This window comes from Orcinus orca, chromosome 6, assembly GCF_937001465.1.
Source record: "Orcinus orca chromosome 6, mOrcOrc1.1, whole genome shotgun sequence".
Classification (NCBI taxonomy): Eukaryota; Metazoa; Chordata; class Mammalia; order Artiodactyla; family Delphinidae; genus Orcinus; species Orcinus orca.
The window spans coordinates 60,106,675-60,178,763 of record NC_064564.1 but is presented as its reverse complement, the minus strand read 5'-3'; positions in this window follow the sequence as shown (position 1 = coordinate 60,178,763).

The following is a 72,089-nucleotide window of genomic DNA, read 5'->3' as shown; positions in this document are numbered from 1 at the left end:
TTTTTCTCTGTACTCAAATAAAGAAACAGGTTGTCCCAGTTCTGGTCATGTTCTCTGCCTCTGGTCAAATCAATACTCAACAGGGTTTCAAGATCACATGGCCCAGTGTCTTCTCAATAGATGTAAAGGAACGGACCCAAAAAAGAAATGTGAATCAAGCAGGGAAATAAATAACAGCCTATCAAAGCCACAATGACAAGTCATGTCTTTAAAGAATATTAGCTTATGAATTGCAAGTTTATAATACTAATTGAAAATAAGAGTGAGTATATAAAAATCATCTACACTGTAAAACCCCAATTTTGTTATACATAAACAAATGTACATATGCAAACATAACTACAATCACCAAAATTTAGAAAAAAATAAAAGAAAATACACTGAAAAATATTCCCAAGGATGGCTGTTGCTATGATTAAAATTATTTTATCTTTTACATATATTTTCCTACTTGCCAAATTGCCTATAAAGAGCCCTCATTATTTACAAAAAGAATCATAACGTTAAAAATAGATAAGATGAAGGAAAACATGTTTTCTAAGAAATACGTATTTGGGGAAGGTTGTTTAGTAACCCAGTGGATTAGCAAATATTTTTTTAAATATGAACTGCAAGCTGTTCAGGCTGAAGAGTTCTAAAAATGTGTTTGAAGGGCAAGAAATTTTAAAAGGATGATATCTAAGATACCTTATGATTAAAATAACATATAAGGAAAAATTGAGCTGTTTATGTAAAAATACATTATTTTGAGTTGTTTCTTAATTTAATTATCAAATTCTATACAAATATAAGCAAGGCCAGAAATTGGTAGGCATGTTCTCAACACAAAAGCAAAAAAATTAAGAACTAAAACATATTTAACGTTATATAAGATAATGAGTCTTAAAAACTTTCATCATCTGTACAACAATCTTACCAAATATATTTGTTATCACCTTTGGGAATATCTATAGTTTCAATCTTTTGATAACCCATTTCATCATTTGTTAGAAATTTATTTTTTATTCTAAGTATCCATCTGTAACTGCCAATGATTGATCCTGGTTCTGTCTCTTTGTGTAGCTATGGACCAGTGCAACTCCTTTTTTACACAGAAGTCCCTCTTAAATCTGAAGATATATTTTTCTTCTCATTTGTCTGATCCTCAATTACAACCTTCTATTCCTTCAGCTTAGCTATCTTGCCCATGCCTTTTCACTTTGACCTTCTAACTTTTGTCAAAATGACAATTTGTCCAGGCATTAAAAAAAAACAAGACCCATATATATGCTGTCTACAGGAGACCCACTTCCGACCTAGGGACACATACAGACTGAAACCGAGGGGATGGAAAAAGATATTCTATACAAATGGAAATCAAAAGAAAGCTGGAGTAGCAATACTCATATCAGGCAAAATAGACTTTAAAATAAAGACTGTTACAAGAGATAAGGAAGGACACTACATAATGATCAAGGGATCAATCCAAGAAGAAGATATAACAATTGCAAATATTTATGCACGCAACATAGGAGCACCTCAATACATAAGGCAAATGCTGTCAGACATAAAAGGGTACATCAACAGTAACACAATAATAGTGGGGAACTTTAACATGCCACTTACACCAATGGACAGATCATCCAGACAGAAAATTAATAAGGAAACACGTTAATTGATATTCATAGAACATTCCTTCTAAAAGAGCTGAATATACTTTCTTCACAAGTACATATGGAATAATCTCCAGGATAGATCACATCTTGGGTCACAAATCAAGCCTTGGTAAATTTAAGAAAATTGAAATGATGTCAAGCATCTTTTCTGCCCACAACATTATGAGACTAAAAATCAATTACAGGAAAAAAAAACTGTAAAAAATACAAACACATGGAGGCTAAACAATATCCTACTAAATAACAAATGGATCACTGAAGAAATCAAAGAGGAAAAAAAAACTACCTAGAAACAAATGATAACAAAAACATGATGACCATAAACCTATGGGATGCAGCAAAAGCAGGTCTAAGAGAGAAGTTTATAGCAATATAATACTATCTCAAGAAACAAGAAAAATCTCAAGTAAACAACCTACCCTTACACCTAAAGTGACTATAGAAAGAAGAACAAACAAAACCCAAAGTTAGTAGAAGTAAAGAAATCATAAAGATCAGGGCAGAAAGAAATAAAATAGAAAAGAAGAAAACGATAGCAAAGATCAATGAAACTATAAGCCAGTTTGCTGAGAAGATAAAATTGATAAACCTTAAGACAGACTCATCAAGAAAAAAAGGGAGAGGACTTAAATGAATAAAATTAGAAATGAAAAAGGAGAAGTTATAACTGACACGACAGATATAAAAAGGATCATAAGACACTACTACCAGCAACTATATGCCAATAAAATGGACAACCTGGAAGAAATAGAAAAATGCTTATAAATGTACAATCTTTCAAGACTGAACCAGGAGGAAAGACAAAATATGAACAGACCAATCACAAGCAATGAAATTGAGATTGTGATTAAAAATCTTCCAACTGACAAAAGTCCAGGGCCAGATGGATTCACAGGCAAATTCTATCAAACATTTAGAGAAGAGCTAACACCTATACTTTTCAGACTCTTCCAAAAAACTGCAAAGGGAGGAATACTCCCAAGCTCATTCTATGAGGCCACCATCACCCTGATACCAAAACCAGATGAAGATATCACAAAAACAAGAAAATTACAGGCCAGTATCACTGATGAACACAGACGCAAAAATCCTCACCAAAATACTAACAAACAGAATCCAACAACACATGAAAAGGATCACACACCATGATCAAGTGGGATTTAACCCAGGGATGCAAGGATTCTTAAATATACACAAATCAATCAATGTGATACACCATATTAATAAATTAAAGAATAAAAACCATATGATCATCTCAATAGATGTAGAAAAAGCTTTTGGCAAAATTCAACACCCATTTATGATAAAAACTCTCCAGAATGTAGGCACAGAGGGAAACTACCTCAACATAATAAAGGCCATATATGACAAAAACACAGCAAACATCATTCTCAATGGTGAACAACTGAAAGCATTTCCTCTAAGATCAGGAACAAGACAAGGATGTCCACTCTCACCACTATTATTCAACATAGTTTTGGAAGTCCTAGCCACAGCAGTCAGAGAAGAAAAAGAAATACAAATTAGAAAAGAAGTAGTAAAACTGTCACTCTTTGCAGATGACATGATACTATACACAGAAAATCCTAAAGGTGCCACCAGAAACCTACTAGAGTTAATCAATGAATTTGGTAAAGTTGCAGGATACAAAATTAATGCACAGAATTCCTATACACTAACAATAAAAGATCAGAAAGAGAAATTAAGGAAACTATCCCATTTACCACTGCAACAAAAAGAATAAAATACCTAGGAATAAACCTACCTAGGAGACAAAAGACCTGGAGGCAGAAAACTGTAAGACACTGATGAAAGAAATTAAAGACAATACGAACAGATGGAGAGATATACCATGTTCTTGGATTGGAAGAATCAATATTGTGAAAATGCCTATACTACCCAAAGCAATCTACAGATTCAATGCGTCCCCTATCAAATTACCAATGGCTTTTTCACAGAATTAGAACAAAAAATTTTACAATTTGTATGGAAACACAAAAGACCCCGAATAGCCAAAGCAATCTTGAGAAATAAAAAGAGCTGGAGGAATCAGGCTCCCTAGATTCAGACTACACTACAAAGCTACAGTAATCAAGACAGGATGGTACCAGCACAAAAACAGAAATGTAGATCAATGGTACAGGATAGAAAGCCCAGAGATAAGCCCATGCACCTAGGGTCACCTAATCTGTGACAAAGGAGACAAGAATATACAATGGAGAAAAAAGATAGTCTCTTCAATAAATGGTGCTGGGAAAACTGGACAGCTACATGTAAAGAATGAACTTAGAACACTCCCTAACACCATACACAAAAGTAAACCAAAATGGATTAAAGACCTAAATGTAAGGTCAGAGAGTACAAAACTCTTAGAGGAAAACATAGGCAGAACACTCTATGACATAAATCACAGCAAGATCTGTTTTGACCCACCTCCTAGAATAAAAATAATAACAAAAATAAACAAACGGGACCTAATGAAACTTAAAGGCTTTTGCACAGCGAAGGAAACCATAAACAAGACAAAAAGACAACCCTCAGAATGGGAGAAAATATTTGCAAATGAAGCAACTAACAAGGGATAATCTCCAAAATATACAAATAGCTTGTGCAGATCAGTATCAAAAAAACAAACAACCCAACCAAAATATGGGTGGAAGACCTAAATAGACATTTCTCCAAATAAGCCATACAGATGGCCAACAGGCACATGAAAAAGATGCTCAATATCACTAATTATTAGAGAAATGCAAATCAAAACTACAATGAGGTATCACCTCACACCAGTCTGAATAGCCATTATCAAAAAATCTACAAATACTAAATGCCAGAGAGTGTGTGGAGAAGAGGGAACCCTCCTACAGTGTTGGTGGGAATGTAAATTAGTACAGCCACTATGGAGAACAGATTGGAGGTTCCTTAAAATACTAAAAATAGAACTACCATATGATCCAGCAATTCCACTCTGGACATATACCCAGAGAAAACCATAATTCCAAAAGATACATGCACCCCAATATTCACTGCAGCACTATTTACAATAGCCAGGATATGGAAGCAACCTAAATGTCTATCAGTAGAGGAATGGATAAAGAAGATATGGCACATATATACAATGGAATATTACAGAGCAATAAAAAGGAACAAAATTGTGCCATTAGCAGAGAGTGGATCGACCTAGAGATTATCAAACAGAGTGAAGTCAGTCAGAAAGAGAAAAACAAATATCATATAATATCACATATATTTGGAATCTAGAGAAATGGTACAGATGAACTTATATGCAAAGCAGAAAGAGAGACACATGTAGAGGACAAACATATGGATACCAAGGGGCAAGGGAGGGTGGGATGAATTGGGAGATTGGGATTGACATATATACACTACTATGTATAAAACAGATAACTAATGAGAACCTACTGTATAGCAGAGGGAACTCTACGTAATACTCTGTGGTGACCTAAATGCGAAGGAAATCCAAAGAGGGTATATATGTATACATATAACTGATTCATCTTGCTGTACAGCAGGAACTAACACAACATTGTAAAGCAACTATACTCCAATAAAAATTAACAAAAAAGAATACATTGAATTTTTATTTCCAAGAATGCATATTAGGAAATTACATTTTTGAAAGAAAAGCTACAATGTTATAAGTGAAATCTAATGAGTAATAGTCTTGAAATCTGATTTTTATATATAGAACCTTGATTTTATAAATAACTGAATATCTCATGCTGTCAATTTGAAGATACCTCTAGTCAACAGAGGCAAGAGCAGCTGGTAATGGACACCGTCTTGTTAGCTAAGAAAATTATTCTTCCACACTAGCCTCACTTGGTCTAATCTAGATTTAAGCTAAGAGATCAGTCTAAGAGTACGCATTTTAGATTAAGCCTTGGCTTCGTGCTATTCAACTGTGCTTTCAGTTTACAAATTGGCAGATACTTCCACTACAGCTGCAGAAACATGTAATGGATGGAAGGAGTAAAGGCTAAGTGTGGAGAAGTAGAAGGAGATAGTATCTTGAAGGAATATTAATGACATGCCAAGAAGCTAGGACTTTTCTCTGTAACTTATAGAATGTTCGTGAGCAGAGTGATGTGATCTAACATTGCTGTCCTGTAAAAGTGCTGCTCTATGTCTACTCACAGAGGGATTTTTAAGATAATCCTCACACTAGGAGAGCTGTGTTTTCATTTTTAATAAGCATCACTGCTAAGGCTTCACTCTTTGTCATATCCATAAGAAATACTGTCAAATTTTCGAGAAAAAAGGAGCTGTCACATTCAACCATGTCATTCTCTAAATATCTGCTTTTGACAAGGAAGTATAGGTAAAGATAAGCACTGCTCTTATACTGGACTAGACAAATACATTAAAATTCTACAGTATGTAAATTGACAGTATAAAATACACGAAGTTTTACATAAGAAGGAAAAATAAGTAAGAAAACTATTGCATACAGAAAAACGTTAGCTTCGTTTGTGAAATTGTGTTTTATAGGGACCTTTGTTCGAAGGACACAAGGAAATGCATGATCAGCCAATTCTTCCAAGACTTATTCAGTAGAAGCCTACTCTAGGTGTGTTGTTTCTGCTTCTTTTTTCTCTTCCTACACACATTTAGCTATTCACTCAATTTATTTGTTTCTACACCTTTACAAAGGAGTACATTTACAGTGAAAAACACAACTTCAAATAAGTCTACTCATTCTACTTGTTTCCTACTCTGACTAAACTATCATGGGAAAGAATTAACAGCCAGTTAAAATAAATATCTGTGGCTTTGTTTTTCCATGTTCTCACTATCTTCTGCTATCCTGGAGAAATAAACATTGGCTTCATATATTCCTGGGAATCAAATATTTTCAAACAAGAAAGAACTAGGTATGTATTTTAAGCACAGAAGCATGTAAATAGAAGAAGCAGGAAAATTTTTATAAACAAAAACAAAAAACAGTGCAGGATATCTGTGATACACCCATAATTGGTAAATAAAATAATTATTTTACTTCAAAATAATCATGCAGGCAATACATGACTAAAAATTGTGTGTCAAATTTGAAATTCTTACACCAGTTCTCAGTATCAAATATTAATTGTTCAATTGTATGTCAGTGTTCTGACTAGTTCAATATGAAATTAAACACAAATATCAATCAGCATCTATTAATGTCCTGCATAATTAGAAAAGTATTTAAATAGAATTTATTTCTTGTACCTACAAACTATATAAAATGAAGAAAAAAATTCAATGAACAAAACACAGGCATTGGCATTACATCCACATGTATACCAAAATGTTCTCACCAGTTAGTGAATTTCAAAGGTTGCTTGACACTAACAAGGAATAGTGGTATAATCAGAAATTCGTGAGACTGAAATTCAGACCGCTGTGGTTTTAACTCTGCATGCAAATTACGTAATCTTTAGTAAATTATTTAACCTCTCTGACCTATTGTTTTCTCTTCAGTGGGAATAATAAATTGTAAGGTTCTTTGAGCCTTACATCCATAATGTCTCTAAATAACATTACAGTACATACATTATAAACCTATAAGTATAAATGTATAAAAATTAGTTTCTTTCCTTCCTCTCAGAATGAAAGTATGATGACTGTTTTTTGCAGGGTAAAAATTTATGCTACGCTTGGAAAAATACTCTAATAAAAACGTATCCCTACGTTTATATTTCTTCTCTCTGTACAATCAGATTATTGTTTTAACATATAAGAGGCCTGCTGACATCCATTCACAGTCACTTTTTATTATACCTTTTCCTATTCTCAGAGTACACATCCATGGAACAAGTATACTCCCTGGGAGGCTATCCAGTTATGGTCAGATGCAGCATCTTGTATCTCACTGGAATAAAAACCAAGTAAATATAAAGGTAAAATATAGGTTGTTCAAGATGAGCTACCTAAAGAGGTCATGGCCACTCATTGTATTCATTTCTCCTTTTTGTGCATATCTTACCATTACTGGCAGCAGCCCCTGAACTTTGAATTTTACTATATTGTAAAAGGAGACTTAGTGTCTTCCTTTTATATCCATACTATTTGCATTAGTCAGTATTTGCTAACTGCTGTAGAAAGCAACCCTCAATCTTAAAGGCTTAACATAATGTTTTGGGGTTCTTTTTCCCTATTGACATCACAGTGTATGTCTGAAAGCTTTCTTCTAATTGGAGACTCAGGGATCCAGAATACTTCTATCATATAATGTTGCCATCTTCATCATGTGGCTTTCCAAATCTATGTGGAAGGGATGATAGAATGTCAAGTATCAAGCAGGGTTTTCAGGGATGGGGTTGGATGTGGTATATTACCTTGAACATATAACTTTGGCTATAATTTCATCACATGACCCCAAGATAACTACAAGGGAGGTTGGCAAATGTAGTCATTTTGTAGGCCAAGAGGAAAATCATGGAAATGGGGGAAACATAGCATTGCTTCTGCTATACTAAGTTAGTGTGTATGCCCAATGAAAATGCCCAATGAAATTTGAGACTATGTGTTTCTTAATGATCACTGCCTTGCCAGTGTCTAAAACAGGGTTATATTATGGATACAATATTTTATAATGAGTAAATACAAGTTACAAGTAAAACAAAATATACAGATAAGCATGGAGCAACCAAAGACAGCATATATTTTTGAGCCCAATCATACAATCATACAAACACTAGACTAATAAAATGCCATCACAAAAACTATATTAATATCATGTTATCTACATGAAATGGAGGAACGATAATCTTGAAATATCATTGTCAAAGGGAAGTATTTGAGTATTAAATAGTATATTTGAGATGTATTACTTTTAAATGTGAAGAAATATTTCTTAACTTGGGTTTAACCTAAAAACTGGTTTTTCTTAGCAAAAGCCAGTGGACTCTGGCTCTGTGAGAGGTAGGTGGAGGGTGAAGAGTGGTACAAAGGATGCCAGTAGGTACAAATGGGATACACTATTCCCTGAGTATCAGGTGGCAGATATTTTGAAAAGTGCAACATTTCTTAAATGTCATCACGCCAAAGATCTGTGCAAATCCACATATCAGTAGCTAGAACCACAGAAATGGTGTAAATATAGTACCTGGAAAAAGGAAGGAACTATTGTAGAAAAGACAGCATAAAAGAAATCAGGTATTTCCTAGAGTTGGGAAGAAAATGACCTCGTTAGGACCAAATTTTAAAAAAAATTCTCCTTGGTTAAATCTTTCAAAAATTAACAGAACCACATTAGAAATAAGCTAAATTTTTTGGAAGACTTACGTATTTCTATATTTTCTGGAAGATAAACCTATTTCTTAGTAATCTGTCAAAGATGAATTACGTGAGGACTGTAGGAGGACTCCCTAGACAAACGAGCATGTTCATGAGTTCACAGATACAAGTGACTCCACTGAGCCCAAATGGGACCTACTTAGTGAAGAGTGTTTAGCTTCCTCTGAAGAAAGTGTCTGAAGTATAAACATTATACAATTAATGCCATTGTCTAGCCATTCAAAATAAAATCCAGAGATGAGGCTCTTAACAGAAAAAACATGTGTCTTCCTGATCCACAATTACATAGAATTTCTGGAAATAATTTGCTAAAACAATATTTTTTAAAATTCTGAATATTTACCTCAAAATAGACTCAACTAGATTATAGCAAATTTAATCTCTTCATATGAGTTTTGCTAGGGTAAGCTTCATCCAGGTTACTGTGGGTTTGTAGAATATATTCCACAGGATTTCTAAAATTCTTTCAGGTGTTTACAATTAGCTGAACTGTTTCCTTACTAATTGTTGGCTTTTATTCTAAAGTAAACCTCACTTCACTAAGTTTTTTATGCCTCTGAGCAACAAAAAAGATAAAACAAAGCAAAAAAAAACCCAACACAACAAAAAACATTTGGATACTTACAAAATCTAGAATTCTTTATTTTCTATTGGGGGTAAAAACAAAATTAGATTACTTTGATTCCATTGTGTGTGTGTGTGTGTGTGTGTGTGTGTGTGTGTGTGTATGCATGTTTACACATGTTAGATTAGAAGTTTAGGCAGAGACACCATTACACACATGCATGCACACACACATCAATGCACGAGCTAGCTTTAAAAGCACATTCATTTTGTTTTCTGTGGATTTTAGAGCAAATATTTTCAACATGCAAAATCTTTCACCAAAAAAATATTTCTCCCTGATCCCTAAATGTTTTTTAAGCTCTAAATGTCATAAAATTGTTTCTGAACAAATGCTTAACTCACCATTCCCAGTTAAACATAGGTGACTATTTGGATTCCAGAAAGAAAAGAAGATACAGTTAGTGTCTATAGAACAGAATAGCAAAAATAGATAAATGTTAAATGATTGACAGATAGGTAGGTAGATAGATAGATAGATAGATAGATAGATAGATACAGTCTTGGTAGAATAAAAAATAAGCCATTTTGAAATGTTATAATAAGTTGTTAAATTAAAACGGGGGGAAAAATAGGTTCTACAATTGCCAAGAATACAGTGAATAATCATGGAGTATTTTAGAAAGTATTCCCTGACCAGGTCTAAGACCCAGCCTCCTAGATTCACTGTGTGATTAAATATATTTAATATATAAAATCAAATGGTACACATCTATTAACCAATATTTTAAAGAACTCAAACCCTAAATTAGAACATTGCTAGACATCCATTTCTGTTTCCCTTCTAAGAGCAGAAGGTTTTTTTGCTTGTTTTTTTTTTTAATATAGTCTTTTAATTGGCTGTTTAAGAGTAAGGAGGCCACAAAGCCTGACATGCTGAATTAGGAAGGAAATGCAGCTACCCTTTCTCTTGCAGACAAACAGCAATTGTTCTGATGGTGGTATGGAGAAGCACTGCTCACCTCATCATGCCATCTTTGATACCCACATTATTCTAGTCTTACACAAAACAAGTCTTAACAAATTCAAGATGATCGAAGTCATATCAAACATCATTTCTGACCACACTGGTATGAAACTAGAAATCAATAACAGAAGGAAAACTGGAAAATTCATGGATACATGAAAATTAAACACAATCCTGAACAACCACTGGGTTGAAGAAGAAATTAAAGGGAAATCAAAAAATATCTTGAAACAAATGAAAATGGAAACACAACACAAAAAAATTTGGTCACAGTAGAAGCAGTTCTAACAGGGAATTTTATAGCAGTAAACACCTATATGAAGAAAAAAGAAAATCTCAAATAAACAACCTACCTTTATACCTCAAAGAACTAGGAAGAGAATAATAAACTAAGTTCCAAGTTAGTAGAAGGGAGAATTTCTTTTTAAATCAGAGAGGACATAAATAAAATAAAAACTAAAAAGACAATAGAAAACTCAACAAAAATAAGAACTAGTGTTTTTAAAAGATAACCAATAATGACAAACCTTCAGGAATACTAACTAAAATGAAAAGAGAGAAGACTCAAATTAATAAAATCAGAAATTAAAAATGAGATATTACAATTGGTAACACAGAAATACTAGTGATCATGAGAAACTATTATTAACAATTATACACCAACAAATTGGATAACCTAGAAATAGTGAATAAATCCTTAGAAACACACAACCTACTAAACTGAATCATAAGGAAATAGAAATCTGAACAGACTAAGGAGATTAAATCAGTAATAATAATTTAAAAATCTCAACAAAGAAAATTCCAGTACCAGATGGCTTCACTGGTGAATTCTGCCAAATACTTAAGAAGAATTAATGTCAATCCTTCTCAAATTCTTCCAAAAAATTGAAAAGGAAGAAACTCCTCCCAACTCATTTTACTAAACCAGCATTACCTTGATATCAAAGCTAGGCAAGGACACTACAAGAAAATTAAAGGCCAATATCCTTGATGAACCTACATGCAAAAATCTTCAACAAGATATTAGCATACCAAAATCAACAGCAAATTGAAAGAATCACACACCATGATCAAGTGGTAGTCATCCCTGTGATGCAAAGATGATTCAACATATGCAGATCAATAAAATGTGATATACCACATTAAAGGAATGAAAGACACTAATCACACAGATCAGCTCAATAGATGCAGAAAAAATAATCTGACAAAATTTAAATCCTATCATGATTAAATTTCTCAATAAATTAGATATAGATGGTATGGACCTCAATATCATAAAGGCCAAATATGATAAGCCCACAGCTACCATCATACTCAAAGATGAAAAACTGAAAATTTTTCCTCTAAGATCAGGAACAAGACAAGAATGTTCACATTCTATATATCTATTCAATATAATACTGGAAGTCTCAGACAGAACAATTAGGCAAGAAAAAGAAATGAAGGCATCCAAATAGGAAGAAGTAATATTGTCTCTATTTTCAGGTGCTATGTTCTTAAATAGAAAAAAGACTACACCAAAAAAATTGTTAGAACTAATACATGAATCCAGTAAAGCTGCAGGATTCAAAATCAATTTACAAAATCATTTGTTTCTATGCATTAACAATGAACTATTGGAAAGAGATTAAGAAAACAATACCACTGACAATAGCATCAAAAAGTTTTAAATAATTAGGAATAAATTTAACCAAGAAGGTGGAAGATCTGTACACTGAAAACTATAAAACATTGATGGAAGAAACTGAAGAAGACACAGATCAATTGATAGACATGCTATGTTATTAGACTGAAAAAATTAATATTGTTAAAATGTCCCTACCACACAAAGCAATTTACAGATTCAATACAATCCCTTCCAATATTTCAATGGCATTTTTCACAGAAATAGAAAAAAATACTAAAATTCCTTTGGAACTAGAAAAGAACTCAAATAGCCAAAGCAATTTTGACCAAGAAGAACAAAAGTGGAGGCATTACACATCGTGAATTCAAGTTATATTGCTAAGTTATAGTAATCAAAACAGTATAGTATTGGCATAAAAACAGATACATAGATCAATGGAATGTAATAGAAAGCCCAGAAACAAACCCACACATGTATGGTCAATTAATTTTCAACAAAAGCACCAAGGTATACCCAAAATTTTTTCTTAGAAAAACTGGATATCCACATGCAAAACAATGAAATTAGACTTTTATCTTACATCATACAAAAAAAAATCAACTCAAAATGAATTAAGTATTTGAATGTAATACTGGAAACCATAAAACCCCTAGAAGAAAACATAAGGGATAAGCTCCTTGACATTGGTCTCAGCAATAATGTTTTTGTTTGACCCCAAAAACACAGACAACAAAAGCAAAAATAAACAAGTGGAACTACAAACTAAGAAGTTTCTATGTAGCAAAGGAAACCATCAACAAAATAAAAAGGCAACTTATGGAATGGGAGAAAATATTTGCAATCCACATATCTGATAAGGGATTAATATACAAAATATGTAAGAAACTCATACAACTCAACAGCAAAAAAACACCCACAAAAAATAGCAAATAACAAATAAAATTGGGCACAGCAACCAAATACACATTTCCAAAGAAGACATAGAACTAACCAATAGACATATGAAAAAATGCTCAACATCATTAATCATCAAGGAAATGCAAATCTAAACTGCAATGAGATAACACCTCACATGTGTTACCATGTCTATTAGTAAGAAGACAAGAGTTAACAGATGCTGGTGAGGATGTGGAGAAAAGGGAATCCTTCTGCACTACTGGTGGGAATGTAAATTAAACCACTATGCAAAACAGTATGGAGGTTTCTCAAGAAATTAAAAATAATACTACAATATGATCCAGCAATCCCACTTCTGGGTATATGTCCAAAAGAAACAAAATCACTATGTGAAAGAGACATCTATACTCCCATGTTGTTTGAAGCATTATTCATGACAGCTATGTTGTTTCACGGAAACAACCTAAGCATTCATTAACAGATGAATGGATAAAGACAATGTGATATGTACACAAACACACACAATGGAATATTATTCCACTTTAAAAAAAGAAGGAAATCTGGCCATCTGTGATAAGATGGTTGAATGTGGAGAGACAAATGCTGCATATCACCTATGTGTGGAACCAAAAAAAAAAAAGTCAAGTATACTGAAACAGAGTAGAATGGTAGTTGCCAGGGGCTGGGGAGTAGAGGAAATGGGGAGAGGTTGGTAAAGGGTACAAATTTTCATTTATAAGATAAATAAGTTCTGATAATCTAATGTATAACATTGTGACTACAATTGATAATATGCAGATACTAATTGATAATACTGCATTAGATACATGAAATTTGTTAAGAGATATCTTAAGGATTTTCATCAAAAAGAAAATAAAAGGTAATTATATGAGGTGATGATGTATTAATTAACTTGATTGTATGAATCCTTTCACAATGTATACATGTATCAAATAATCATATTGTACACTTTAAATATATTACAATTTTGCTTGACAGTTATACCTCAAAATAAGCTGTAAAAAAATACTTGGTAGTTCCTGCTTAATATACCAGACTCTACCTTAATATTGGAAAATGTCGAACTTCTCAAATTGCCTTCTCCATTACTACTTGAAGCTACTGCAGAAGCTCTTGCCTCTACTTAGATTACCTCCATTCTTATCTGTCACTCAAGAATATACCTATTTATTTATCCTCATGGCTTAGCTCAGCTGCAGCCTCATCTGGAAGTCTTCCTTGTCAAGTTCCTCCTCTACTTCAGGTAGATGTAGACACAATTTCTTTTTGGTATTCATAATATGTTATATAATTATGTATACACACATATGTATAAAATATTTACGTGTATACATGTGTGCATATATATATTTAAGATACATCATATTATACTGTCATTATTTCTTGTTTTTTTCTTCAAGTAGATTGTATACTCAGCATAGATTTGTACATTCAGCATGTAGCACAGTCTCTGAAACCTACTAGGTACTCAATGAATGCTGGTAGAATTGTTTTCATGGTTGAATCATTCCCTGCCTCCTCTATGTATTGGTTCCACCAATTATTATTGCTTTCTCTTATAATTACAGTTTCCTTTCGGCTAGAGATGTCCTTTAACTTTAAAACAAAACAAAAAATTTACTACATGGAACTACTGTATTTCTGAAAATAAGAGTTTATCACTACTGACTCTTCTGTCTTACCCCTCATTCACTCACTAGTCTTTCACATATATTTTTATCTAATTTGACTTGAATTACTTCTCTGAAAGTCACTAATGAGTCCTTAATTACCACATATTTTCTCATTTCTCACCTTGCTAGAATTTAATGTGACATTTGATACTTGTTAACTATCCCCTCTTCTTGGATTTTTTAATCTTAGGTCTTTGAGACTTCATGCTATCCTGGTTTTCTGATTATTTCTGACTTCTGTGTCCCTCTTACTCTTTCTATAATCTATAGGAAATTTTCCAGTTTGTGTCTTCTTTTTGTTTATCTCAACATTCACAACACCTGCTCTCATTTAGTTTCCCTATAACATGGGGAGCATAAAATCTATGTCTTTATTCTGTACCTGTTGCTCATGTCTTCCTGGATATCCTGCTGGTGTTTGATGTTCCTCATTTCTGAATTAAAATGTGTCATTTTCTCCTATATCATACATACCACCTTTCTACTTACGTATTTCAATTAATGACGCTGCATTATTCTCTCTACTACCACATGGATTTGAAACACAAGCATATCTTGACATGCCTCTGTTTCATATGCTTCTGATACAATCAGTGTCTCATTCCTATAAAGTTCTCTTGAACGTGTACATCTTTAATTGCTGATTTTCTATTTTCCATTTCGGTATTACTTAATTCATATTCTGTTTCATTGTACCTTTGATCTATTTATAATTTATATTATCTCCTAATTTAATTCAACATTTACAATTTCTGCTTAAATTTACCTAATATAAAAACTACTCTATAAACTTACAAAATTTTATAACTCTTTACATTTGCTCATTACTAATCAATCTGAAATGCTCTTCCTTCATTCTTTACCTGTTGAAATTTTTCTCAACTTTAAAGGCCTAGCTCAAAGACCATTGTCTCTGATTCCTCTGTCAGAATTACTCCATCATCTAAGTCCCAGCAATAGCTCCCTTTTAACTCTAACACTTTCATCACTTGGTTTCTTTTACAGTAAATCACCCATGTGTCTTTCCTTAATTTAATGTCACTGACATTTAAGACCTGTCTTATTCATCCTATTCTTAACTTGGCACTAATAATCACATTTTATAGCTTACTAAAGTGCGGGGAACTGTGTTTTATTTCTCCTAACATCCTGCCTGGTGCTAAGTAAACGTTTCCTAAATATTTACTGAATGAATTGTCATAATTGCTAGAAACTAGTTCAGAACTTTGTACACAGGATCTGTGTACGTCAGCTTGAACTACAAAGCACTACATGATATCATCAAAACCCCAAATGTTCCATGTTTATATGTTAAAAAAAAATTAGCATGACTGGGACTACAATGATTTTGAATTTTGCTGTGAATTTTAAGATATTTTGAAATAAGTAAGATCACCATCATTACTGTGAATATCATTTTAAATTGCTACAATTTTTTGGGTGCTTACTAGATGTCAGGCACTGTGTTAAACATGAAACACATATAATTACATTTCATTTTCACAGAAACTAAAGAATATTAGTAGATACTATGTTTTGTTCATATTTTACAGTTAAATATGTAAAATATGAGTAAATGTTGTAGTAGGAATTCAAACATTTCTGTTTCAAAACCACGAGCTCTTAACCGGTTCATGAGATCATCTTCCACTTTGCATATTACACTCCAAATGTGTTTTTATTTTTCCTGACGCAAAATAAATTGAAACGTTCTTTGTTAGTCATTCATTTAAGTACCATCAGCTGCCCTTTTCCTGATAATAGCATGATTCAGAACTTTTAATAATGATTATAATTAAGCAATGATATCATTGCCCCCTCTGCTTTATGAGACAATAATCCAATTCCTAAATGGCTAAACTAGAAGGCCAAAGGCAGAGCAGTTTATCACAGCTAGAGAATCAGATTACTGCTGAACAAAACAGAGAGCCCTGATATTATTACTATATAATGCATGTTTCAGGGTTAATAGCCCTCTACATAGCATTATTTTTTTTAATGTTATATTGGCAAGGTTAAAAACAGAAAGGAAGGATGCTGGTTCTGTTGAATATGTCTGCTAAACCCTCTCTGAATGAGGAAGAAAATTAATTCTCTAAAACAGAGCACATGACTTGGAGTCAAGATAACTCAAACCTTTTTTATCTGATATGCTTCTTAAGTCATTTAACTTCACTGAAATTCAGTTTCCATGTTTTAAAGTAAGAGACTCCTTGTTCTAATATCCAATGATTAGACACACTGGGGGAAAAAATCTTTGAAATCATATGTAATGAGGAAAATATAACGTATATATTTATTGATCAGTCTCAGTTTTCCTATATATATGAACAAGTAACATCTTGTACTATATTGGTATATAGTACATGTTAGGAAAGAGCAATTTCCACGTTCTACCCTAAAAAGGTACAACATAATGCCTCCCACCTTCTTACCTCCTACACAGTCAATTTAAAAAGGGCTTCTCTACATAGGTTTCTTTCAAAGGATCTGTCACAAGAAGCTGACTGGCATGTCAGAGCTTCAAAAAGATTAGAGAAAAGGCATTCTCACATATTTTAAACACTGGCATATGGATTTATATTAAGACCATCCTTACTTGCATAAACATCTAAAACCTTCAGGACTATACCTATTAGAAACATGTCATCAGCAAGAATGTCTATACATAAATGCATATATCCAAAATGTGTTCTTAAAACTGGAGTCCAGTTTCAGATATGTATACACTAAATCAGTAAGTGAAACACTTTGTTTAAAACATATCTTAGGGAATTATTTGCATGGCTATAACAACTAATATATGGTTTTAGGGGAAAGAGTAATAATTTTGTAAAACAGAATGAATTTTGCTGTTTGAATAACAATGGCATGAGCCACAGAGAGCAAATACAGTCATTGCCATAAAATCATAAGTTACCCCTTTTTAGAAAGTACTACAAAATATTTAAGGATTATTTTGATATTCCATTTCAGTTTGAAAATTTAATTGAATAATTTTAGATGATACGTATAAAAATAAAAATCAATTGGGTTCAGACTAATAACTAGTATACTAAATAAAACATGGTTTTGATTGATTTTATCTGTTAAGTCAGGGGTCCCCAACCCCTGGTACCGGTCCGTGGTCTGTTAGGAACCGGGCTGCACAGCAGGAGGTGAGCGGCAGGTGAGAGAAAAGAGAGAGGGAGAGAGAGAGAGAGAGGGAGGGAGGGAGGGAGGGAGAGAGGGAGAGAGGGAGGGAGGGAGAGAGGGAGAGAGCGAGGGAGGGAGAGAAGCTTCATCTGCCGCTCCTTATCGCTTGAATTACCACCTGAACCATCCCCCCTCCCCGTCCGTGGAAAAATTGTCTTCCACAAAACCAGTCCCTGGTGCCAAAAGGTTGGGGACCGCTTCATTAAGTGACTATTTTGCAACTCTTTGGATATAACCTTAAAAACTCATAATTCTCATCACTTACATACGTTAAAGAAAAAATTCTTCATTCACTTGTTAAAGAAGAGTAAGGCAGACTTCATTCAAGGTAGGAAGGGCAAAGAGGTTTTGCAGTGGGGGAAGAGAGACTGGGCTCAACGCTGAACACACCAAGGAAAAGTGGGAGTTTATAGCCAAAGAGCAGAGCAGAATGGGGGTCAGTCATTTGAAAACGGCTATGAGGAAACATCTGGGTAAGAGGAGATTCTGGCTAAACTAACCTAACCAAATTCAGGCTGAAAGCAGGCCAGGGTGATTAGACATCACCTGGGAGATAGTGGAGAATGAGGAACCTGATTAGTTATCAACAGTGATCAGATATGGAGGATGAGCAATTATGGCTAAACTGATTTAGCAGGATTCTTGCTAAAACTGGACAAAGACAGAAGTCCAAATGTCAAGGTCTAGTTGAAAAAAAGTTCAGAGGAGCCTGATTAGAGTTTGTTCAAGGAGAGAATCTTTGTCACATGGTTTATGAAAGAAAATGGCTTCTTTTATCTCTTCTTCTCAGGCAAGTGTCACTATCAAAGTGCCACCCACCACCCCCATTCAGACTTTGTGCATATCTTCTTGCACATACATCAAAATTTTTATAATGGCATGTACGTTCCTTTTTATGAGCTAGGTCAGGAGTCAGGAAACTATGCCACATGGGCCAAACTCAGCAATTGCCTGCTTTTATAAAGTAAGTTTTATTGGAATGCATTCATACCCATTTAGTTATGTTTTATCTATGGCTGCTTTCTTGCTATAATGACAGTGTTAAATAGTTGTGATAGAGACTGTATGCCCTTCAAAACCTAAAATACTTACCCTCCAGCCATTTATAAAAACTTGGCAACCTCTGTTCTAGGCCAAAACTTCCATTTCAATTTAATTTTTCTTTTGTTTCCTCATGTATCTTAACATCCTATCAAAACAAAGCACTTTTTGAGACCAAATTATGCCATCTCCGTTTCCTTTCCTGTACATTTGTATATGCAAACAGCCTTTACCTCAATGAAACTCTTCCCTCTGTCAGCATTAGAAACCATACTCATTTTAAGGCCTAACTTGAATTTTACCCAAAGTCTTACATCTCTCTGTTGAAATTGAGCTCTCCTCTTTCTGAACTCCCATGATCTTTACTTTTGAAAATTGTAACACTTGCTACATTAGAATTTGTGCATATGTTTCATATCTCTCATAAATCCATTAACTCAGAGTCATTGCTAGGAATTACTAATCTAGTTATGGTCCTCAGACTCCAGCACACAGTACATAATAACTTTCAGAGCTGATAGGTACTTGAGAGTTCACAGTATTTCACAGTAGAAGCAGTTTAAGAAATACAAACAGATTGTCTGATAAATAAAACAACAGAAGGGAAAAAAAGGGCGAGAGAGGTATGGGAGATATGGAAAGCATCTGCCTATTCACTGTGTGTGATCTGAGTGGAGTCAAAAGCAGTGTCTGCTTCAATGTAACTAACACCAGGCATTGCCTTTCAGGGTGGCCAAAATATCTACCATGAGAAATACTGCTTTAAAATGTATCAGATTATTTTATTGGTTAGTTAGAGTGTTTTTATTGACAGAGAAAATGAAATGTTTACCCTAGGAAACACTGCTATAAAAATCATTTAACAATAAAATTATAAAGACCAAGTAATGACAAAGATAGCAGCTAATTCTACCAGAAAATTTATACAGACAAAATAATATAGTGAACATCAAAACACGTCTCTTATTTCTCTGTCAAAGAGTGAAGGAGAACACATACAATATTGCTTTTACGAGATATCCTTAAAATATGTACAATTCACTCAAAAAGGTTGCACTTGAACAACAGGCCACAACTTATGTTCAATTAACTGGTTGTCTCCAGTTAGAGTGTCGAAATGAGAAAATGGATGTCAGGCACTTTTTAATAGACTTTATTTTCTACAGAAGTTTTAGATTTACAGAAAAACTGAGCAGAAAGAACAGAGTTCCCAAATACCACACCTCTTACCTCCACATAGTTTCAATTATTATTAACTTCTTGCACAAGAATAGTACATATGTTAAAATTAATAAACCGTTATTAATAACAATACATTATTAACTAATGCCATAGTTTGGACTCTAATACACTTTTTGTGTTGTGCAGTTCTATGTGTGTGTGTGTGTGTGTGTGTTTGTTTTTGTTTTTATTTTAGGTAAGAAGTGGATTTATTTAGAGAGATACACATTCTATAGATAGAATGCAGTCCACCTCAAAAAGCAAGAGTGACCCTAGGGCATGGGGTCTTCTTGGAAAGTGAGAGAGGCCAAGGGAAAAACACTCCACAGACAGAGTGTGGGCCATCTCAGAGGCTAGAAGCCTCTATGTGTTTTAAAAAATATATAATGTCATGTATCCGCCACTACAGTATAATACAAAATAGTTCCACTGCACTAAAAATCCCCTGTGCTCTACCTCTTCATCGCTCTTTCCCTCTCCCAAAATTCCGGGAACCACAGCTTATTTTTTTTTTAAATTGTCTCTATAGTGTTGGCTTTTCCAGAATATCATATGGTTGATATCATATAGTATACAGCCTTTCCAAACTGATTTCATAGGAACATGCATTTAAAGTTCCTCCATGTTTTTCATGGCTTGATAGCTCACTTCATCTTATTGTTGAGTAAGATTCCACTGTATGAATGTACCATTGTTTGTTTACCCATAAATTTATCAAGAAATTTTGTGATGAACATTGTGGTACATGACTCTTTTTGAATTATGGTTTTCTCAGGGTATATGCCCAGTAGTGGAATTGCTGGGTCATATGGTAGTTCTACTTTTAGTTTTTTAAGGAAGTTCCATACTGTTCTCCATAGTGGCTGTATCAATTTACATTCCCACCAACAGTGCAAGAGGGTTCCCTTTTCTCCACACTCTCTCGAACATTTATTGTTTGTAGATTTTTTTTTTTTTTTGGCGGTACGCGGGCCTCTCACCGCTATGGCCTCTCCTGTCGCGGAGCACAGGTTCTGGACGAGCAAGCTCAGCGGCCATGGCTCACGGGCCCAGCCGCTCTGTGGCACGTGGGACCCTCCCTGACCGGGGCACGAACCCATGTCCCCTGCATCGGCAGGCGGACTCTCAACCACTGCACCACCAGGGAAGCCCTGTTTATAGATTTTTGGATGATGGTCATTCTGACTGGTGTGAGGTTCCAGGACTTGGAAGCAACCTAAGTGTCCATCGACAGATGAATGGATAAAGAAGATGTGGCACATATATACAGTGGAATATTACTCAGCCATAAAAAGAAATGAAATAGAGTTATTTGTAGTGAAGTGGATGGGTGTAGATTCTGTCATACAGAGTGAAGTAAGTCAGAAAGAGAAAAACAAATACCATATGCTAACACATATACATGGAATCTAAAAAAAATTGGTTCTGATGAACCTAGGGGCAGGACAGGAATAATGACACAGACTTGAGGACACAGGGAGGGGAAGGGTAAGCTGGGATGAAGTGAGAGAGTAGCAGTGACATATATACACTACCAAATGTAAAATAGATAGCTAGTGGGAAGGAGCTGCATCACATGAGGAGATCAACTCGGTGCTTTGTGACTACCTAGAGAGGTGGGGTAGGGAGGGTGAGAGGGAGATACAAGAGGGAGGGGATATGGGGATATATACATATAGCTGATTCACTTTGTTATACAGCAGAAACTAACATAACATTGTAAAGCAATTATAATTAAATAAAGATGTTAAAAAAAGAAAAGAAATTTTGTGAAATGCATAAGGCATAAAGTGTATAGATTTTTTTTCTTCACATGTGGATGTCCAGTTGTTCAAGAATTTTTTGTTGAATGGTAATCTTTCTCAATTTAATTACCTATGCTCCTCTGTCAAAGATATGTTGACTATATTTGTGTGGATCTATTACTGGGCTCTCTATATGTTCCATTGATCCACGAATACTACACTGTTTTGATTTTGGTAGCTTTGTAGTAAGTCTTGAAGTCGGATTGTCTCAGTCCTTTAACATTATTCTTCTTCAAAATTGTGTTGGTATTCTGAGTCTTCTCCCTTGCTTTGTAAACATTAGAATCAGTTTGCAATATTCATTAAATAACTTGCTAGGAGTTTGATTAGAATTTCATTAAATCTATAGATCAAGTTGGGAAGAATTAACATATTAACAATAATGAGTCTATTGTAACCTTACTGTAATCAGTTATGAGTTCCAGAAATTTTCATTGTTTTTGATTCTTTGGCACTTTCTATGATCATGTCACATGTGAACATGCAGTTTTGTTTCTTACTTCCCAATCTGTATACCTTTTATTTCTTTTGGTTTACTGCATTAGCTAGATCTTCTAGTATAATGTTGAATAGGAGTGCTGAAAGTTGACATCTTGCCTTATTTCTGATCTTAGGGGGAAAATTTGGGTACTTTTGATGGTTAGAAATAAAAATTGTGAAGCTCTTAAACATGGTCTATACAGGACACTGCTTTGTTTGGGGCTCATTGCATGGAGAAATCACAACAGTGAAGTTCAGGAGCTGGAATTTACATTCATTGTAAAAGCCATTGATGAATGTTGGGAATCTTTGCAGAGAGTCGACACCAAAGGACTAAGTAGAATTCTCCAGTCATTTTCTTATTGAGGCCAGAATGGTCTGTTCAAGACTTTGGCTCAAGACTCATCAAAACATAGCTCAAAATATAAAAACATATGGGCAGTCAGTCATATTCTTTGATCACTTTAGAATGGATCAAGAACTTATTTTAGCTCATCAATCAGTCCTTATGCAACTAGTCAAGAATATTTATCATCTTATATATGCTAGTCCCTATCAGCTATGGACAGAGACTAGATAGCTTATATATGAGAAATTCCCTTCACTCTGTATTATTTCAGTGTTAACAAAAATATTTTAAAACATTTAACTTATGGTTTAGTTTGTCAGAATTTGATTTAGAACCTGATCAGATGTATTTGGCTTTAGATGGAAAAAGATTTTTTTTCATGGATCAGTGACCAGATACATTAGTCTCCTATAGCTGCTGTAAAAAATTTCTTCAGTGGCTTAAAATAACTTATATTTATTACCTTATAGTTCTCTAGGTCAGAAGTCTGACACAGTTTTCTCTAGGATAAAATCATGGGGTCAGTTAGACTGTGTTCATTATGGGAGGCTCCAGGAGAAAATTCATTTCCTTATGGTGGCCGGACTGAGACTGCATTTTCTTGATGGTTACCAGCTGAGGGTCATTCTCAGTTTCTAGAGGCCATCTGGATTTCTTGGCCAATGGCCCCCTCCCTCCATTTTCAAAGTCAGTAATGAAGGTTGAGTGCTTCTTCTCATGGCTTATGGCTCTGATCCACTCTTCTGCCTCTCTCTTCCACTTTTACCACTCATTTGATTAAATTAGGCACACCCAGTTATTCTGGAATAATATCCCCATTTCAAGGTCTTTGAAAGTCCCTTTTCCCATGTAAGGTAATATATTGATAGGTTGCAGGGATGAAGGCTTGGACATCTTTAGGGATCTATTATTTTGCCTGGCACACTAGGTATTGAACAGGACAAAAGAAAGTCAAGTAAGAAAATATGTAAGAGAACGTCAAGGAAAATCACCCACATTTTTGGATAACAAAGATTTTGCAGCTTAAAAAAGTAAGTAATTCAGCTTAATTGTGGGCATTTATTTTTTCCAAGTTTAAAAAACATGATTTCCTCAACAGTTACTCTTTCCAGACATTTTGTTTTAAGATATTCATATATGATGCAACCATTCTCTTAAACTTTTTTTTTTTTTTTTTTTTTTGCGGTACGTGGGCCTCTCACTGTTGTGGCCTTTCCCGTTGCGGAGCACAGGCTCCGGATGCGCAGGCTCAGCGGCCATGGCTCACGGGCCCAGCCGCTCCGCAGCGTGGGATCCTCCCGGACAGGGGCACGAACCCGTGTCCCCTGCATCGGCAGGCGGACTCTCAACCACTGTGCCACCAGGGAAGCCCCATTCTCTTAAACTTTTGGCGAATATAACATACTGTGTAGATTTTCAGTGCTTAAGAATTCCTTTTTTTCCCAAAGCTTTGAAAATAGATGTTTCATTGAAATATCTGGAATGCCTGTATCATATGAAAAATGTTTTATATGAATACCTATCACTATGGTAAATATTATCAGAAAAGCAAAGGATGAGAGAGAAATAGGCACCATTTCTAGGATAGTCAGGTTTCAGTTAAGATGTCAGAGTTTAATTTCATTGCTATAATACTTTGTTCTTATCATTGATTTATTTAAGATTATATATGATATTTCAATTACTGGTATGATTCTTCTTCTGAACTGTTATATGCTGCTGGAGGACAAGATTATGTTTTAATTTTTCATTTTTTTTTCTCAGTGATTTGCTTAGTGCTTGGCATATAGTAAACACTCATTTTGCTTATTTTAGTTGAATTTAGAGTCACAGCAAAAGCCAATATTTTTCTTTGCTTAGGTGTTAATAAGTTTCCATAGAAACTATTATATTAGCCAAGCTAAATACCTATTAATGTGTTTTTTATAAAATGGAATAACCTCAAGGAGCCAGTTTCGGTTTCACTTATCCAGTTTTATTACTTTTTAGTGTATGGTGGTAATAATTTAGGATAAAAAGGAGATTTGATTGCAGTCTTTTGATTGCCAAGTATTCTAACAAACTAAAAATGTCATAAATATGTGCAAAAGTATAACTAATAAAATTGTCCTGCACACTTAAGATGGTAGTAAGCAAGCTTTCATTTTTAATATACTTAATTCAGACATTTGTTATTTCTAATAGAAATAGAAATTTGATAGCAACATAACTCAGTGTATATTACTGAAAACTTTTACTGATAATTCCTTCAGTCAATTTCAATAAAAACTCCAACAGCAGAAAAATAGCATAAACTTGCTTAGTAATTGAAGGTCTACCATCCTGATACAAATATTTCTTAAAGAGAAATACCAATCTACTGCTAGTTTTACTCCAGTAAGTTCCTTTTTTAAAAAATTCTTTATTTTGTGTGACAATCACTTGCAAGGCAATTCCTGTGAATGAGCCTGAATGAACTCTTTCTAGGACTTTACAAATAAACTCATTAAAATCTGACCACAACCCAACAAGGTAGGTACTGTTATCATCATCTCCAGTTTTTAGGAGAGAAAACTGAGGTCTGGCAGAATTTATTAACTTGTCTAATGCCAGAGGGCTGTAAGAGGAGGAGCCTAGTTTGAGCCCTAGAAGTCTGTCTTCAGAGATAATCCCCACCACTGGGTCAGGCTTCTGCTCCCTGACAATTTTCCCAGCCCCCTCACCATGTTCCAGTCCCCTGGTCATGATCCCTCTCCTTTGACCATTCTCCCAGTTCCCTGACCAGACTCCCAGCCTCTCGTTAATGCTCAATCCATTACCTGGAGGAAGTAAGGGTCTTCCTCCATAACAGGTAGAACTAGGCCACCCCTGTTGCTCCAGGAAGACACTTACAGAGAGAACACCCACCCTCGTGACAAATAACAAGGGCAGAGTACACTGGAAAATGCACTTTGCCCGAGGATTTCTGCACAGGAGAAAGCTTTCACACAGCTCACAGGGGGTCACCTGGGCCTCAGATCCAGCAATTGGTATTATGGTAACTACTTAAATGAATCCTGATGGTCAAAAAATAAATTGAATAAAATAGATAACTAATAAGGACCTACTGTATAGTACAGGGAACTCTACTCAATAATCCGTAATGGCCTATATGGGAAAAGAATAAAAAAAGAGTGGATATATGTATATGTATAACTGATTCACTTTGCTGTACAGCTGAAACTAACACAACATTGTAAATCAACTATACTCCAATAAAATTTTTTTAAAAGTACTGAATGCAATAAATTCTATTTTTAAAGGGGCCTCCTTTCAATAGCACTATTGAGTGTGCTCTGGGGCTTTCTTGGAAATTCTCTTGGCAATGAGAATATGGACTATGTCTCCATATTGGGTTAAAATCTATTGCTGGGTGTGGTACTTTCACTTTGAGTCATCAGATATGCTGTCCTTCCTGAATTGTTTAGAAATTTTTCATTTGCATATAAGCAAAATCTGACTTCAACTAGTTTATGAAAAGAATTCACTGTGAGGGTAATGGCATGGCTTGTACAACCAAAAGGATAAAACCAAAGATAGTCCATCAAAAGCAAATGGGACTAAGGACTACAGATCCAGATTCTAATGCCCTTGCTCATCTCTGCAACTAAGTATGCTCAGTTCCCTCTTTTTTCTTCCCCTCTCCTCTCTTTCCTTCCTATTACGTACCCTCCCTTCCTTCCCTCTCTCCTTTTTTCCCCTTCCCCCTCCTTCCCACTTTTTCTCCAGACATGTATTTTTCTCTTCTACTGTAAACATAATACTTTATACTCAGGATTAGTTCTGCCAAATACCAATACCAAATATAACACTGATCTCCATTATTCCAAGTACAGGAAAAAAATTGGTATTTAAAAAAATTTTTTTACTTGTTGGTAGGTAAGGCCTGGGTCAGCACTTTCTTCAAAAAGCCAGGTGATAAATGTTTTAGTCTTTTTAGGCTATGTTGTCAAAGTTGTGACTACTCAAATTTACCATAATAGTGAAAAAACTGTCAGAGATAACATATAAATGAATGAGTGTGGCTATGTTTCAATAAAATTTATTTAATTAGGGGAGACCTGTATTCAACTTCCAGGCCATAGTTTGCCAGTTCCCAGCTTAGGCTAAATCATCTTACATAATCTTTTCAAGTGTTCTTATTTCACTGTGGATTTAGGTATTTTAGGTGACTCATCAAGGCTACTTGTAGCTGATTATGGTTAGAGATTAGTTTGAATTGCTCAGATTCTCCTAACTCAGCAAATTTACCCAACCATATACCATTATAAAGGGTCACTTTTGTCTTTATACCAGCCTGTTCTCAATCAACAGAGAGACAATAAACATTAGTGTTATTTAAAGTACTATGGATTCTTTTCTCTATTTTGATGTATAATAATGTCAAAACCCTGTAATAGCTTAATCACTGCCTTAGCTGTACAATTCTCATTTCCTCTTGACTCTCCTAAAAAGCAATAAGGCAGCATTTGTTCTGAATTAGAAGCTTGATCTAGTATTAAAACTAATTTCTTCTGCTCAGACATTCCTACCTGTCAGTGATGCTTCCTGCAAATAAATCGTTCTGCTTGCCCTCCAAAATTCATGACATCCTGCCTTTCTCCAACATGGAAGTCCATAATTCCTTGCTACTTTGTATTGATAGATTGCCACCTAAACACCGTTTCTAACTATCACTTTAGAAGATTGGCTGGTTTGTTGATTAGTTGACTGTTCTTATCTGTTATCTTCTATTTCTACGTGATTTGTGATAGTTAACTTTGTGTATTAACTTGACTAGATCATGGGAAACCCATAAATCCAGTTAAATATTACTTCCGGGTGCGTTTGTGAGAGCACTGAATCAGTACACTGAGTAAAGTGGACTGTCTTCACCAGTGAGGGTGGGCATCATCTTTTACTTCAGGGCCTGAGTAGAACAAAAAGGTGAAGGAAGGGAAGATTTACTCACTATCAGCCTGACCACCTGAACGGGGACATCAATCTTCTGTCCTCAGCTTTCTGGTTCTCAGGCCTTCAGACCTGGACTGGAATCTTCCAACTACACAATTGGCTTTCCTGTGTCTACAGCTTGCATTGCAGTGGGCAGAGTGTGGGATCTCTCAGCCTCCATAATTGTGTGAGCCAATATCATTCATTTATATATACTTTTATCCATATATCCCCTATTGGTCCTGTTTCTCTGGAGAACCCTGACTATTACACCACCCTAGAAACTACCCAGTAACCTTATATATTTACTTATTTATTCATGTCTGGTTCTTATTTCTGCTCTACTTTGTACCATTGACAGTCAGTGGTATATGGAATATTATACTCTAAAAATAGCCAGTGGCCAGGTGAACACTGAACAGACATTAAAATACAGGGTATTGATAATTCCAAAGTTTTTTTCTGGCTCAAATCCAGTAAAGCAGATTTAAAGAGGTTGACTATAATGCCTACAACTCCCACTGCCCTTTGCTAAGGGAAACCAATACATTCCCAAACCCCTGCTGAGAAAGCAATCCTAGGCAGAAATTACCTATTCACTACCAAGTGAGACTGGCATCATCTTTAGGGCTAGGTTAGTACCTGACCCACTCAAGCCAAAATATAAGTTTTTCAGTGACAATCAGCTTTAAATGAAAGCTCTGCCTTAATAGGAAAAAGAGAAGTTAGGATCAGGAGATTCTCCCCTGGAATTTGACCTAGAGATATGCCTAGAGCATCATTCAGTTATTAGTATGGACAGAATAGAAAGAGATTCCAAAAAACAAAAAACAGATACAGAGAGATCTGTTAAATCACATTAACGAAGTATGCTAAAGTGGTAACTCAAGAACTCTTATTGTGATTAGGGGACCCACACAGTGCAGCCACCCAAACTGCCCTGGGTCCTGAAATATCTTCAAAGCCATCAAATATGTTTCCATTTTGGAGAGGCCTTGGTCTCTCTGGGTATCTCTGGGTCCTATGATTTTCTAGTTTCTTTTATTGACACATGCTGTTTGATAATAACCCACTAGAGATAGTCTAAATTGAGTCTTAATTTTATCCTAAAAAGAATAACTAACACATATCCACTGAACTCAAAGAAACAAACAAACAAAAAAAAACCACATTAAAAAACTGGAGAAAAACATCTTAGTTCACATGTAACCAAACAGAACGTGAAGAGAATATAATATTGTTAAAACAAAAGGTTTGGCAATTCTTATTTTATTTTCTTCCTATGTACTGATGTTTGCATCATAAATAGGGAGATATTGAACAAAGTTAATAACACCACATTAGAGCTACATAATGTTTGGAACACGCTGTCCTTATGAGACTAATCAAAAAGTGTTATTAGCAATGAACAGAACAGTGAGGGTAATTAGTGGAGGATTACTTATAATAGATATTAACTTTATTTAGATCTTTTAAGTGTTGGTAATTGGGTGGGTGCTGTGAAAATAGCAAACATGGATAAGTTGGATGTAAGCAAAATATTTTTTTTTTTTTGCGGTACGCGGGCCTCTCACTGTTGTGGCCTCTCCCGTTGCGGAGCACAGACTCTGGACGCGCAGGCTCAGCGGCCGTGGCTCACGGGCCTAGCCGCTCTGCAGCATGTGGGATCTTCCTGGACCGGGGCACGAACCCGTGTCCCCTGCATCGGCAGGTGGACTCTCAACCACTGCGCCACCAGGGAAGCCCAAGATTTATTTTTAATGAACAAAAGAGACTTAATTTTAATGAAAATTGAAAGAATAGCTAATTCTGTGGAAAGCTGATATAATCCTTTTTACACATCATGGTATTCTTTAATGTAAAGTTCATAAAGATATGTAGAAGCTTGGAATTAACTTGATTTAAGTACCAAAGTTTTAGATCTTTAAAAGGCAATATCTCTGTTGTACTGACATGAAAATAAAATTTATTTTCGAGGTACCCCCCCAAAAAAGCAGTTGTTTTACGATTAGTTTATGTTTCATTTCAAGCTATGATGTGTAAGAAATGTAATGATCTTGTTTAGAAATATTTGTAAGTGTTCAAAAAGTTATTCAAGAGCAGTCTGGCTTTTTATGGTGATCTGAGAGAGTACCATCTCTAGTTAGTTTAAGATTACAGCACTGGGCAAAATTTTCTAATAACATGATCAACATTTTCCATTTGTTAGTCATTAATATTTCATTTGTTGAATTGATTTCAGTAATCAAATTCTATTCATTAAATCACAATGGTATTCACTGATTTATTTACTGAGTGTTCACATAGTACTCAGCGCTTTTCCTATTTTTCTCAATAAAAATGGTATCTGCCTTTCATTGAATTATTCATATGGGCCAGGGAGTATATCGAGCCCTTACATACATTATTTAATTTTATCCTTATGACACTTGAATACAAAGTCACCAGTGTAAAAAGAAATGATTAAAGAAGAAAATTTAGATGATACAAACAGACTTTATTAGCACTTCATGAAGTGGACAGTCTCCTTTCGGAGAACTGCAAAATGGGGTGGAAGGCAAGAAGCTTTTATAGGATAATTAATAAAGAACTAGGAACAATAGAAATATTGAGACAAATAGAAAATATTTGATTGGTTTGGGGGGGTCACACAGTGGTCTGGGGTGAGAAGGCACAGAGTTGGCTTGACATATGAGGATTGTCTGACTGAATATACTTGTTTCCAATCAAGTGGAGCATTTACATGGACACAACAGTTATCTAAATTTCAGTTTGCTGCTATGGTATGCCAGGTAGGAGCAGATCCATCTTGGAGAAACTTATTTCAACAGTTCTTCCCTTTTGATCATCATTTTGTCTAAGAGGTATGATCAGAAATATTGGTCTGGGGCTTCCCTGGTGGCGCAGTGGTTGAGAGTCTGCCTGCCGATGCAGGGGACATGGGTTTGTGCCCCGGTCCGGAAAGATCCCACATGCCGCGGAGTGGCTGGGCCCGTGAGCCATGGCCGCCGAGCCTGCGCGTCCAGAGCCTGTGCTCCGCAATGGGAGAGGCCACATCAGTGAGAGGCCCGCGTACCGCAAAATATATATATATATACATATATATATATATATATATATATATGTATATATATATATATATATATAGGTCTTAGTGTAACTCTCAGCTACCATTGCCTCTTTGAGTCTCAGTGTAGTATTCATAGGAGTTGATGTCAGGCTCCTATTCTTGCAGTGTCTATTCTCTTTTGTCATTCCAGTCAAAGAGAGATCATCTGTCAGCTCGTCAGTGGCTGCCCAGATGCATTTAAAACTTTTGAGGGAATGCAGCATATTATAGACACAATAATTATTAAGAACAAAACAATGTCCATGGTTTGGTAAGGACTCCTGAATTAGGGTCTCCATGACCCTAAGGACTCCTGAATTAGGGTCTCCATGACCCCCAACAGGTAGAATCAAACAGGTCAAGAAATGATCCCAAGTAGGGGGATAATTTGTTAAGCCAATTGGCCTTTTCATGTATTTCATGTAACTGTGTTTCTACATCCCCAGAACTGTTTATCCAGTGATCTTGTTCCAGAAAAAACAAGGCATTGAAAATCAGGGAGACGTTTGTGACAGGCAGAAAGAACTACAGGATCAGCATCATGGTAGCAAATCCAATAGCCAGTTGTAGACTGGATTATCCTCCTTCTCAATGGCCTGAGATATGTGAACTATGGCATGATCTTTTCAGCCAGAGAAGGAAAAAGGTGGACAAAAGAATCAGAAAGACCTTCATAGTGTAAGAATTTGGAAAAGGATGGTCAGAGAGGGAAGTAAGAAAGAAAAGAAACATTCTTGATTCTCTTGATCTCACATCTTGGGAGGAAGCTGTCCAAGTACTTTTCTTCCTAGTTAAATTGATTTTAAGGTCTCCAGCAATCCCACAGGACCATATGTCAGGTGGAGCCTTCTTCAGTTGTGAATATGCCCAAGGTTTGAGACCTTGTAATTTGGCAGCAGTGTCAGTGGTCAAGAGTACTTGGTAGGGTCCTTTCCATGAAACTCACTTTTGCAAAAGCTTAAGAGTAAAACAATAACTGTCTGTAAATGACAAAACACTTAAAAATGCCCATAGTTAAGGATCTGATGAGAGTTCATTATAATGAAATTGACAATGAAATTTGGTTATTTCTGTGATATACAACATTTTAAGATAATAACTGGAATTACGACTGATAACATTATACTAGAACATATCAGATTTAAAGGAATTTCATACAATTCCTAGAATACTTATATTAATAACATGCCTCCATACAAACATAACCTAAGAAGGTATAACATTACTTTATTTGATAATGCTTCCCATGTAATTTAACAAAGCAAATAAATCTAATTAGTTTATTATTTTACCAGGTGAGAGAAAAATCCTTTGACATTTTCCACATGCCCTCTGGGAATTCTCAAAGTTACTCTGAGGTCAAAAAGACTTCATCTAGAATTTTATTGGGGGGAAGTTTGTCAAAAACTATCCATTTAACCAAAGTGACAGTTAAAGACTTTTGAAGGCAAAGAAAGAAGGTTACAGAGCTGTAAAAACCTTAGCTCTTTTAATACTGAGAAAACTGGGTTTTCTTAAATAATCAAAGACCTGATAAAGACAACATGAAACACAGTAAATTATTTTGGTGAGAAACAAAATCTTTGACTTCTAGGTAGATTACTTAAAAGGTAAAGAAAAAACATTGTTTACAATTTCTTATCAAGAGAAGACCAATAATCTAATAACACTTTCTTTTAACAAAGAGAAAACTTAATCCTAATTTTACACCCATGTACTTTTGATATTAAAACTCATTTTTAAACTTAAATAATTCCATTCCAATCTTAGCCTTCTTGACCATACATAAAATTCCTTTCCCAAGATTATTTTTTCCACAAAGCTTCTACAACTTTTTATATCCATTCACATTTTGTCCTATGTTTCCCCCTTCTTTCTCATTCTGGACTATATGTTTTACTTTAGGACAAAACCACTTTATTTTTCTCTTAACAAAAACATCTACATACCTCATACCTCTTCTTACCAAAACATATCCTACTTTCCTTGCATAGACATCTTTCCCTTACTATTTCCAGTAGTTTTAATTATATATGTTAGTCAGAATTCTTAACTCTTAGAATCCTTAATTCCTAGTGAAAACTAAGACGTAAGAAATTTGTAGGTTGTCTGTTACGTTAGTGTTCTGTGGATTAGCAAATTTATAAATACATTTCATGATTTCTAGAAGTATATTTTTCCTCACTGAATTTTTCAATGACATAAAATGTGTTTACTAATAAACCCAAGTATCTTCACTTCCTCTGGAAAAGAAAGCCAGAAGTGGATAAACTTATGCTTGTAATTAATGTTTCAGTATTTTCTCTAACTTGGAAATGATTTATATATTCAATGAATATCAATCATTAACTTTTCTCAGAATAACTTTAAGGTTTCAAGTTACCAGAAAGATTTTAGTAATGATTTTTAAGTAAACACACCATAAAGTATAATTATTGTTGAAAAGTCCATTTATAAATTTTCTCTTACATCTAGTTAATTTACTTGTTTTTAACACTTAGGTTCAGATTACTCATGAAAATATCTTGAGACACTAAACAGCTAACCATCATCTTAAGTTAACTTTCTTGCTGACAAATTCTGTAATAGATATAACATGAGCTTATTTGACTTATAGTAAACCTAGGTGGGATAAAAGTTGTATATCTACAGTATATTCAATACCAATAGCTCTAAAACACATGCTTGTTTTAATTAAACAACAACAAAAAACCCTTAATTAGCTTTTATTTATTGAAGAGTATCCTAGATCATGTGAACCTGAACAACATTTAAGTTAGTTTTTTAGTATTTCTGAGAGTATACTTGATTGCTATAAATGCTTAATTTTCTTTACGCCCATTAAAAGTGCTCTTTAAAAATTAATTTTGGCAATACCATCTGGAGGTTGTAAAATGCCACACATCTATAACATATATACATAGACATATATAAAAATACAGACAGACAAAAACAGACAGCTTATAGCTTTCACTTAATTTTAATCATGTGACAGGTACAATAATACAATACTCAATATTTAAAAAAGAGTTGGATCTGAACCATGTCATAGTACAATTTCTGACATATGGGATAAGTTAAGTTATGTGCTCAGATTGCTTAAACTTTTTATTAATATTTATGGAGAAGACTTTTAAGATTTTCATTTCAACTAGTTTCCAAATAGCTTGTCCTCATTTTTTGTTTTTTCCTTCTGATAATAATTACCTCCCTGATGTTTGCATTTCAAAGAGATGGCTCTCAGTTCCTAGAGAAGACCAGATAGAATATTTACATCTCCAAAGCACAGAGAAAGAATACAAGTTCCTCTAAGGACTTTTGTTTCCTAAGGCCAGATTATTTACAATACCTACAAGCCTTCTGAAATAAATGGGGGAGGGGAGAGGGATTGATAAAAAGAATAGGTGGGCTTTTTCTGTTCTTGTAAAGACTCAATTTGTAGGACAGATGCTTTTAACTCCTCAAAGAATTGGGTAATAACCTGAATGAGAGCAAGACACTAATCTACCAATCCAAGTACCTTATCTTCAATTTGCTTCTTTATATCAAGGTGAAGGTTTTCAACTAAGACAGAAATCAAAAGACTCCTATGTTTTGGACTTAGAGCTGTTTTCCCAAGTTCCTCAGTAGTTTATGCTGTGAACTTACCTTGAAGTTTTGTTGAGTCCTCTAATGGTAGCCACCCATCATGGACTCCCAGAACCTTTCTAAGATGTCAGAACCTTTCTGGGAACCATATATACATTAAATAAAGTTTGTTCTGAAGTTTGTTTGAATTGTAGAGCTGCACACAAGGGAGCAGAGGTCAAATCAAAGAGTGACTCACCCACAGCCATCAGTAACAACAAGAGGAACAGTGAACAGTTCAGCAGCCACCTGCCCGTACATCTTGTGCCACAGGCCATTAGCAGTCAGCTCCCAATCCCATACTGGGCGTCAAAAACTGTTAAAAGAAATTATTAAAGAAGACAATTTAGGTGATATGAACTTAAACTTCATGAAATGGACAGTCTCCTTGTGGAGAACTGCAAAACGGGGTAGAAGGCAATAAACTTTTATAGGATAAAGAATAAAGAACAAGGAAGAGATGAATAGAAAATATCTGATTGGCTGGGGCTACACAGTCAACCTTGTTTGGGGTGAGAAGACCTAGAGTTGGTTTGGCGTTTGAGGACTGGCTGACTGAATATACTTTTCTAATCAAGCACAGCATTTATAAGGACACAAAAGTTACCTAAGTTTCATCTATTGATGTGGCACCCCAGGCAGGAGTGGCTCCATCTTGGGCCTAGAAAATTATTTCAGCATCAGGCATTCAGATAGTGAAATAACCCCAAGTTGGAAACTGCTAAAGCAGGACTTCAAATTCAGGTCTACCTATAGTCACTCCAAACATTCTGGTGTTTCATAAAGTCAACCTTCAGAGACATGGTGTTTTAAGATGCTCTAAATTGTAAATAAGTTTCATATGAGCAAATACATGGTTTTATAACAATGAGAGATTTTATTTTGGCAGTCTACTTATAAAGCTCAGATGTAAATAAATCTGTAAACAGAATCAATAACAAATTATCAATGTCATTGCTTTAGCCAGGTAGAATGAAGACAAAAACTGGAGGCTATTATTTATCTGATAAATCTACACTTGCCCAAAGAATCCACAATGCATTATCTGTACATACCACCACAAATAGATGTACCACTTGCATTCATCATTTTACACAATTGACAGTCCTCTGTTCTAAGCCTGTTGAAGGCAAAAGCTATTTTTCTGATACGGGCATATGGACCATTTGTTAAATTAACATTTTCTCTATGTATTCATCCAAAACGAAAGATTTAATTATCTTTGCTTTTTTCCTGAGTTTACGTTTCATCATCTGCAGTAGGTGGCCTATTGGATTTAAGTTTGAAATGGAAAATGATAAGTTGCTATGGAAAGGATTTCTAATTACAAATTATACGTGTAACTTAGGAAGACAGAAAAGAAAGCATTTTCAAAATTATGAGCATATAATAGGATTCTTATTTTTACAAATAGCATCTTAATTTGCTAACTAAATAATTAGCCTTTCAATAGCACCACTAATTGATGAAATCATTTTTTCAAACTGCCACTGGAGAAGAGATTCTTTTGGTCAAACTTTTAGTTTTGTTTTTCCTTTCCGAGGGAAAATATCCAGCTGAAGAAAACAACCAGTGCATGTTCTAGAAGGTCAAATCAGGGGCCAACCAGTGAAATGACCAAAGGGTGATTTGTAGTTATATTCTGGAAGGGTAACAAAAATAAATGGTAAAAATATTCTCCATAAACTTTTTTACAACCCATTAAATTCTTGAATTTTAGACTCTCAAACATTCTGTTATCTCCTATTTGCTTTTGTAAAGTAAAATATTTGTTCAGCATTCCTTTACTATATGATAATGATGGGTTAGGATTAATTTCCTGAATCATATGCCAAATCATGTGAAACAGATTAGTCAATCTAAGATATATTTAAAAAATTGTGTTTTAAGTCCTGAAAATTGGTAGTCCAACTATATAGCATATGATATGTTTCCAGGATTTGCTTTAAAGCACCTCCCTATTCTTCTAGCAATGGTCAATGCATATTGACCAAAAAAGAATTATCATTTCCTTTTTGGCTGTTTCATCTTTCCAAGTCTAATTTTCTGCATTTCTTGCTCTTAAATAGATTTAGGTTCAATCATAATGTGCTAAAACTATATATCGTATTGGCTCTGTTGAAAACGTTCTTATAGACTTGTCTAACATATCTGCTGATGTAATATCTTTGTGGGCTAAAGCTGAAGGGAGAGTACTTCCAGCAAAGGCAAAACACATAGGTCAGACATAAATTAGTTGTAATAAAATGGCAATATAATTTAAATTAATATGCATTAATATTATCATTAATTTTAGTATTTCAAGGCATAATTTTCATTTTTATTATGTTGTTTTTAATATCTTGCTGACATTCAAATCTAGCTGTTTGCTTCCTAAAGATTATGTGATGTCTAGACTATTTGTATTTGTGTTATTGGGAAAGAACAATTGATGGGGTTCTTAGAAACAAAGAAGTCTTTTTACATGCAATCTCTCGAAAAATTAAGTTTACTACCAAAAAAAAAAAAAAAAAACTTGCTCCAACTCTTTGGCCAGATTAGAACTGGAGGATGTAGTAACAGTATTTTTAAAGTGATGTATATACACAACTTAATGATTTTGATATTCTAGTTTTTTTTTTTTTTGATTGTGTTCTTTTGACAATTATAAAGTACACTGCCAAACTGATAGGCTGGAAAGACTGAAGCGGCTGTATTTGTACAGATGAAGTATTGTACCTATTGGCAGATTCAAGTGCTGAAATCAGTTGTCCATTTTTCAAAGATATTAGCTATGTAGATCAGATAACACCTGGGCTCTGACATTTGCTCTGACTGAAAATTGGTTGTAAGTATAAATTTAAGTGTTGACTTGGATCTTTGAGTATCACTATTTTTTTCAGTCTTGGCTGTATCAAACCACCTTTCTAAATGTAAACATTTTCTACATGTTGTTAGAAGTATCAGTGAAAAAAGTATGGTGAATGGAGTACAATGAATAATGGTCCAATGCTCATAGGCTAATCTTAGTAGAGAATTTATGATTTTGGTATTGTTCTCCAAACGGTGATTCTCAATCCCTTTGAGGATGTCATTCCCTTGAGAATATGAAAGTTATAGAATAGCACTGTCCAAAAGAAATATAATGTGAGTCGCATAATAGTAAATATTCTAGCATCCACATTAAAAAATAAAATAAAAATGACTGAAATTAAAATGAATTCTAGAATAAACACAGTTGTTTCTCAGTATCCATGGGGGGACTGGTTCCAGGAGTCTCCAGGGCCCCTAGGGATGCTTACCTGCTTTATATAAAATGACGTAGTATAATAAATACAGTCAGCCCACTCTATGGGCGGGTTTAGCATCTGCAGGGATTGAAATTTCAATCTCTGGTTGGTTGCATCCACAAATGCAAAACATGTGGATACAAAGGGCTGACTGTACATAACTTTATATTTATATGGGTATATAAATAAGACATATACATAATTATCTCAAAATATCTATCAAAAAATTTGAGATATTTTAATGTTTTTTCAACTAATTCTTTTTTTTAACATCTTTATTGGAGTACAATTGCTTTACAATGTTGCGTTATTTTCAACTAATTCTTAAAAATCTGATATGTATTTTACAATTAGAGCACATCTCAATTCACACACTAAATTTTAATTGGATATATGTGATCTGTATTCAAATTTCATAAAATTTACAGTTGAATAATTATCCTTACATATGTACAAGTTGTTCCAAACATATTTATGCTTTACAGTAACTTAATTGAACACCACAAAATAATTTTCTTTAATATTTACATTCACATTGACAAGACAGATTAACTTTGGGAAAAACTGATTTAACTTTGAAGTAAAAGCATATTACTTTCAAGACTGTATCCATCTAAATTAAGTAAATTCAATACTTCTTGTTTTAATTACTATAGAAGTCAAAGCATCATTACATACATTGAACAGCAACTCTAAATTTATCAATATCAACCAAATTCTTCAATTTTTTCTTATAGACTTTGTAGCCAATTTGTATCATACTACCAATTACGACTATATTTTCTGCATGTTGATTCAAGTAGGAAAATAGGTAAAATCAATATTATTGATTTATACTATGGAAATTTTAAATCAACATGCTATTTTACCTGCCTAAGTCATGACTAAATTTTCCTTTTCTTACAGGTTCAAATTTATCTCATTCATGGGCAGTGTGATTTTAGTGACGTAATATAAATCACAAGGCCATTTTTTGTCTTTGATGAATATTCTTGTAAGCACTCTTTTTTTTTTTAAAGAAAATCTAGAATTGGAAATAATATTACAGTAAACCATTGAAAACTTTTTCCATGATTCAAAGTAATTTTTCCATGATTCCAGTGATTATAAGCAAGGAATCATTAACGATCATTAAAGTAATTGTCTTCTATTTCTTTCAGCAGTTCAATAAACTGACAAGGTTTCACAGCATCTGCATACATAAAATATCAACAGTGACACCCATGACACTTTCTATAGAATCCTGCTTCAAAAAATGACGTCAAATAGTTTCAACCTGTATCCCACAAAGGAAAAAAGCAAAAAGGGATTTATCAGTATTTTGTTTTAAAATCCCAATACCTATAGATCTTTCAGCTAAAATAAGAGGAGCAGCATCCATCATTATAGAAACTAATTTTTCATATCTAGCTGAATTCTCCATTCATGGATATAAAAATTTGAAATTTCTATTTCACAGAAATTTCTGTCTGCACTGTTTAACTACAACACCCCATTACTGGGATATGCATCCCAAGGATAAGTTCTACCCAATCACAGTGCATGATTCTTTTAATGTGCTGTTGAATTTGGTTTCCTAGTATTCTACTGAAAAATTTTGGATCTATATTCATCAGGGATACTGGCCACTAATTTTCTTTTCCTGCGGTATCCTTATCTGAGGTTGGTGTCAGAGTAATGCTGGCCTTGTAAAATGAGTTTGGAAATGTTCCCTCCTCTTAAATTTTTTAGAAAAGTATGAAAAGATTGATATTAATTCCTTTTTTAAAAAAATGTTTTTTAGAGTACAATTGCTCCACAATGCTGTGTTAGCTTCCGCTATACAACAAAGTGAATCAGCTATAGGCATACATACATCCCCACATCCCCTCTCTCCTATGTTCTCCTCCCAACTCCCCCACCCCACCCCACCCCTCTAGGTGGTCACAAAGCACTGAGAGCCGATCTCCCCGTGCTATGCAGCTTCCTCCCACCAGAGGTCCACTCCACATTTGGTAGTGTATATATGTCAATGCCACCCTCTCACTTTGTCCGTGCTTACACTTCCCCCTCCCCAAGTTCTCAAGTCAATTCTCTACATCTGCATCTTTACTCCAGTCTTGCCCCTAGGTTCATCAGAACCTTTTTTTTAGATTCCATATACATGTGTTAGCATACGGTATTTGTTTTTCCCTTTCTGACTTACTTCAGACACACACAGACTGAAAGTGAGGGATGGAAAAATTTCATGTGAATGGAAACAACAAGAAAGCAAGGATAGCAACACTCATATCAGACAAAATATACTTTAAAACAAAGGCTATAATGAAGACAAAGAAGGGCATTAGATAATGGTTAAAAAATCAACACAAGAAGAGGATATTATGCTCAACATATACTCACCCAATAAGGAAGTACCTAAATATATAAAACAAATACTAACAGACATAAAGGGAGAAATAGACAATAATAGTAGGAGACTTTAACAGCCCACTGACATCAGTAGATGGATAACCCAGACAGATAATCAATAAGGCAACAGAGGTCCTAAATGACATGGTAGACCAGTTGGACTTTATTGATATCTACAGGACACTATATCCCCAAGTAGCAGAACAAACATTCTTCTCAAGCCTGCATGGAATGTTCTCCAGAAGAGACCACATACTAGTTCATAAAACAAACCTCAACAAATTTAAAAGGAAAGAAATTATATTAAGCATGTTTTCTGACCACAAAGGTATAAAACTAGAAATGAACTACAGAAAGAAAAACAGGGAAAGCACAAACATGTGGAGACTAAACAACACGCTTGATGAGCCAGGCTCATCAAGAAAAACAGAGTCAGGACCCAAATAAACAAAATAAGAAACGAATGCAAAGAAATAACAACAAATACCACAGAGATAACAAAAATCATGAGAGAATATTGTGAATAGTTATATGACAACAAATTGGAGAATCTAGAAGAAATGGACAAATTTCTAGAAACATACAGCCTGCCAAGACTGAGTCAAGAAGAAACAGACATTTAAAAAAATATTTATTTATTTAAACTATTTTAAAAAAATTGAAGATAATTAATTTCCAATGCTGTGTTAGCTTCAGGTGTACAGCAAAGTGATTCAGTTATACACACATATATATACATATATATATTCTTTTTCAGATTCTTTTCCATTGTAGATTATTACAAGACATTGAACATAGTTCCTTCTGCTCTACAGTAGGTCCGTGCTTTTTATCTTTTTTATACATAGTAATAGGTATATGTTAATCCTATACTCCTAATTTATCTCTCCCCCTGCCTGCTATCCCCTGATAACCACCATAAGTTTGTTTTCTATGTTTGTGAGTGTATTTCTGTTTTGTAAATAAGTTCATTCATATAATTTTTTTTTAGATTCCACATATAAATGACATCATATGGTATTTGTCTTTCCCTGTCTAACTTACTTCACTTAATATGATAATCTCTAGTTCCATCTATGTTACTGCAAATAAATTACCATATGATCCTGTAATCCCACTCCTGAGCATATATCCAAAGAAATAGACATTTTGAACAGACCGATCACTGTAAGTGAAATTGAATTTGTAAAGAAAAACTCCCAGCAAACAAAATTCCAAGACCAGATGGCTTTGCCCGGGAATTCTACCAAATATATAAAGAAGAACTTATACTTACCCTTCTCAAATTAACACAAAAAACTGAAGAGGAAGGAACACTCCCAAATTGATTCTGTGAGGTCACCATTCCCTGATACCAAAACCAGTCAAAGACACTACAAAAACAAAAATACAGGACAATATTTTTGATGTATATAGATGCAAAAATCCTCAACAAAATGCTAGCAAACAGAATCCAACAATAGGGGCTTCCCTGGTGGCACAGTGGTTGAGAGTCCGCCTGCCGATGCAGGGGACACGGGTTCGTGCCCCGGTCCGGGAAGATCCCACATGCCGCGGAGCAGCTGGGCGCGTGAGCCATGGCCGCTGAGCCTGCGCGTCAGGAGCCTGTGCTCCACAACGGGAGAGGCCACAACAGTGAGAGGCCCACGTACCGAAAAAAAAAAAAAAAAAAAAATCAAACAGAATCCAACAATAAATAAAAAGGGTCATACACCATGATGAAGGTGGATCAGCCAACATAATACTCAACAATGAAAAACTGAAATCCTTCCTGCTAAATTCAGGAAGAAGACAAGTATGCCCACTCTCACCTCTTCGATTTAACATAATAGTGGAAGTTCTAGCAATCAGACAAGAAAAAGAAATAAAAGGCATCCAAATTGGAAAGGAAGAGGTAAAACTAGTTGCATATGATATGATACTCTATATAGAGAACTCTAAAGTCTCCACCCAAAAAGTATTAGAGCTAATAAATAAATTCATCAAATTGCAGGATATAAGATTAATATACAGAAACCAGTTGCATTTCTATACACTAATAATGAAATGTCAGAAAGAGAAAAAAATTTTTTTAAATCCCATTTAAAATTGCATCAAAGAAAATAAAGTTCCTATTAATATTAGGTTCCTCCTAACCAAGGAGGTGAAATACTTAACAATTTATCATTTCTATGACTATGAATATTAAGTCATCAAAGGTTGCTCACTACTGGATACATGATCACTTACATGTCATATATAGTTTCCTATATATCAGCTGTAACCTCAACCTTCTCACACACTCAGAAAACCGTGTCTGAAAGAAGGTGATGGTGATATTACTGAAAAATTATATTCAAAATTATATTGTTATTTCTATTGTAAAAATTAGTTGATAATGAAATGTATTTGTTATTTATAACACAAAGAAAATTTAAAGATACCTCAAACAGCCCACATCAGTGATGCCCCTTAATACTTGAGAATAAATAACCGGGTAGATAAAGAACCAGAAAACAAATATAAAGAATACAGAGGGAAATATGCCAACAGATATGATAAAGCTGTCAGAACTTACATAATTTAAAAAACTGGTGCCAAGAAAAGAATCACACTTAAATTATGCCTGCATATTGTTTCTGTCATGTCATTTTAAGTAGAAAGTACCTTTTCAGTTAATGGTATATAGATAATTATATCATGTGAATTTAGTTGTTCTTGACAATTTTTTTGTTGTTTTTTAATAACTAGTTAAGATCTCTTTAAGGGTAATTAAGTAGAGAATCTGAACAAATATTCTGAATCAAAAAAAGTAACTGATATTTTGGTGTCAAGAAGAATTTTGATATTACGATTTAAGTGTCAAATTTTGGTGATCAGGTAAACAGTAAAAAAAAAAAAAAATCATACTTAACGGGACTAATTCTGCCTTACTTATTTAATATGTAACATTTCAGGTGTGTTGCCAGGCTAGATTGCAGAGCAATTTTATTATCCCTTTGCCTATCTTGGTCCTTTCATAGGAAACAAGATTTAATGACATACATCCCTTAACAGATCCTACTTCTTTCTGCATAGGACAATTACAATTTGAGGATTCATCTGTTGCAAAAATAACCTGGAGTTGCAAAAATAACCTGTTGAATATTTTTGAGTCATCTGGAAAAATTATTTGCCTGCAGAATCCAATTATCAGTATCAGGAGAGCTCATGTATTAGTAGGAGAGAAACTGTTTAACATTGCACTCAGCATTGTTGCTGCATTAGAAACTAAAGGGTAAATTAAAAAATTTTTATTATGATTAATAGAAGGCTTATTGCATTCCATATTTCTGCAGAAAGAATTAAAATGCAAGCACTGATGTTTAATAAGATGAGGGGGATTAACACGATAGACAATTACTATGAAAACATTGAAAATATTTTATCATACTTCTAATAACTGTCCCTTTAAAGATATAGATCTCTCCTCATGATTCATGTACTTATTGTCTTTTGTCTCTAAAATCTAAATTTCTTAATAGAAAGCTTCAAAGAAATCAGTAAAGTTCAAACGAAACAAGTTAAAAATTATTAATTGTGACTCAGCATAAGCATTTCCTATTTCTAATGTCAAGATTTTGTTATATTACAAAAGGCTGCTACATGCCCTTTAATCAATTTAACATTTTATTTAAAGGAACATGTGCACTGTGTATGTCAAGCACTGTGCATTATGGATACAAAGAAAAATAAGATGTAGTTTCTGCATTCAATAAGCTCAGCATGTAAGAAAACAACCTTGTAAAAATAATTCCAATACCGTACACTAAGTTAATGGAACGTCCCATAAATAAAACATGGCAAAAGTACTTCTGCTAGCTTAAGGTTCAAGTTTTCCTGGAGGGAGTAATGTTTGAATTGAGCCAAGATGGTTGACTTAAATAAGTAAAAGAGGGTGGAACTACAAACCCAAAGACAGTCTTACATTCTGATATAGCTTTAAGCCACACTTCCAGTTGCACCTGGGAGTAATCTAAAGCTAACATTTCGGATCTGAATTATGTTGGTACTGTGTAGAGAATGAAGTAGCAGGAACACTCATCAAGATATGAACTTATTTTTAACAGCAGGATACAATAATCAGGAAAGACATAATTATTATATTATTACTATTATCAGTCATGCATAGACTAATATATGTTTGTTTTCACTTTAACTTATACCAAGAGTGAGCAGGATTGTAAGAAAGTAACATTAAAATGAATAAACCTGGAACAACTTTCAGATAAGTTAAGAAGTTGTCAGAAGAATGCCTGAGAAAAGTTTTATAAACAATACAAGTCCTTTGGGCCTACATTCCAAGTTTGCCTTGTTCAAATCTGAATGGTCTTGAAGAAATAAAAGCCAAGGTCTGCACTGTAGGGAAGACCAATGTCCCTCTGACAACTCAAATACTACTTCAAAGCTCTGTTTTATTTAGAAATACTAGCAAAGAAGGCATGAATAGCAGGGTAAAAAGTAACTCATTGCCTCTTACTACAAAAAATTAATGGGGACCTGGCTTACAATGCACAGATATAGTTTCTGGCAGGTAGTGGCCCATTTCCTATGCAAATTTTAAAAGTAAGTAAAATAAATCTTTTGGTGTCTTGGCTTCTCTTTGTTGTACTTACTTTGTACTTTTGCTGTACTCTTTCGTGATAACATTAGTAAAAACAAATCTTAGATTCAGAGAGCCTCATTTTCCTGATCCACAAACTTGCCATAAGTATTTCACGTGATTGACAGGAGAATTCAACACCTAAAACAATTCTTGGCCTAGAACATCACTGAAAATGATAATTTCCCTGTGTGTCCTCTCATGGACCTTCTACCACCTTAGAAGCCTGGAAGCCTAACGCTATTTTTTTTCCTCTCCACTTACATTCATATAAAACTCATTCATACTATGGTGTAAATGACTAAATTACACGTTCCAACTGTAAGTGGAAGATTTTGTTTTAGCAAGACTCTTGTCTTGCCAAGCCAAACATGTAGCAGCTGAGTAGGAACTTCTAACATCAATATAATGGCAGAGGAGGGTGAGGAGACAGGAAGCACAGCAAATGCCTTGGTCTCTTTTTAACGTATATTAATTGTGCTTCCCGAACAGGTGGTTTGATTGTCTTAACTCAAAAATGTGTCATACCTATTTTGTATAAAGAATGCAGTACTCGAAGCCAGGTGGCTGGATTCTCAGAAAATCGAATGCTAAAATTGATTAAACTGAAGCAAAACAAAACTACTTCACAACTTTGTAAATACTAAATGTAACTATTATAGAAGGAGCCATATTAGCAATTGTGTCTGACATTGTCAAACACACAAATAAGGCTATGTACTTAACCTTCTTGTCATCATATTTGGATTTTTTATTAAAGGAAATTAGGATGCTACTCTTAACCATGCACAGCTGTCTGTACAGTGAGGTCTGGGCTCATTTAGGATTATGATCTCTGATTTTTCTTATTTAGCTTAGTGACAAATGGCTCATCAGTGCCCCATTCTGCACTACATACCTGCCTTTCCACAGAGTTCATTTTCTCTTACACCTCAGTTTTTCTGGCCTCTCTGATGTCTGTTTCAATGCACTGAATTTATATGTAATCATTAACAAAAAAATAGAATATAATAACATAGTTATCAGAGGAGAACTACCAAATGCAACCTAGCATATTCACACCTTTCTTTTTTTCCCATTCCCAAGTAATACACACATAAGCATGACCATGTGCGTGTGCACACAAATATATAAGAATCACATTCTATCTTCAAAGCTTTGTCATCTGGCTCATATCAAATAAAGCAGATAAACCCATTATTCCATCTTATTACATCTGGTAGCAATAGTTCCAATTTAGGTGATTTTGTTTTAAGGAGTTGTGGAACAAAGTAACAAAATAAGGACTTTCACAGGAGGTTAGATTTAATTGTTTTTAAGCCTTTTGGTGGAAAATAATGCTATTTAGGATTCTAGCGCCCCTCCAAAAACCCACAGAATTTCAAAATAGTATTAATTTTCATTTTATTTCTACACTAGTAAGACAATAGGGTATAGGCACAAACCAATGATATTAAATTATGGTGGTTAAAGAAATGAAACCATTAAAACAACTGTCTTAACTGTGAATTTCCCCCTCATTCTGGAACTGTCCTTAGGCAAAATCATGAAGTCTATCTTCAGAAATGCCCTCTGCATTCCAGGGCTTCTCTTTCCCAGCTCTGTTATCTGATCCCCCAAAGCAATCCCCTGGGGCAAAGGCTCTCAGCTTGAACTGATGACCCACAGTTCTCTATGCCATGACATTTTCCCAGCTCTTCTCTAGATCAGAAGTTATCTATCCCGTGTCCAGTCATCTGTCTGCTTTCCAAAGGTAAAATAAATATATAAGTAAACACAAAAACAAATTATCTATGCTAAAAGTTAATGTTGACTTCCCCTTCATAATACCATTTTAACACAGTAATTACATAAATAAAATGACAATCGTAGATATTTGAAAAAACATTTTAGGGGACCATTTATTCATCCACTATCCATCAACCACATCACATAGAAGGTTTTCTACCAATGTGAGTTGAAAAAGAAAAGGGATCCAGGATGGGGCATCCTGGTACAGTGATGAAACACATGGATTTTAAAATCAGTTGGATTAGAAACCTCCAGTTGGGGAAAGTATATATAATTTGGGGGAATTTATTTAACTTTCTTAAGAGTCAGTAAATAGGAAAAATTAAGGCAACCATGCATAGGGTGGCCCTGAGCATTAAGTAAAACACTGCATTAGAAGTTCAATACACATTAACTACTAATATAATTATCACTGTAATTACAATTGTTTAAAAATAGGAATATGGGACAAAAAATGGAAATTTCTAGAGGGCACATTATATGTCACACATTCTATTGGACAATTCATAAATGTAGTACTGTTATATCTCAATTATTAGCCTTTTTCTGCATAGTATTTTCTATCTGATCTATTATTGTTAATTTAAGGCACCTCTTAGTTGAATAAAACCATACACAAAGACTCAAAGAAACAGTTAAATATTTTTCAGGAGAAATAATTCAATGTATTTATTCTTAGCAATTTTTTTTTAAATTTCTTGAAACTATGTTAGACTAGGGCAGGGGGAAACAAGAAGGGAAAATACCTAGAGAACAAGCCATGGAGGGAGCCAAATTCCTGATATGGAAAGTGGAATAAAGGTCACCTGTGGTGAGGCTCATGTATTATAGAGAGAATCAGCATCAAATTAATTTTGAGTGTGTACTTCCTGATGATAAATCATCTGTGAATAACCCACCATTTAACTGTCCTTCACCTCTGGAAGTCCAAAAACAGAGTCAGGTTTTATATACTTACTATGGGGATCAGGCTAAAGGATAAACTTCAATTTCCAATCAGCATAGAATCAAACATATCAGTTACAAATATTCCATTAGCTGGGGACCTAGTACACACCCAACACTCATGTACATGTTATCTACTTTTATCTCCAGAACACTACTGTTAGGTTAATGGATACTAACCTAACTGTACAAGTGAATAACTGAGGCTTAGTTTTTCTCAATCTTAAGTATCTTACTCAATGTCACATATGTAGTACAGGTGGAATATAGACATGTGTCTAAATGATTCCTTGATGTACTCAACATAAATCCTGCAGTACTGTTACTGTTTTTCCCCATAGAGGTAATGGTGACAGAGACCTTAGACATAAGAGAAGGAGGAACAAAAAGCAAGATTTTCAAACTAAGTAGGATAATGTTATACATTCATATTCTACAGACATAGAAAGGCACATACTATACAATCTAACTTATATGTGGAATCTAAAATAGTCAAACTCATAGAAGCAGAGAGTAGAATAGTGGTTCCCAGAGGCCAGGGGTTGGAGGAGATGGGGAGATGTTGGTCAGAAGGTACAAAGTATCAGCTATTCAAAATCAACAAGTTCTGAAGAGCTATGTACAGCATGATGAATATAGTTAACGATATTGTATGGTATACCTGAAATTTGCTAAGAGGTGCATTCTCACCACACAAAAAGAAACAGAATATTAACTATTTGAAATGATGGCTATGATAATTAGCTTGATTGTGGTGATCATATTACATTGTATACATATATCAAAACAACAAGTTGTATACCTTAAATACATGTTTTAATTTGTCAACTATACCTCAATAAAGCTGGAAAAAACACACCTCACGCTATAAATACATGGATATTTTAATTTAATATTTAGTATTTCTAAAGCAAAAAGGAGAGGAGACTACAGCAAAAGAAAAACAAAAATAAAAATGCAAGAGCTAGAAAGCACACTTGAAAAACTGAATCCTGAGACAACTATTTAAAAGCAAGAAAGCGTCCAATTTGCACCACAGAATCCCCAAAGTAATCAGTAATTGGTGACATCAAGTATGGCCAACAAGTATGCATGGGTAAAGATGACAATGGAGTCAGAAGGATTGTGGTACATCATTTTAAGAAGATCTCTACTTCCACTTTGTATAGACAGCTAAATCTCTATCTTAATCAGTTTGGGATGCTATAAAAAAATACCACAATGCGTGGCTTATAAACAAGAGAATTTTATTTCTCACAGTTCTAGAGGATGAGAAGTCCAAGATTAAGGCACTGACAAATTCAGTGTCTGGTGAGAGGCCACTGCTTCGTTCATAAATGGCCATCTCTTTGCTGTGTCCTCACATGGTGAAAGGAGCAGGGAGCTCTCTGGGGTCTCTTTTATTTTTTTTAATTTAAAATTTTTTTTTGGCTAAGCTCTTGTTAAAGCCTCTTTTCTTTTTTTAATTGGGGTATAGTTGGTTTACAATGTTGTGTAAGTTTCTACTGTACAGCAAAGTGGAGTTCCCTATGCTATACAGAAGGTTCTCATTAGTTATCTATTTTATACGTATTAGTGTATACATGTCAATCCCAATCTCCCAATTCATCCCCCCCCACCCCCTGCTTTCCCCCCTTGATGTCCATACATGTGTTCTGTACATATGTCTATTTCTGCCTTGCAAACCGGCTCATCTGTACCATTTTTCTAGATTCCACATATATGCGTTAATATATGATATTTGTTTTTCTCTTTCTGATTTACTTCACTCTGCATGACCGTCTCTAGGTCCATCCACGTCTATACAAATGACCCAATTTCGTTCCTTTTTATGGCAGAGTAATATTCCATTGTATATATGTACCACATCTCCTTTATCCATTCATCTGTCAATGGGTATTTAGGTTGCTTACATGACCTGGCTATTGTACATAGTGCTGCAATGAACATTGGGGTGCATATGTCTTTCTGAATTATGGTTATCTCTGGATAACCTCCATACTGTTCTCCATAGTGGCTGTATCAATTTACATTCCCACCAACAGTGCAAGAGGGTTCCCTTTTCTCCACACCATCTGCAGCATTTGCTGTTTGTAGATTTTCTGATGATGCCCATTCTAACTGGTGTGAGGTGATACCTCACTGAAGTTTTGATTTGCATTTCTCTAACAATTAGTGATATTGAGCAGCTTTTCATGTGCCTCTTGGCCATTTGCATGTCTTTTTCAGAGAAATGTTTATTTAGGTCTTCTGCCCATTTTTGGATAGGATTGTTTGTTTTCTTGATACTGAGCTGCATGAGCTGTTTATATATTTTGTAGATTAATCCTTTGTCCATTTATGCGTTTGCAAATATCTTCTCCCATGATGAGGGTTGTCTTTTCATCTTGTTTATAGTTTCCTTTGCTGTGCAAAAGCTTTGAAGTTTCATTAGGTCCCATTTGTTTATTTTTGTTTTTATTTCCATTACTCTAGGAGGTGGGTCAAAAATTACCTTGCTGTGATTTATGTCAAAAAGTGTTCTCCTATGTTTTCCTCTAAGAGTTTTATACTGTCTCATCTTACATTTAAGTCTTTAATCCATTTTGAGTTTATTTTTGTGTATGGTGTTAGGGAGTGTTCTAATTTCATTCTTTTACATGTAGCTGTCCAGTTTCCCCAGCACACTTATTGAAGACTGTCTTTTCTCCATTGTACATCCTTATCTCCTTTGCCATAGGTCAGGTGACCATAGGTGTGTGGGTTTACCTCTGGGATTTTTACCCTGTTCCACTGATCTATATTTCTATTTTTGTGCCAGTACCTTATTGTCCTGATTACTGCAACTTTGTAGAATAGTCTGAAGTCAAGGAGTCTGATTCCTCCAGCTCCATTTTTTTCCCTCAAGATTGCTTTGCAATTCGGGGTCCTTTCTGTCTCCATAGAAATTTTAGGATATTTTGTTCTAGTTCTGTAAAAAATGCCACTGGTAATTTGTTAGGGATTTCATTGAATCTGTAGATTGCTTTGGGTAGTATAGTCATTTTCACAATATTGATTCTTCCAATCCAAGAACATGGTATATCTCTCCATCTGTTTGTGTAATCTTTGATTTCCTTCATCAGTGTCTTATAGTTTTCTGAGTACAGGTCTTTTACCTCCTTAGGTAGGTTTACTCCTAGGTATTTTATTCTTTTTGTTGCAGTGGTGAATGGGATTGTTTCCTTAATTTGTCTTTCTGATCTTTCATTGTTAGTGTATAGGAATGCAAGAGATTTCTGTGCATTAATTTTGTATCCTGCAACTTTACCAAATTCATTGATTAGATCTAGTAGTTTTCTGGTGACATCTTTAGGATTTTCTATGTATTGTATCATGTCATCAGCAAACAAGGACAGTTTTACTTCTTTTCCAATTTGTATTCCTTTTATTTCTTTTTCTTCTCTGATTGCTATGGCTAGGACTTCCAAAAGTATGTTGAATAAGGGTGGCGAGAGTGGACATCCTTGTCTTATTCCTGATCTTAGAGGAAATGCTTTCAGTTTTTCACCATTGAGAATGATGTTTGCTGTGGGTTTGTCGTATATGCCCTTTATTACATTGAGGTAGTTTCCCTCAATGCCCACTTTCTGGAGAGTTTTTATCATAAATTGGTGTTGAATTTTGTCAGAAGCCTTTTCTGCATCTATTGACATGATCATATGGGTTTTGTTCTTTAATTTGTTAATATGGTTTATCACATTGACTGATTTGCATATACTGAAGAATCCTTGCATCCCTGGGAGACATCCCACTTGATCATGGTATGATCCTTTTCAAGTGTTGTTGGATTCTGTTTGCTAGTGTTTTGTTGAGGATTTTTGCATCTATATTTATCAGTGGTATTGGTCTGTAATTTTCTTTTCTTGTGATATCTTTGTCTGGTTTTGGTATCAGGGTGATGGAGCCCTCAAAGAATGAGTTTGGGAGTGTTCCTCCCTCTGCCATTTTCTGGAGGAGTTTGAGAAGGATAGGTGTTAACTCTTCTCTAAATGTTTGACAGAATTAGCCTGTGAAGCCATCTGGTCCTGGACTTTTGTTTATTGGAAGATTTTTAATGACAGTTTCAATTTCATTACTTGTGATTTGTTTGTTCATATTTTCTAATTCTTCCTGGTTCAGTCTTGGAAGGTTATACCTTTCTAAGAATTTGTCCATTTCTTCCAAGTTGTCCATTTTATTGGCATATACTTGCTTGTAGTAGTCTCTTATGATGCTCTGTATTTCTGTGGTGTCCTTTGTAACTTCTCCTTTTTCATTTCTATTTTTATTGGTTTGATTCCTCTCCATCATTTTCTTGATGAGTCTGGCTAATGGTTTATTAATTTTATCTTTTCAAAGAAGATAGTTTTATTGATTTTTGCTATCATTTCCTTAATTTCTTTTTCATTTATTTCTGATCTGATCTTTAGGATTTCTTTCCTTCTACTAACTTTGGGTTATTTTTGTTCTTCGGTCTCTAGTTCCTTTAGGTGTAAGGTTAGATTGTTTATTTGAGATTTTTTGTGTTTCTTGAGGTAGGATTGTATTGCTATAAACTTCCCTCTAAGAACTGCTTTGGCTGCATCCCATAGGTTTTGGGTCATTGTGTTTTCATTGTCATTTGTTTCTAGGTATTTTTTGATTTCCTCTTTGATTTCTTCAGTGATATCTTGGTTATTTAGTAGCATATTGTTTAGCCTCCATGTGTTTGTGTTTTTTACAGCATTTTTTCCTGTAATTTATTTCTAGTCTTGGCATTGTGGTCGGAAAAGATACTTGATATGATTTCAATTTTCTTAAATTTACTGCGGCTTGATTTGTGACTCAAGATATGATCTATCCTGGAGAATGTTCCATGTGCACTTGAGAAAAAAGCACAATCCCCTGTTTTCGGATGGAATGTCCTATAAATGTCAGTTAAATCTATCTGGTCTATTGTGTCATTTAAACCTTGTGTTGCCCTATTAATTTACTGTCTGGATGACATTTTCATTGGTGTAAATGAGGTGTTAAAGTGTCCCACTATTATTGTGTTACTGTCAATTTCCCCTTTTATATCTGTTAGTGTTTGCCTTATGTATTGAGGTGTTCCTTTGTTGGGTGTATAGATATTTATAATTGTTATAACTTCTTCTTGGATTGATCACTTGATCATTAGGTAGTGTCCTTCCTTGTCTCTTGTAACATTCTTTATTTTAAAGTCTATTTTATCTGACATGAGTATTGCTACTCCAACTTTCTTTTGATTTCCATTTGCGTGGAATATCTTTTTCCATCCCTTCACTTTCAGTCTGTATGTCTCCCTAGGTCTGATGTGGGTCTCTTATAGACAGCATATATATAGGTCTTGTTTTTGTATCCACTGAGCCAGTCTATGCCTTTTGATTGCAGCATTTAATCCATTCACATTTAAGGTACTTATTGATATGTATGTTCCTATTACCATTTTCTCAATTGTTTTGGGTTTGTTTTTCTAGGTCCTCTTCTTCTCTTGTGTTTCCTGCTTAGAGAAGTTCCTTTAGCATTTGTTGTAGAGCTGGTTTGGTGGTGCTGAATCCTCTTAGCTTTTGCTTGTCTGTAAAGCTTTCAATTTCTCTGTCAAGTCTGAATGAGATATTTGCTTTTTAGAGTAATCTTGGTTGTAGGTTCTTCCCTTTTATCACTTTAAATATATTGTACCACTCCCTTCTGGCTTGCAGAGTTTCTGCTGAGAAATCAGCTGTTAATCTTATGGGAGTTCCCTTGTATGTTATTTTCTTTTCTCCTTGTTGCTTTTAACAATTTTTCTTTGTCTTTGATTTTTGTCAATTTGATTACTGTGTGTCTTGGTGTGTTTCTTCTTGGGTTTATCCTGCCTGGGACTCTCTGTGCTTCCTGGACTTGGGTGGCTATTTACTTTCCCATGTTAGGGAAGTTTTCGTGAATAATCTCTTCATACAATTTTTTGGGTCCTTTGACTCTTCTCCTTCTGGGACCCCTATAATGCGAACATTGGTGCATTTTATGTTGTCTCAGAGGTCTCTTAGGCTGTCTTCATTTCTCTTCCTTCTTTTTTCTTTATTCTGTTCCGCAGCAGTGAATGCCACCATTCTGTCTTCCAGGTCACTTATCCATTCTTCTGCCTCAATTATTCTGCTATTGATTCCTTCTAGTGTATTTTTCATTTCAGTAATTTTATTGTTCACTTCTGTTTTTTTGTTTTTAATTCTTCTCGGTCTTCATTAAACATTTCTTGCATCTTCTCGATCTTTGCCTCCATTCTTTTTCCGAGGTCCTGGATCATCTTCACTATCATTATTCTGAATTCTTTTTCTAGAAATGTTGCTTATCTCCACTTCATTTAGTTGTTTTTCTGGTGTTTTACCTTGTTCCTTCATCTGGGACATAGTCCTCTGCCTTTTCATTTTGTCTATCTTTCTGTATTGTGGTTTTCATTCCATGGGCTGGAGAACTGTAGTTCTTATTTTTCCTGCTATCTGCCTTCTGGTGGATGAGGCTATCTAAGAGGCTTGTGCAAGCTTCCTGTTAGGAGGGACTGGTGGTGGGTATACATGGGTGTTGCTCTGGTGGGCAGAGCTCAGTAAAACTTTAATCTGCTTGTCTGCTGACAGGTGGGGCTGTGTCCCCCCCAGTTGGTTGTTTGGCCTGAGGCAACCCAGCACTGGAGCCTACAGCCTCTATGGTGGGGCTGATGGTGACTGACTCTGGGAGGTCTCATGCCAGTGAGAACTTCCCAGAACCTCTTTTGCCACACCAGTTAGAATGGGCATCATCAACAAACAACAAACAACAAATGCTGGAGAGTGTGCAGAGAAAAGGGAACCCTCTTGCACTGTTGGTTGGAATGTAAAATAGAATTACCATATGATCTAGCAATCCCACTACTGGGCATATACCCAGAGAAAATCATAATTCAAAAAGACACATGCACCCCAATGTTCACTGCAGCACTACTTACAACAGCCAGGTCATGGAAGCAACCTAAATGCCCATAGACAGACGAATGGATAAAGAAGATGTGGTACATGTATACAATGGAATATTACTCAGCCATAAAAAGGAACGAAATTGAGTCCTTTGTTGAGATGTGGATGGATCTAGAGACTGTCATACAGAGTGAAGTGAGTCCGAAAGAGAAGAACAAATATCGTATATTAACGCATGTACGTGGAACCTAGAGAAATGGTACAGATGAACCAGTTTGCAGGGCAGAAGGTAAGACACAGATGTAGAGAATAAACATATGAACACCAAGGGTGGGTAACCACAGTGGGGTGGGGATGGTGGTGTGCTGAATTGGGCGATTGGGACTGACATGTATACACTGATGTGTATAAAATTGATTAATAATAAGAACCTGCAGCATAAAAAAACAAAAACAAAAAAAATGAAATAAAAAAAAGTTACATGTAGTGTCCTATCTATTATACTGTCATAGAGGTTCAAATGGATCTTTAATATATTAATTAAAGAAATTAAATTAATATTATCAATTTAGTTAGTATGTAATTTATGTATGTTGTAAACATTATTTGGTATATGCACAATGCATCCAAGCTATGATAAAGATGTTTGTCAACAGGAAAACTGATAAGTTATGCTCTATTCATACAAAGGAATATTATGCAGGGTTTAAAATGAATGACTAACATATTTTTCATCAAGAAGCATAAATCTGAAAAACATACTATTAAGCAAATAAAGCAAGTTTAATAATTGTTTTTAGAAGTGATATTTAAGAAATTCAGGAAATACAATTATAAATTGTAATAAATATAAAATTCAAAAGCCATCAGGATACAACATTTGGTTTAAATCAGAAAAATTTTCAGAAATTGGTAGTAAGAAATATGCTAGTAAAAAGTTAAAAGACAACATCAAAATATTTGCAACCAGTATCACATCCAAAGTTTGACACCAATATTTACCCACAGGACAGAAGAATAATTTTAAAAAGATTGCTAATATCAGAGTTGGATGAGGAAGTGCCAAAACAGGTATTATACTGACTGATGGCAGGAATATAAGTTCCATCAGGAATTCCTGATGGCAGGAATATAAGTTCTATTTTAGAAAGATTATTTGATTTAGAATTTTAGGTTCCATACCTAAGGCATACCTGCAAGGATAAACAGAAACTTTGACAGTTTTGCCTCTGGGAAGAGAATATAGGTGGCTGAAGGATGGTAGAGGAAGAAGAATTTGCTTTTATTATATACCCTTTTGTACCTTTTATTTTTTTAATAAAATTTTATTGGAGTATAGTTGCTTTACAATGTTCTGTTAGTTTCTGCTCTACAGCAAAGTGAACCAGTTATACATATACATATACCCCCTCTTTTTTATTTTTATTATTTATTTTTGCAGTACTAGGGCCTCTCACTGCTGTGGCCTCTCCCGTTGCGGAGCATAGGCTCTGGACGCGCAGGCTCAGTGGCCATGGCTCACGGGCCTAGCCGCTCTGCGGCATGTGGGATCTTCCCAGACCGGGGCAAGAACCCGTGTCCCCTGCATCAGCAGGCGGACTCTCAACCAGTGCGTCACCAGGGAAGCCCCCCCTTTTTTTAGATTGCCTTCCCATTTAGGTCACCACAGAGCTCTGAGTAGAGTTCCCTGTGCTATACAGTAGGTTCTCATTAGTTATCTATTTTATACATAGCAGTGCACCTTTTAAAATGTATACTAATTATACATATAGTCTACTTTCAAAGAGGAAAATATTAAAATGAAAGAAATAAATGTGTATATTCCTCTATTTTATGTTATTACATAGTTGAAAATATAAACATTATATTAAATAAATGATTTTACAATATTACTTCTCAGGCAAAAATTATAAAGTTGGCATACAAATGACTGCAGGTTTGAGTAATATAGGAATACTCTATAACGGCCTAATCTGACACTTCCCTTCCTTGAAATTGCAGTGATTTTACTTTAAAGAATGAAATATGGAGTCTTGCCTTTTAATGAGGTCTCAGAATCTAGTAAGCATTTGGAAAGGTTTGTTTCTATTTTTGTTTTTCCCATTAAGGGGGCTTCCTCAATTAACTCCCTAAATCAAGTGCATCACAGCATTTCTGTGTATTTTGAAAGGGTTTTATATAGTTATTTTTATGTATGAAGAGTTATACATATGATTTGATATATGCTTCTTAATAATACTGAGAGGCAAACAGAGGCTCACTTTACAGCTGATGTCTGATTCTCAGAGAGGGCTAATTACTTGTTCAAGGCCAAGATTAAGCAGCAGATTGAAATTTAAACTTAGGCTTTCTAAATTAGCCAACTTTCCACCTCCTGGTCTTACCTCACATCTTATATTGTGGGTTCATCCTATTAAGTTTGTTCTGCTGCACCAGTGAATGGATCTTAGTCAGATTATTTAATGTCTTTAATTCAGTTACATCTTCTGTAGATAATTAGTTACATGAGTATCATTTATGTGGATGAGAGTATAACTCCAAAGTCCTGTTTTGAAGATTACCTGAGAAAGTAAAAAATTTTGACTTACATATGAGATATAGTAAGCACAATATAAATGTTAACTCTTAGTAGTATTGATATTTTGTTATTTTTCAATGTTGTTCATAGTTTGCTTCTATTACTGTTTTGTTTTAGAATGCAATGCTTCAAGAAAAAGAATCTTGCCCCTTTAACATGTATAATATATTTAATATTAATACTTAATATTATTAATTTCATACAATAATTTTGTAAGAACTAATCCCAAGGAAATGGAGATTTGCAATTTGACCAATAAAAAATTCAAAATAGTAGTTTTAAGGAAGCTTAGTGAGCTACAAGAAAACACAAAAACAATTCAACAAAAGTACAAAACAATGCATACATAAATGAAAACTTTAACAGCAGAGTGTATCAAGCAGAAGAGAGAATATATGAAGCAGATGTCAGATCTTTTGAAATTGTCCAGTCAGAGGAGAATAAAATTATCCTTTCAATGTTAGAATAAAAACAGTGAAGAAAGCCTGCATGAATTATGGCATATCAATAAAAGAAACAACATATGCACTATTGGAGTCCCAGAAGAAGAAGAAAGGCAGGCAGACAGTTTATTTAAAGAAATAATGGCTGAGAACTTCTCAAACCTGGGGAAAGAGTTGACGTAAGTGCATGAATCACATAAGTATCCACCAAAATTTCAACCCAAAAAGATATTCTCCAAGATACATAATACAACTATTTAAAATAAAGTTACATAGAATTTTAATGGCAGCAAGAAAAAAAAATTCCACCCAAAAAAGAGAACCCCCATTTAAGCCTTCAGTGGATTTCTCAGCAGACACCTTGAGGCCAGGAGAAGGTAGAGTGATATATTCAACCAAGACACTTTACACAGCAAAGTTATTCCTCAGAAATGGAGAAGAGATAAAGACTCTCCCAAACAAACAAAAGAAGGAGTTCAATACCACAAGACCTGTCTTACAAGAAATGCTGAAAGGAGTTCTTCAGCTGAAATGAAGTGAAGCTAAATAGTAACATGAAAACATAAAAAAATACATCAGTAATGTTAAGCATATAGTCAATAAAGAATGCTCTAGTACTGGAATATAGTGGTGTGTTAACCACTTAACTCTGGTATGAGGGTTAAATGACAAACGTAATAAAATAAGCATATGCACAATAATTTGTAAATGGATATACAATATAAAAATAGGCAAATTATACATCAAAATATAAAATGGGGGTGAGAGCAAAATGGTAGTATAGGTATGCAATCAAACTTTAGTTGTTATCAGCTTAAAATAGACTATTACATCAATAAGATGTTTTATATAAGCCTAATGGTAACCTCAAAGCAAAAACCTACAGCTGATAAACAAAAGATAAAAATAAGGGAATTAAGGCATGCCTCTACAGGAAATCATCAATTCACAAAGGAAGACGTCAAGCAAGGAATAAAAAACAGAGGATACTGCAAAACAGCCAGAAAATAATTAATAAGATGGTATTAGTAAGCCCTTACCAACCACTACTTGCTCTTTATATTATAAATGGATCAAATCATCTAATCAAAAGGCACAGAGTGACTGACTCAAAAACAACCTCAACTATATGCTACCTACCAGACTTACTTCAGCTTCAAGGACACAAATAGAACAAAGTAAAGATATGGTAAAAGATATTCCAGGCAAATGGAAACAAAAAGAGAGCTGGAATAGGTTTACTTATATCAGCTAAGACTTTAAGTCAAACACTGTAACAAGAGACAAAGAAGGTCATAATGATAAAGGTATGAACTTATCAAGAGGATATAACAACTGTAAATATACGCAACCAATGTTGGAACACTGAAATACATTAAGCAAACACTAACAGATTTGAAGGGAGTACTAGAAAAAAATAGAATAATGGTAGGGGACTTCAATACCTCACTTTGAGCAGTGAATAGATTATCCAGACAGAAGATCAACAAAGAAACACTGAACTTGAACTATTCTTTAGACCAAACAGTACCAACAGACATATATCAAACATTCCATCCAATAACAGCAAGCATATGTGGAACATTCTCCAAGATAAATCATATGTTAGGTCACAAAAATAGTTTTAGCATGTGTAAGAAGACTGAAATCATACCAAGTATCTTTTCCACCTCATAGGTATGAAATTAGAGCTCAGTGACAGGAGGAAAACTGGAAAATTCACAGTTAAAATTAAATAAAACAGTCCTGAATAATCAATGGGTCAAAGATGAAAGAAAAAGAGAATTAAAAAATCTTTTTAAAAATGGAAACAAACATAAAAACTTATGGGATGCAGCAATTGCAGTTCTAAGAAGAAGTTTATAGCACTAATGCCTACATAAGAAAAAAGAAAGATTCCAAACAAAAAACCTAAATTTTCAACTAGGAGAAAACAAGCTAAGCCTGAAGTTAGCAGAAAGAAGTAAATAACAAAGATCAGAACAGAAATAAATAAAATAGAGACTAAGAAAAAAAAAACAATAGAAAAGATCAATGAAGCTAAAGATCTGGGTGTGTGTTTTTTTTTGAAAGATAAACAAAATTGACAAACCTTTAGCCAGACAAAGAAAAAGGACAGAAAACTCAAATAAGTAAAATCAGAAATAAGAGGAGATTTTACAATAAAACTAGAAAGGATTAAGAGAGTTTATTATGAATAACTATATGCCAAAAATTGGATTACCTTGAAGAAAAGGGAAAAAAAAAATCCTAGAAACATACAACCTACCAGGACTGAATCAGACAGAAACAGAAAATCTGAACAAAGCAATTTCAAGTTAATGGAATTGAATCATAAATCAAGAAACTCCCAAGAAAGAAAAGCCCAGGATCAGATGGTTTCACCGGTGAATTCTACAAACATTTAAAGAAATAATACCAATCCTTCTCAAACTCTTCCGAACAAATGAAGAGGAGTAAATACTTCCAAACTCATTTTACAAGGCCAGCATACCCTGACAAAAAAGCCAGATAAGGTCACTGAAAGAAAATCACAGAACACTATCCCTGGTGAATATATACACAAGTATCCTCAACAAAATACTATCAAACCAAATTCAACAGCATATTAAAAAGATCATGCACCATGATCAAGTAGGATTTATCCCTCTGATGCAAGGATGTTTCAAAATACTCATGTCAATACCACATTAATAGAATGAAGGAAAAAGTCATATGATCATCTCAATAGATGCAGAAAAAGCACTGACAATATTCAACATCCTTTCATGACAAATACTTTCAACAAATTGCTTACAGGAGTGTACCTCAACATAATAAAGGCCATATGTGTCAAGTCACATGCTCAATAGTAAAAGCTTTAAATCTTTTCTCTAAGATCAGCAATAAGATCACTATCTCAATGATATATCTGTACTCCCATATTCATCGAGGCTTTAGTCACAACAGAAACAACTTAAGTGTCCCTTGGATAAAAAAAATGATACACACACACGCACATATAAACACACGTAGACAAAACGGAATATTATTCAGCCACAAAACTAATGGAAATCTTGCCATATGTGACAACATGGGTAGGTAATAATGGTGTTGTGTGAAGTGAAATAAATCAGACAAAGAAAGATAAATACTGTATGACCTCAATGATATATAAAATCTAAAAAAGCCAAATGCATAGACATGGAGAGTAAAAAGGTGGTTGCCAGGGTTGCGGTGGAGGGGAATGGGGGATGAGGAGATGCTGGTCAAATGATACAAACTTCCAGTTATAAAATGAATAAGTTCTGGAGATCTAACATACAGCATGGTGACCATAGTTAACAATCCTTTTTATATACTTGAAAGTTGCTAAGAGTGTAGATCTTAAATGTTCTCACCACAAATTAAAAAAACAGAGGGAATTACATGAGGTGACAGAAGTATTAACTAACCTTACCATGGTAATCAGTTTGCAATATATACATATATCAAATCATCACACTGTATACCTTAAACTTACACAATATTATAGGTCAATTATATTTCAATCATGCTGGAAAACTAAACTAAAATAGGTGACTGCCAGGACTTGACCACTGGGCTGTAGTTTGACAACCCCTGCTTTAATCTATTTTGTTCCTCTAATGTAACAAATGTAATGGCCAAAGTAGAAAATTTATCAGACCCCGCCAGTCCTTCAAGCAAAGGAATTTATTACAAAAATGACTGAAATTGAGAAAGATCCTAATACGCTTAAAATGTGCACTCAGTATGATGTATTTTAGCCTCCAAGCATTGCAAAGGCTGGAACTGTATATTTTGTAATTCTAAGTGGCTAAAGTTATTATACAGAAATAAAGGTTTTACATGATGTCATTGAGAGAATACAAAGTTAGGTATAAAAATCAATTTTCAATGAATGCTGTTAATTATAACTAAATAAGTCCAACAAAAATTTGTGAATTTCCCTTTTAACTTATTTCATCTGAACCTGAAATTTCTACTGTGAATATATGACTATATATGTATTGTGTAAATAGTGAAAGAAAAAAAAAGATAAAAAGAGAAAGAAATCACCTTGGCTTGAATAACAGTAGCTCACATCAATTCTAAGAAATTGTAACATCAACTTTTCTGTCAAGACTCCACTGGTGGTGTTTATTTTTCATTAAACTCTGATTCTTAACAGAATAGCTTACCAGCAGTAAAAATAAAAAAATAATAAAATGAAATACAGAAAAAAATAACCTTGAGCCATCCTAGGTAGAATCACTCCTTTAATCAAGCCAGAAAGATTAAAAACATACTTTCAGGGCTTCCCTGGTGGCACAGTGGTTGAGAATCTGCCTGCTAATGCAGGGGACATGGGTTCGAGCACTGGTCTGGGAGGATCCCACATGCCGCGGAGCAACTAGGCCCGTGAGCCACAACTACTAAGCCTGCGCGTCTGGAGCCTGTGCTCCGTAACAAGACAGGCCGCCATAGTGAGAGGCCCGCGCACCGCGATGAAGAGTGGCCCCCGCTTGCCACAACTAGAGAAAGCCCTCGCACAGAAACGAAGACGCAACACAAAATAAATCAATTAAAAACAAAAAAAAACATACTTTCAAAATTTTTTTTCTAGTACTGAAGTTGCTATCTAAAAATAATTTTGAATACCAAATAGAATGCATGAATTTTGGATTTGGAGTGAGCCTTTTTAATACTGAGATCACTCTCAGATTAATTTGAATTTAATGAAATTGGCACCAAGATGACAGTAATAATGATAAAACATTTAAAGATTGAAGGAAAAGGAAAAGTTGGGCTTCCCTGGTGGTGCAGTGGTTAAGAATCCGCCTGCCAATGCAGGGCACATGGGTTCGAGTCCTGGTCCAGTAAGATACCACATGCCGAGGAGCAACTAAGCTTGTGCACCACAACTACTGAGCCTGCACTCTAGAGCCCGCGAGCCACAACTACTGAAGTCCACGTACAGCAAGGAAGACCCAACGTGGCCATAAATAAAAAATAAATAAATAAATAATAAATAAATTTATAAAATAAATAAAAAAGGAAAAGTAAACAATATAATATTCATTGGTATTAATTGGTGAATATGATACAGAGTAAGCTGATTGTGAACATTTTCATATCAACTACACATTTGTGTAGTGAGATGTTAATAAAAAACAGATGGTATGGTGAGTTAAAACTTAGTGTAAAATATGTGATATGGAGTGCAGGAGTTGAAATATTTCACCTGGGCCAGATCAAGATGCCAAGGTAACAATGCATGAAATCCACTATGTCAGAAATAAGTGCCATTTTTTCTTTTCCAAAATAAAGCATATTTACATATACCCTTTTTATGGTGAACAGTCTCCCTCAACAAATTTTTGATACGTCAGCTTCAATTCAGACCATTCACATTGTTCTCAAAGCCTAAAATCTCTGGGAGGTTTTCTCCTATACTGTGAAGGATATGAAAGAAAATAAATCAAGGAGGGAAAGGAGGAATAAGAAAGTAAAAGAAAAATAGGATAAAAACACAGATGGAAAGGAAATTCCACCCTGTCTCCCTCCCTTTTTTTTTTCCTTAGAAGCAAGAGAACTAGATACAGAAGTTTGTGAAAAATAGTAGGGATTATCTTTGCTGATTTGGGTTGGTTATTACATCTTCAAAATTTATTAGCTACATTCAGATGCTATGCCAAGAGGCATAGTAATGACACCAATTAAGTTTATATAGTTTTTCAAACCTCACTATCAGGAGATTGTTCATCTGTTCCAAGAGCAAGACATGAAATAGTCTTATGTTTGCCTTAGGTATGATTAAAACCATATAGATAATATTCTCTATATATAATACAAGTAATGACCTAATATGGTCCAGGCAACTTCCATGGGATGAGGATGTCTGTACTTTTCTCAGTTTAAATTCTAAAATCTTTTTGTCCTCACGCAGAGTAAGAAGCAAAAATCATGACATTGTATTGGCACTGGGGAATCTTCTGTTCCATGATGGATATCTTCCTTCTAGGAAGAGGAGGTTGCTATTGGGCCTCATTCATTAAGTTGATGTAATGGTGGCATGAACTATCATCCACAGAGATTTTCAATTGAAAGTTATCCCACCATTCACTGTCTCACAGCCTAATGGAGTGTCCCTGACATCAGAGTCTGATAAATTGCCCAGCTCCAATTAAAAAAGACACTTTCCCTGTCATTTAGCTGCAATATTCTCCTTTACTAGATTAGGTTCCATAAAAATGACAGGAATGATGAAAGTTTATTTGTAAAATTCTTCAGTTTAATTTGTGAAGCTATGTAGGCTTCCGGGTTTCTGCACTGTGTCCAGAGTCAGGAAGGGCACTTATTGATATCATTAGAAAACTGTTCCAAGTAGATATTATTGTAACAGATATACTGAAGTACTCATACTTTTAGAGTAAAGATGAAAAAATTGTGAAGAATAATACACCCATTCATTTTTCAAATATGTGTTGATAACTTCCGAACACCATGCAGGCCTGCTTTCTTGACAGATTAGTAGGCAGCTTAAATTCTCCAATTTCCCTGTGTCCCATACTTCCCCACCTCTCCCAACTCATCTCAAATTGTTGGGTTTTACAAAACTATTATCTTGCCTACAGACACATTTTCTTTTTTAGTAAGCATATTTCATTCATCATGCAAGATCTCTGAACATATATCAGCCTCTGCTTTTTGATAGGTTTGTTGTCAAGCTACCAAGTAACAGATTTTAATATTCTGTATTACCTCCATTAAAATTTCCTTTAGGATCGTTTAGCATTCAACACAGTAGAAGAAGTATTTTAGTGAACTTTTATCATGGGAATTCTTTAATGAATATATCCTGTTCTCTTGCATGAGAAATAGCATATCATACTATTTAAGAGTTTTGTGTCAGACCATTAAGGTTCGAATCTCATTATTCACTAGCTGAATGACATTGGGCAAGTCACTTAACTGCTTTATGCTTATGTGCCCTTCTAATAAGATTATTATAAGGTTTAAATATAAATCAAATATAAGTATTTAGAAAAGTGATAAGTACAGTATTAGCATTCACTCTCTACTAGCCATTATTATATATTCACATCAAATACAAAATTAAAATTTCTCTTGAAACAAAGTTAAATAAAATGCAATCATTCTTTCATTTAAAAAGCATTTTGCTGCTTCCCACTAGCTATCTATTTTACATTTGGTAGTGTATATATGCAGGGAGATCAGCTCAGGGCTTGGTGATCACCTGGAGGGGTGGGATAGGGAGGGTGGGAGGGAGGGAGATGCAAGAAGGAAGAGATATGGGGATATATGTATACATACAGCTGATTCACTTTGTTATAAAGCAGAAACTAACACACCATTGTAAAGCAATTATACTCCAATAAAGATGTTAAAAAAAAAAAAGCATTTGGTTTATACCAGGTCATGGACTAGGTATTAGGGATATTAGAAGACTAAAAAAAGTGCAGATGCTTTCCATGAATTATGAAGAGCTATAGAGATAGATCATACAGGTAACAAAGTAGGTGAATCACAAAAATATAAATACGTGCTAATGTTTTAGGGTGAACATACCATAACTGTATCATTTGCTCCTTTAACATTCACTCTCTCTCTCCAAAATTTTAGATAAAAATAGAGGTCTCTGTCATTTATCTCTATCTATTGCTGCTACTATGGAGGTCAGTGGTACATTTGTCCAAGTTAATATAATTAAAGGAAACACTGGAGGAATCATTCTTTAATTTTGCCCAAAGGACAAGGTTCAGTAGAGAGCACTAAGCTTTCTTCTTTAGTTATTTAATGACGGAACCACATTTCAAACCTTGTTTGGGACAACTGGTTTCACTTTGGCATTGAGGAAACTTCATATTGTTTTATTGTTTTTCATGTTCCATTTTTCTCTCCTATAAAAATATCACATTTGCAGTATTTCAAGAGTTTTAGGATGAGGATGCAACTTTTATTCAATATAGTATTGGAATTCCTAGCCACAGCAATCAGAAAACAAAAGAAATAAAAGGAATTCAAATTAGAAAGGAAAAAGTAAAACACTCACTGTTTGCAGATGACATGACATTTTATAGAAAATCCTAAAGACACCACCAAAAAACTATTAGAACTGATAAATGAATGCAGTAAATTTGTAGGATACAAAATTAATATACAGAAATCTGTTACATTTCTATACACTAAGAATGAACTACCATAAAAAGAAATTAAGAAAATAATTCTATTTACAATTGCATCAAAAAGAATAAAATACCCAGAAATAAATCTAACCAAGAAGGTAAAAGACCTGTACTCAGAAAACTTTAAGACATTGATTAAAGAAATTGAAGATGACACCAACAAAGATATACCGTGCTCATGGACTGGAAGAATTAATATTGTTAAAATGACCATACTACCCAAGACAATTTACAGATTCAATACAATATTTATCAAAATACCAACGGCATTTCTCACAGAACTATAATAATTCTAAAATTTGTATAGTAACACAAAAGATCCTGAATAGCTAAAACAATCTTGAGAAAGACGAACAAAGCTGGACGTATCATGCTTCCTGATTTCAAACTATACTACAAAGCTACAGTAATTGAACAGTATGGCACTGGCACAAAAACAGACACATGGATCAGTGGAACAGAATAGAGAGCACAGAAATGAACTTATGCTTATAAGGTCAATATATATGGTCTATGACAAAGGAGGCAAGGGGAGAATAGACAGCTTCTTCAATAAATAGTGCTGGGAAAACTGGACAGCAATATCCCAAAGAATCAAATTGGACTACTTTATCACACTATATGCAAAAATACATTCAAAATGGATTAAAGATCTTATTACGAAATCTGAAACCATAAAATTCTTAGAAGAAAACATAGGCAGTATGCTCTTTGACATCAGTCTTAGCAATATTTTCTTAGGTATATCTTCTCAGGAAAGGAAAACAATCAACAAACAAACAAAACCAAATGGAACTACATCAAACTAAAAAGCTTTTGTGTACTGAGGGAAACTATCAACAAAATAAAAAGGCGGAAGATATCTGCAAGTGATCTATCTGGTAAGAGGTTAATATTTGAAAAGGAGAAGACATTTGCAAACAATATATCCAATAAGGAGTTAATATCCAAAATATACATAGAATTCATAAAACTCAACATCAAAAAAACAAACAATCTGATAAAAAAAAATGGGTAGAGGACCTGACTAGACATTTTCCCAAAGAAGACATACAGACAGCCAACAGACACATAAAAAGATGTTCAACCCCTCTAATCAGGGAAATGCAAATCAAAACTACAATGACATACCACCTAACACCTCTCAGATAGCTATTATCAAAATGACAAGAAATAACAAGTGTTGGTGAGGATGTGTAGGAAAGGGAACCCTTGTGCACTGTTAGTGGGAATGTAAATTAGTACATCCACAATGAGTAATAGTACAGAGGTTCCTCAGAAAATTAAAAACAGAACTACTATATGATCCAGCAATTCCACTTCTGTGTGTCTTTCTGAAGAAAATAAAAACACTAATTTGAAAAGATATATGGTCTCCTATGTTCATTGAAGCATTATTAATAATAGCCAACATATGGAAGCAACCTAAGTACCCAGTGATACATGAATGGATAGAAGATGGGGGATGGATATACATAGATATAGATATAGATATAGTGAAATATTATTCAGACATAAAAAAGAATGAAATCTTGCTATGTGTGACAACACGGATGGATCTAGAGGGCATTAAGTTAGGTGAAATAAGACAAAGGCAAATACCACATGATTTCACTTACATGTGGATTCTTAAAAAAATGAACAAACATAACAAAACAAATAGCAATACAGAAACAGACTCATAAAGTGAACAAACAGGTGTTGTCAGAGGGGTGGTGGATGGGGGTGGTGAGTGAAATATTCCACCTAGAAAATAAATGAGTCACAGGGATGAATGTATAGCATAAGGAATAGAGTCAATAATATCATAATTACTTTGTATGGTGACAGATGGTAACTAGATTTATTATGGTGATAATTCTGTAAAGTAAACAAATATGGAATCACTACGTTGTGCACCTGGAACTAACAGTGTTGTAGGTCAATTATACAAAAAAAAGATTTTGAGGGACCTATGACACTGGCTCATCATAAACAATAATAAAATTGTATAAAATATATGAAGCACCTATTTTCACAAATTAGACAACAGCTAGCCCAAGGCTGTGATCCTGGACAGATGGGACACATATAAGAAGAGGACGAAATTGGCTTTGCTTTTCTGTTTTTGGTTTCTTTTTGTGGGGGTCAGTTGACCTGGAGCACTTTACAGATAGCTGTGATCTAGAAGGCAGAGGAGACTAAGATGACAGTTTGGGTCTACTGAAGTGGCAGTAATTTGTGGTGTAAGGTAAGAGACAGGAGAAAACTAAATAAAGAAGCCACTACAGAAATCTGCAAAAGGATCCCCTTGAGTCTTTTACCACAGATGTACACATGCTTAGAGTCAGATGACATGAGACCTGGAAGAAACCAGATCCTGAACAGAGAGAGGACTGGGAGCTGACAGTAGATTCTGAGGTCACACACTATTGGGAGAACTGGAAGTTCTGAACAGCCAGAGTAGCAAAAGTTAACAGACCTTGGTGAATATATCAGGCATTTAGTCAAAACCTCCCCTCCTTCCCCAAACTCCTAAAACTATACTTTAGGAGTAGGACTACTCTAGATTACCATAACCAAACCTAAAATCAAGCTCTGATAGAATAAGCTGATCCTTCAGAAAAGTAAACGCCAGCAAGAAAAGATAAATTAGGGCTTCCCTGGTGGCACAGTGGTTAAGAATCCACCTTCCAATGCAGGGGTCACGGGTTCGAGCCCTGGTCCGAGAAGATCCCATAGCCAGTGGAGCAACTAAGCCCATGTGCCACAACTACCGAGCCTGTGCTCTAGAGCCCGCGAGCCACAACTACTGAAGCCTGTGCACCTAGAGCCCGTGCTCCACAACAAGAGAAGCCACCACAATGAGAAGCCTGCGCACCGCAACGAAGAGTAGCTCCCGCTCAACGCAACTAGAGGAAAGCCCGCATGCAGCAACGAAGACCCAATGCAGCCAAAAATAAATTAATTAATTTAAAAAAGAAGATAAATTAATGCTCTTAAATGGAAGAAAACAAAATCAAGACACTAAAATAAATAGCATTTACAGGATCCAGTAAACAATAAAGAGTTACAAACACAGGAATAAGCTGGAAAAGGTGACTGATAACCAAAATAAGCAATTATACAGAAACAGAAGCAGAGATGACAGAGACATTGAGATTTGAGGATAAGGAATTCAGAGTAGCAATGAAAACAGAAATCACCTAAACATCTAAAAGAAAATTAAAAAAAAAAACATAATGGGTGAACAATCAGAAAATAGAAATGGAAATCAAATACAAATTGAATATAGTCATGGGAAGTATAAGAACAAACCCAAACAGAAATTCAAGATCTGGAAAATACAAAATCTGAAATGATAATGTAGGGATGGGATTAATAATAATAGAACAACAATAATTTAACTACTACAGGAGAAGGGATCTATGAATTTGGGGGGAAAAAGACAATAAAAATATTCCAGACTGAAGAAAGCATATGAACAACTGAAAATAATAAACAGTGATTCAGTAACCTGTGGGATGATACTGGAGGTCTGTCTTAAGAGCTCATCTCTGAACCACTGTGTCATTATTAGCTTAATGGCAGTAATATGCTTAACTAACCTACTATCTGTAGGTTCCTATAGGATACCCAATTATAAATATGAAAATTAACACAATATGTGCCTACATTTCAAGTAATTTGGAAAGTGGTTTATAGAGTTCTGCCTGGTTTGGAGATAACAGGAAGAAGAATTCATTGCAGCCATTGGCTAAATAGTTCCTTGGAAAGATGAACTGTACAATGCTAAGGTTTTCAAACCTGGAATATGTCATTTCATAAGAATTAATCTCTTATGTATCTCAATCTATAAAATCCTTACTTTTGTTTTACAACAGGAAAAGATTCGGCATCTAAGTGTAATCTACTAGATATGTGGGGTTTTTTTTTTAAAATCAAAGGTAACCAGATTGAAATATTTACCATTGCCTTTTTAAACCTCATCAAATACATGGATAATTCTAGTAATATCATTGCATTTTAGAATCATCTCTATTTTCTTACATTCGCTTTTTTGTTTCTTTGTTTGTTTTTGCGGTATGCAGGCCTCACTGTTGTGGCCTCTCCCATTGCGGAGCACAGGCTCCGGACGCACAGGCTCAGCGGCCATTGTTCATGGGCCCAGCCGCTCCACGGCATGTGGGATCTTCCCGGACCAGGGAACGAACCCGCGTCCCCTACATCGGCAGGCGGACTCTCAACCACTGCGCCACCAGGGAAGCCCTCTATTTTCTTACATTCTTAAACAAAATTTGTATTTGAAATATCTATCATTTTTGTCAACCATCTAAATATTACTGTTTTAAATTCCATGAACTTTAATTTTTTTCTTTCAGATTTGTTTTTCTTAGCTAAAGTCCATCAGAGAAATGTTATGTTTTATGCACAGTCTTTCAAAATATATTATTATTGTTTGATATCAATGACTAGATTGAAAGTTTGCAATTGGTAATAATGCTGCAACTCTGAACATCCTTAGGAAAGGAAGCCAATTAGCACTTATCAAGGACTACAATGTGTTAGGACACTATACTCGACTCTTGACCTGACCCCAGAGAGTCATTTTATTATTACCATCTTGCACAAGAGAAATTTCAGGCTGGAATGGTTGAACAGAGTTAAGCATCCAATAAGTGACAAAATCAGAATATGAACTCCAAGGATCATACTCTTACCTCTGGAATACTTTTTCAGTGGGGAAATGGAAAGCCATAGGTGACTTTGCCTCAAGGTTTTACAATTCAGTTACTAAATCATACTATTTTTGTTACATGCAATAAAACCCTTTATTGGGTTCTTCTTGTCTATGCCATTACCTGGGGGTTAGTATGACTTTATCTTTTTTTCCTCAAACTATTTTTAGAATAAATATAAACACTTTACTGAATTTTTTGGTATTTATCTTCTCCATGATGACTTTTAAACTGTCTAAGCTCAAAGTCATACAGGGCACAGAACCATATAACATTAGATAGTTGAAAACTTAAATTTAGCTCTGGATGATCAAGTCTGTGTTAATTCAGAAATAACACTTAGGTCCAGAAGTGTAGTTATTTTTCCAAAGGCACAGAGAATATTTTAGGTTAGAGCTATACAACACTATTTAGAAAACTTTCTTACATATTTCTATTTCTTTTCCTTCATTTTTTTCTTATAATATCTCATGAATCAAAAGAAACTTCCAGTGGTGCATTTCTTAATAAATGTTCCCTACTTGTAGTGATGTTCAAAGGTGTCATGTGAAACATTATGTTCAAAGGTCATATAAATTTGTTAAGCGATGTCTCTAACAAAATCAAATGGATTTATTTAGTGAAGAGCATAAGTCTTCTGAAATGCTCATGTGCACTGCAGTCCTCTGAACCATATACAAAAAGCAGGTTTCCTGGATATATTTGATAAATCACTCCTCTTGTAGTGGTTGGTCTTTTAAAGTATTGTTTTAGGGGAAAAAAAACAAACCAAAGTATTTTCTGAATGAGTCTACCAACTTTAACCTATAGGTAAAAGTCAACTTTCCTTTTAGAGAAGAATTTGAAAAAAGCAGAGTACTTCTAAGTATCACCCATCATAATAATTATATACAATATTTTCATTTAATCTGCATGATACTTGGTCATTTATCATGCTTCCATTTTACAGATGTGACATCTGAGTAACAAAGACTTATTTACTATTAGCTTATTATGGAGCAAAAGGTACTACTGCATCACCACCCTCCAAGAGAAAACAGGGACAAGCTTTAAAGCAAAACTAATGAGATGTATTCAACCAAACACAAAGCCTGAGCTGGTAGGTACAAAGCACTGGCAGCTACAAAACCTGTGTGATACCAGATTATAGTTGAGAAAAAGTAAAGAGAAACAATGAGGCATTTACTGCCACTAAGAAAGGAAGCAACCCCACCAGCAAGTATGAGAATGGCCACAGCAGGCCCACTTGGTCCTGACCACTGGCCCATTACTAACTTCAGTCACTTCTGAGGAAAGCTAATGACATCATGGTACTGTGGATGCCATCTTCATCCTCAACTGTATCAGGTCCCCTTGCCTGTTCAGAGAGGTCACCACAAAGAGAAGAGGCACAAGGGGCCCAGGGCCGACTTTCCCCATTTCAGTGGATGCATGTGTTTCCTTCTCCTTTAGCTGTCTTAGTTGTAACCTCTGATTTCCCCAAAAGAATAGAAAATAAATACCCAAATTAATCTTTCATAAATTTTTTTTTCTTTGTTGCAAAGAGAAAAGATACTCTGGCTCCATAGGATCTAGAGGTAAAGCTGCCTTGAGATACTTTGAAAGGTAAAACATGTTTTTATCCCCTTTGCTGGGGTGAAGCTGAAGATATTTCAGATAACACTCCTCATCTTCCTTG